Here is a 60,948-nt window from a genome sequence, read left to right as displayed (position 1 = left end):
GTCAGTTTTGCAAACAATTCTTTTGATTACTTTTGTCCGACAATTTACAGAGCACGTTGAATATCTTTAGATCCAACAGAGATTAGCAGGGTTTGCCATATCTAATGGATGCTCTACAGCGAATCTGGGTGCTTATCCCTGGTTTTCTCTTTCAACATAAATCTCCTTCCCATATCCAGAAAGCCAACAAAGTAGAATGTGAGCTAATTAAAGAGTAACAAACACAGAAGAAAGCACTTGAATGCCAAAATAGAATTCAACGTTGAAATGCAGCAAAGTCGCTATAAGTTGAGGTTTCCACATACGTATAGAAGAGTTGGATTAATGCAAAAATCCATAGGTGCAAGCTGATCAAACTTTACTTTGTTAAATACAAACACATACAAGAGCATAACATTCCATTCTAAATGTCAGCCCGCTCTACTAAAAGAAAAGCTTGTACCACCTTATGGACAGAAACCATTAGATCTTCCAACCCTAAAAGAGATTTTTTTAACCCAACCCCAATGGATTATGGTTGATGCTACATTTAACGAGCTCATCAGGAATCTTTGCACATGAAAATTGGACCGTCTTGATGCTAACAAAGTTAACATCAAAGCATTCTATCCTGAAGATCAGTGAGAAAATTAGTAGCAAAAGAAGTGAGCTTCTTCCCTGTCTCCCCTGCAATGTTCTTAAGGGATGAAATATCCTGCGATGCCTGGAAGGGAGCAAAACAGAAATTCAGGCTTACACAAGAAAAATCCTATGTTCCTACCGATGCACGGTCAAGTTAACTGCATATAATGTATATTTTCCAAGCTCACTTTAATTTCTGTTAATATTTCATAATAGTTTGCAGCTTGACATGGATTTAATTGGTAAACACAAGGAAGAGAACATACCTGGAAGGAGATTCGGTTGATGACATCGGCTGCTGTCAGGTCTAGTCGTGAATCATCGACATCATGACCAAATAGATCAGCACTGGAGATGGCCGTTGAACCCTAAAGAAGAAAAAATAGTTATTTAAAAGAAGTATAATTACTATCAGTAGTAAGAAATCCATAATTCCTCCAAGTCTTGAGACCCAAATTGCTTGTTGAAATAATTTCAGTTACTCATCTGGAGCTAAAATGTTTCTTTTTGACGTGCAGGAAAAAAGAAACACATTACCGAGAACTTCTGTAAGGATATTTGAGCTTCCATGTCACTGGCTTTCTTCTGATCCCCAAAAAACTGAGCTGACGAGATAGATTTGGCATTGGAGAACTTTTTCCTTGCTTCATCAGTTTCTTCAATCTAAAAACAAGGGAAAGGAATACAAGTTAATAAAGAACTTCCATCAGATAAACCACATCATGTCTAATTGAAGAAAAGTGGCATCAACCTAAATGTTATAGGAATTGGGATCACCTCCCATTGACGGCAGTGTATAAACCAATCTCCCTAGCCTCTCCACCCACACAATCAAGTGGACTCCTATCTCTAAAAGCCGACAAGGTTGGAGCGCCCTGATTTTATGACTATGGGAGGGGGAGATAGTGTGTACACTACCCTCAAAGGGAGCGCAGCAGAACTGGACTCATGTTATAATGGCAATAGAGTCTTTAACATCCTGAAAATTGCAGACTTGAGAATTAAAAGTTGCAGTTAAATTCCAATATTAGAAGGAAGAGAAATGTAGCAAAAAAACTGGCACAGCAGACAAGCATCGTGGGATAGAGTAATAGTGGAAACAGGATTACCATTGGAATTTAATCCTCAGGCATGATAACTGAGAAATTTAGTCATGATGCTAGGGCAGAGGGAATTCAAAATGGTGACCTGATTAGAAAATCACTCAGGGAATAACTATAGCAAACAGTCCCTTTCTTATTTTTACATTATGGATAGTTGTCCCACTAATGTTACAGTCTTGTGTTATTGTGTAGCATGACAGTCTAGTTTAAATGCCCCCCAAAAAAGGGAGGGCCTTCCCTTTAAACTCAATTGGAAAACGAAGGCTCATGAGGTATATGGTGCAAATACCCATGACAGAGCAGAATGAAGTCAGGGAATACTCTTCTTTTCCACTAGTTGTGTCTTCTATGCTTATTGAGCGGGGTATCAGTGGGTCATCTGTTCATCCATTACCCTTTTCCAGCAGGTTCTGGGCCACTCAGTTTTATTCAGAGTTGATTGGATACACAAAAAAGGGAGATGTTGGCCATCAATCTTCCTTCTCAGGAAGCAGGTTCCACATGCTGTTAAAAACTCTTGGCTACTTCCATTTGGGAATAAAGGAACAACAATGTTCAGAGGAAGGGGAAGATCCACTCAAGAGTTGATTGTAATAGTTGCATTGAAGATTGCTTTTATTTTAAGGCACTGGACCAGGTAGATCATATTCAGAACACATTTGCTCCAACCACAACCTCCCCCCCCCCCCCCCCTTTTTTTTTAATAATCCATTTACCTTCCACCCCACCATATTAGACTGAACATTGGTGGCAGTTCCTTCTGGGTATCATCCAAGTTCAGAAAGTTATTCATGGTGTGGCAGGGGGAAGAGAAGGTTATCCTCAGGTCCCTGTGATAACATCACCTAATACAGAAGCGAGGGCAATGAATAAGGGATTAAAGTTTCTCTCTCTCTATCAGCTGGTTGAATGTGAAACAGGTCTTTTGCAATAGTTAAATATAAGAGAAGTGAGGTTTCTGAACTATAGTGGGAGCTTTTACTCTCATTGAAGCAAGAGATTGACGAACCATTTGGGTGCTAAGCATCCCCCTTCATCTCTCTTCCTTTTTTCTTTGGTTGATTAGTTAACAACAATTTTTTTTGAGGGAGCTTACCTATTGAGTAGTCAGTCCCCTGTGAAATTCTCAGAATGTGGCCTACTGTTTTATTGTCATACTTTATTTTATTTTTTGAGTAGGAGTTGTGTTGTGAAATTATATGACCATTTTTTTTAAACAAAAGTTCCACTCTTGTGAAAAAATATGATATTACTGCAACAGAACACGAATTCAAGATATTCTTCCTTGCTGTTTGGGAAACTGTAGGAAATCATTACTGAAGCAATACTATCAGAGAGCAGTGAGGTATCTCCCCACCTGTGGCTTCATTCACTCTTGCCACGTTTTCTCGTCTAAGACTTTGATTATATATATGACACATGTATGTAATATTATTTATATAATAAAATTTTTAATTAGGGAATGGGTCTACTTCGTGGTTAACTTGTTGATACCTCCAGATGTAGAAAATTATGCTGGTCATTTTCTCCATCTTTAGTTCAGCCTAATTCCACCATATGAGAGACCGAGGACGGAAATGCGTTTTTCAACCCAGTTATGGATCAAGCGTCCAAACATCACGAAGTATTTTAATAATCTAGGGTTTGGGTGGGGTATGAGCTACATTAGCTCAGTGAAAATTATAAAACAATCATGCTACATACAAAAATAAAACAAGCATATTTTCCAAAATAAAATATTTAGTCTCTTTTCAAAAACATGTCAATGCATGTATCATGATAAAAACATTCAATCTCAAACATGTGTTATGAAAAGCAATTCCAAATTAAAATATTCAAAACATTTCAAATATTCTCTTTTCTCTTTTATGTATAATTATAAGCCTAAGCACATCTTTGGAGGATGTACATCTCTCTAAACCACCGAAGTAGCTTCTCTACACCACCGAAGTGCCTACCTCTTCACCACCAAAGTGGTTTCATTTTCTGAGCACAAAACCATGTACACCTCATAGTCTACTATTATAGACCAAATCTTTACACTTTTAACTCTAGCCACAACAGCTAGCCATCTAGGTACTCAAGGTACCAAGACTTACATGGGCAGTGCTCCTCAACACGATATTTTTTATTCCATTTCAATCATGCATTTATTAAACTTTTCATTAATCATTTAGAATGCAAGAATAATGAATAACTCATAAAGAAATCTATTGGATTATTCAATAATAAAAGAAATTGTAAAACACTTGCAAGGATGTACATCAATCATGCAAATGAAAATCATATTTTGAATAAGTTGATTACTCAATAAAGTATTAATGTATATCTCTTCTTGCATTAAAATATATAAATCCTTCAAGTGAGTCATGATAGTTAAAAAAAATAGTAAAAATTGTACATAACATGGATTGAGTTACACTACTCACAAATATGTCATTTTGTTCCTGTCTTTTGAATTAGTTGTCTTTCTTTACCAAATTACCGTTTTACCCCTACATCACCAATTATGCCAAATCTTAATCTATTTATAATAAGGCATGCATAAATCATAGTATAGGGCCAAGCAAAAATCGAATTTGACCGGCTGGATTCTGTACATACCAGGAATCATCAGCCAATTTGACCACTTTCTTGTCAAATCCGGGATTCATAAAAATATGAGATATAGGTTTTTGAGTCTTCTTTCTAACGCATCTTTAATTGCTTGATTTCAACAAGTAATGAAGAAGTTGCAGTCAACATAGTGCAAGGGGTAAATCTATCAAAAAGACCAGAACGATTAAACAAGAACACCAACCCGATTACATATTGGTCGAACTAATATGGAACTAAAAACCATAGGATACAACAATCTAAATTTAGAAAATTATACATGTTGGATGCCTGTTTCGATATGAACAAGTCCCCAAGATTCCCTGTACAAGGAAAGATTCGATATTCCTATACCCCTTCTGTATTATCTCTTTCTCCTCCACTCTCTCTTTGATTTTCATTACTTTTCCTTTCTCTTTTGCATTTCATGAATTTTCTTTCATGCATGTATTTTCTTCTCTCTCTCTCTCTCTCTCTCTCTCTCTCTCTCTCTATCCTCTCTCTTCACTTCTCTTTCTCTTGTCTCTTTTTCCATGCAAAGCCTCCACCCCCCCCCATATTCTTATTCTAACTCTCTTTATCTTATATTTTATTTCATTATTTTATCAATAATGGTTGGGTGACACTTGTTCACTTAGGTGTCACGCTTCCTCTCTCTTAACCCTTCCTAGTGACACCTAGTGCTTTTTTCCTTTTTCTTCTCTCAACTTGACACTTCAATTCCTCTTTTTTTCCTTTGTTTTCTTAAGGCACCACCTCACTTCTCTACATAGAGAGTGAGGTGGTTTTTTTTTTTTTAATAGATTAGCTAAGTGGCTTCATTCACTTTTGCCATGTTTTCTCATCTAAGACTTTGATTATGTATATGTATGTAATATGATCTATATAATAAATTTTAATTAGGGATGGGCCTTAGTCAGAGAATTACTGGCCCACCTTGGGGTCCCTCTATGGGGCCTACTTCGAGTTTAAATCCTTAGTACCTCCGAGTGTAGAAAATTATGCTAGCCATTCACCCATCCTTGGTTTAGTTTAAGTTCATCATATAAGAGGCCAACTAATAGAAATGTGTTTTGAACCAGTATCCTAATTAAAATTTTTACTTTATAAATGATATTATATGTTATATATAATCAATGTTTTAGATGAGAAAATGTTGCAAAAGAGAATAATGCCACTTAGCTAAGCTAAACTTTAAATTTATAAAAAAAAAGAGGGAAAGGGAAAACCACCTCAACCTCTCCACTAAGAGGTTAAGTGGTGTATTGAGGAAACAAAGAAGAAGTGAGGTGTCAACCTGAAAGAAGAGGAAGGAAAAAGAGGCATTAGGTGTCACAAGGAAGGGGTAAGAAAGAGAAAAGAGTGATGTCACCTAAGAAAATAGGTGTCACCCTACCACTATTGATGAGAAGAAAAAAAAAATAATAATAATTACAAAAATAAAGAGAGAAAGAATAAGAACTTGGGTGTGGGGACTTTGTGTGGAACGAGAGAAGAGAGAGGAAACTTGAGATGAAAATTTAAGAGAGAGAAAGAGAAGAAGTTGTGGGCTAGAGGAGAGTAGTAAAGAGAGAGAAAAGATGGGATTAAGGAGAGAGAAGAAAATGCATGAAATGCAAAAGAGAGAGGAGAAGTAAAAAAAATCAGGGAGCAAAGGAGAAAGAGAGAGATAGAGATAGAATGTAGAAGGGGTACAACAATATTGAATCTTTCCCTATACTGGGAATCTTAGGACCTGTTCATACCAAAACAGGCACCCAAAAGGTAAAATTTCTCTAAATTTAGAATGTTGCAATTTACAGTTTTTAGTTCTCCATTAGTTTGACCAGTATGCAAGATTGAAAACCCCTAATTTGTAATCGAGTTGGAGTATTGGTTCAATCATTCTATCTCTTTGACAAATTTACCCCCACGTACGAAATTGATTGTGTCTTCTTCATCACGCGTTGGAATCAAGCAACAAAAGATGTATTGGAAAGAAGACTTGAGAATTTATATTTCTTATGTTTATGAGAAACCCTGGAACCAACCAGAAAGTGTCAAATTGGCCAATGAAGTACTAGTACGTACAAAACCAAGCCGGTCAAAGTTGATTTTGTGTTGTACCATACAGAGTGGCCCTATATTATGGCTTATGGATGTCTTACTATAAATAGATTGAAATATGTCATGATTAGTGATGTAGGGATAAATCAATAACTTGGTAAAGGAAGGTACCCAATTTAAAAGACGGAGCAAATCAGCGTATTTTTGTGAGTATTATAACTCAATCCATGCTATTTACAATTTTACTATATTTTTAACTATCATGACTCACTTGATGGATTTATATATTTTGATGCATGATGAGATATAAAACAATACTTTATTGAATAATCAACTGATTCAAAGTATGATTATTACATACATGATTGATGTGCATACATGCAAGTGTTTTATGATTTTTTTAATGATTAAATAATCCAATGGATTTCTTTATTTATGGATCACTCATTGTTCTTGCATTTTAAATGATTATCAACAGTTTAATAAATGCAAAATTGAAAATAGAATAAAAGATATCATGTTGACAAACACTTCCCATGTAAGTCCTGGTACCATAAGTACCCAAATGGCTAGGCCAATGATAGTAGACTATGAGTTATACATGGCCTTCTACCCAAAGAATGAAACCACTTTGGTGGTAAAGAGGAAGCCACTTCAGTGGTGAAGAGGTAGCCACTTCAGTGGTTTAGAGAGACATGCATTTTCATGGATTTGCTTAGGCTTATGACTATAAATGAAAGAGAAAGAGAAAAAAAAAATACTTAAAAGAATTTGAATACTTTATTTTTAGAAATGTTTTCCAAAACATATTTTGGGATTGAATGTTTTAACATGACACATGCATTGACATGTATTTGAAAAGAAGTTGAACATTTTATTTTGAAAAATATGCATGTTATGGTTTTGGTATATAGCATGATTGTTTTATAATATTCACTGAGCTAGTGTAGCTCGTACCCCATTACCACGTACAGATAGACAATCAAAGGACAAGGTAAAGGCATAGCAATCCAAGAGCAAGATTGAAAGCCTAGTGTTAACAACTTGAGTGATCATGACTTAACCTTCCCATCTAACTTCATCATTCCTATTTCTAGTCTTTCCTCCAAACCCCCATTCCTTCCAAAAACACAAACAAGATGACAAAATAAGTTGTAGAATAAAAGAACCGCACGGACGGAGCAACGGGCGATCTCGGAGAATGCCACTTAGAATTGAACCTTAATAGTAATGCGAGAGTGGAATGATTCAATTTTTTGTTAACTAATTAACTAAACTAAACGATCCTAATCTATATGTCTAATGCAATTGAATTGAAACGAAAAATAAATTAAACACAATCAATGCATAAATAAAAAACAGGAAAAAAATGCGAACAATAACAAAGCAATAAAGAAAGCAATAAACAAAGAAAAAACGAAGCAATAAAAGGAAAAGGAAATAGCAAAAGCGAGCAACACCACCCGCACCGAGCGGAGGCACGACGAGGCGCTCCGGAGTGGCCGAGATAATGAATGAATAGAAGAAACAAAAGAAAGTAAATAACAAAGCAATAAACAAAGCAATAAAAGGAAAAGGAAATAACTAAAAGCAAAGCAACACCACCCGCACCGAAGGACGACCGAGGCGCCCGAGGGCCGAGATATGAATGAACAGCGAACAAAAAAAGCGAAAGTAAATCCAAATTAAGAATATGGAGGGGAGAAGAAGCGGGAATGGAGGGAGGAGAGAAGATTAATAAAGAAGGTTACTCTACTAATTGAACAAACGATTCGAATCTCAACCAACCCTAACAACCAGATCTAGATCTAGAATGATCTAAATCGCAATTGCTAGACCCGAGAAAAACGAATCTAAAAAATTGAATCTTGAACTTGAATTGCATTACATAAAAAGATTAAACCAAACATGAATCTAGAAATTTAAACTCACTAATGCAAGCAAAGAAAACTAGAGAAAACAAAATAAACGAAGAGAGAAGAAAGAATGCTTCTACTAAGCCCAAGACACGTCCCGATGGAATAGGCCTCCTTTTACAGAGTTTACATGGATATGAAGCACGCTGAATTGAATAAAACGGGCAGACCATCCAAAGGGTGACGACAACGGCCGACGAGAGACGAGCAAACCCACCGTGGATGAGGAAGAGGGAAGCCCCCCAAAACAGCACGACGGACACGGAGACCGCGAGAAGGGGACGAAACGAAGAGGCACAAAAACGGGATGCTTCATCCTATCCGAATATAACTTCCCTTTCCTTAACAAACCAAAAGAAAATAAGATAGAGGAGCAAGACTCTTCCACGGACCCTCAATAATACTCGAGATTTGATTAAAATCCACCGAGATCAAATTTGCCTCTTTATCCTCAATATTCGGAGTTGGCCCGTAATCACACATCCTAGCCCATCATGCCGATCGGCCCATTCGCATTTGAGAATTTGAATGGACTCTTGACGAGTAAAATAGCATGATTCAAGCCCAAAACTCCAAATATTTGCTTAAATCTTGAAAAGTCCTAAAATCTGCAAAAACAACATAAAACCCAAGGTAACTCCATTCTAAGTGTATAAAATGCATGCTTTATGCCTTAAGATTTCACACATAAATGTGTTCATCATATATCTAGAATATAAAAAATAAATAAAATTAAATAAAATAAACTTAATATAAGATCTTCTTGAATTACACTACCACCTCTCTAGTGTCCATTTTAAACAGCCTAATCTCTCAATACAACTTGCTTGAACTGAACTCCTAGATTTTAGTAGAAGTTCAATAGTGTACAGAAAATTATAAACAACAGATGGAAAGGTTAAGCTACAAAGAAAGAAAAGGAAAGATTAGGATCTTGATATAAAAGAGACGGAAAATGAGGACATGAATATAAGGTTTAAGGAAAAAATTGCTAACTTAAAAGTAAATTCATCACTATTTTTTTTGCAACTAAGAACATGGTCAAAGAGTGTAAACATGGATGTTTCAAAGGACAACCAATTATGAAGCATGTAAAGTACATTATATGAAGCATGTAAAAGCCCAAAGGCGCCAAGAAAAGACCAAACACAGAAAGACCAACGAAGGCAAAGAAAACAAGACCGAGAAAGACAGGAACCAACAAGAAAACCACAGGATCAAATAAAATAAAAATAAAAACAAACAAAAAAAGAGAAAGCGACCAAGCACACCCACCCACCAACCCAACCCCCCCCCCCCCACCCAGCACACCCGCAAAGGGAGACAAGCAACCCTCCTTTCGGACTATAGGACCTATAGGGGTAGTAGTAAACAGTAGCGAATTAGTTTTTTATTATATAAGAAGATAGATTAGAGGAATGAGAGACACTAAAAATTCACTTAAAACGCCTCCATCGCCTCAAAGCGCTGGAGGGCGCTGAGACTCATCGCTCATTAGCCTAAACCGCCTAGCATCGCCTCGTCGCCGTGACAACTATGTTATACACAATAGCAAACCAATGAAGTATCAATTAGCACAAACAAAACTATAAAAACTTCCGTAGTCTTTGCAGCAAGCAGTACAGAATCCAGAAACATGACTCAGCAATCATATGCTTTAAAGCTTTAAAAAAAAAAAAAAATCAAAATCAATCAACAACTGAGCATAAAGTTTCCAGTTTTTATTGTATCAAAACAATATATCCTGAAATGCTACAGGCTCCCATCTTTTTAAGACTCATGAATTTTATATTTGATTGGATCTTGGAAAATAAAGAGAAAGACCCAATAACTAACTGCATACACTAAAGATCAATTGGCTCTACTTAAGAGTTAAAAGGCAGTTAAACATATGCATGCAAAAGAAAAGGCTAAAAACTTGCCTGAACTTTTGAAGAATTGGAGCTTGCTTTTTTCTGAAATCCGCTTTCCATCCCGTAGTCAGAAAAGAAGCTCGAGGACTTGGGAGGGGAAACATGACTAAGCACATGAGCCCCTCCAGAACTGGTCTCAGCAGAATGAACATTCTCCACATACTCGAAGCGCGAAGGAAAAGATGAAGAAAATGATGGTGTAGCATTGGCTGAAGTTGCTACTGCAGGAGCTGGTTCTTCAGGCTTCTGGTCATACAGACTCTCATTTGGCTGGATTTACATAGACATTTTGGTTATTATTCATTTTATTTAACTCAGGTCATCAATTTACTTCAAGATTCAAAATCCAAAAACTAAAACAAACCTGCAACTGAAAAGGTATGCCTCAAATACTTCTTTCAGTGACTGACAATTCTTACTGGAGAGAACAAGGACATACCTTTGTAGTAAGCTTCCGGACACCAAGCCCTCCAGTCTTTCCAGTTCTCTTTGCACCAAGGGGCTTTTTAACAGTACTGGTGCCAATTGTATGAGAAGGAGCTCTCGGTGAAGGAGTCACTTCTGGAGTTTCATGTCTTTCACTGGGATTTTCTTTCGGAGATTCAGGGACCTTTACATCAGAGAATCCATTGACTGCATTTGTTGACACAGAAGCAACAGGTGATGAGGGCAAACCAGCCTCTTCTGCCATGCTTTTAGCAACTTCTTTTGAAAGTATTTGCCTGTATAACTCAGCAGCCCTTGAAGTATACTTTGCCTCAATTTTTCCCCCATCAGTCCATCCATGCTGCTTAAAAAAGCCATGTGCACGGTTGTTTCCCCCAAAAACCATCATCTTCAACTGCTCTGGGGCCCAAGAGTCCAGATTTGTAGACCTAGGTAAACAGATATACTTTCCTTAGTCCAATATCACATCACACCCTTGGAAGGACATTTTCAATATCGCATCACGCTCTTGTTGCCCCTAGATTAAGGCATTTATACTCAACTGACTCTTCCATTTTGAAAGAATACATCATGATTCATGAGAGATGCCCTTACTCATAATGGAAGAGCAACTATAATAAAAAATAAACCCAACTTCAACATACCACAATAAGAAATATCCATACTTTTGACGATGGATCCGTAAACCATAAACAACCCAAATAGTTCAATTCTTGGTAGTTCAAACATGTTAGACTTTTTAATGTGTTTGATGCAGTTGCATTAGACATTGATCCTCTCTATGAGTTCTTACGTGTAACTTTTGAATGGCCCAACAATTGGCAGTTCAAAGGGCTGACATTATACTTTGAGTAGTTATATTATGGTCAGGCCTTTATTCTCTTGGGTTTCAGAGTAATGGGACTAATTTATAAGCCCATAAGTGGGAATTCAGTTAGTAAGTGGGAATAGTAGTTAACTGCTTAGAGTAAGTTAGGAAGGCTTAAAAGCTTCTAAGAGTTTTCCTTTGAGTCTTTCATTTATACATGTAATGCACCCTCCATCAATTGAGATGATTTGATTAAAGAATATGAATATTGTTTTAGAGAAATTTGATGTTGCTTAGAAGTGCATATGGGATTTGGTATCTTATACCTGATTTTTGCCCTATTTATCCCCTTCTTCTCCATTGATTACGAAGTTAGTTTCTACAATTGTCATCTTCATATCAATTTTTACTCCAATGGGGAACTTTCTGAAACACAATCTAACAACCTATTATTGGTTTTAATTCTACTTACAAATCTACCAATTTATTTATGCTTCATTCCTGAGGTTCTGAAATTTGAATCTGGTGCTGCTAAACCCCTCATGTTGGATTTCCAGATCTACTCTATATTAAGATCAGATAATATTTTCTATTTCATCTTAGTATTTATATATTAATATTAAAACCTGCTGGTTTTGTTTTAATATTGCTGTAATTGCCGGTTTGAAGCCATAAGATTAGCAATTGATGATCACTTTCTGAAATTAGTGTTACAGAACTTTCATCCCTATATTGATACCCTCATAACTCCAGATCAGACCACTAGATAAACTCATCCTTTGATGAGTTGTTACACTAAAGAGACCATTGGCCAAAATTGCAGACCTAAATTAGCAATCAATTATTACTTGTCAGAATTTTCACAAATCTGTTCTTTTGCAGTTTACTGAGATCTGATTCTAAACTTAATTTCTTACCTAATATTTTAGATCTTTGGAAACTCAAAAATTGGTATCAAAGAAGAGACTAAAAACAATTGATGTCACTTCTGAAACTAATATTCGAAGAATTTTATTCCTATTATGACACCCTTATAACTCCAGATCAGACCAATGGATAAACTCATCTTTTGAGGAGTTGTTGCACTAAAGAGACAATTGACAACAATCTATTCCTATATGAGCTATCGATTATGACTAGTTGGAAGTTTATAGATTTGGTCTTTTGCTCTTCACTGAGAGCTGATTTTCAACTTGGTTTCTTATCTAATATCTTAGTCTTTGGAAACTCATAAGTTGGTATTAATGCAGAAACTCAAAAATATTTTTCAGCATAGAGGTTAATTCTTGTATTACTATTACATACCACTCTAAGAAAGCACATGATGCAGATTTTTCTGGACAATGCTAAACCTGTCTGAGAACCTGAACCAAGATTGAATTGGGTCCCAACCTTGCTTTAGTTCACTATGATACTTAGGATTTTACATGCACAACTGGGGGATGTAAGGTGCCAGGGATGTCCCAAGAGAGGCCCAAGGGCCGAAAGAAGAAGGTAAGGTTGCTTCCCAGCACTCTATTGCCCCCCTCCCAGCAGCATTGAGTATTTTTTTTGATCAACAGGGGCCTTTTGATCATTTCAACCAGTCCAAGTTGGTCCAGGGTGAATTTCAGCCATTTCAGTGAAAGGCGAACCAAAACTGTGGCCGAATCTCGATGTTGCAAGATATCACCGAATTTTCGGCGATATCTTGTGATTTTATCTCAAAACTATCGATATATTGACAATTCGGCGATTTCTCGCGATATATCACCGAAAATATTATTTCGACGATATAATCATAAAATCGCCGAATTTAGTGCAAATTATCAATTGCATTTTTGGGATTTTCTCTCTCCTCTCCAAACTTTTTTTTTTTTTCAAAATGCATGCCATAATGTTGTTGGATGGATATGAAATTAATATATGTTGAACACAGTAGGCCGATCTACAAACTCACGTAGTTGGATTTTTTTTTCACTAAGTAATTTATTTATTTATTTTTAGGCATAAAAAATTGTATTTTTCTACATTGTAAATGCTTACTTTTTGCATGATATATGTGTTGTATCGTGATTGAAAAATATATGTATATCTCCATGGGCCGATCTACATACTCACGAAGTCGGAATATTTTTCGACATAATAAATAATAATTATTTTTTAAAATTTATTAAAGTATTAATATAAAATATAAATAATTATGGAAAAAACTAAGGAACAAATAAGGGAAATGATTTTGAAAATTATAAAAAATTATGGAATAACTATATAATTATTTTCAAGTGTTGCTCGTGTGGTTTCACTGTCGATTTTGATATGGTAGCCTTTTCTTTTGTTAAAAAATTTTAAATACTCATTTTGTATAAAATATTATCAAGATCCTGCACCAGTTCGTGGGCCAAGGCGATCTTTTGCGAGATAGACCTCCCATAAACAAAAGCACCTTGCTCGGGGGATATGAGCTACGGCAAGATCTTGCAAATACGAGATGTTTCACTTTAGTAATAATCTTGTAAACAAAGTTACATAGACTGATTGGCCTGAAGTGCGAAAACTCTGTTGGATCCTCTCTTTTTGGAATAAGAGAGATCAATGTTTTTAGTATTGTTTAATTGCTTATACAATCATTTTCGATGCAACAGTTATCATGTCTAGCAATGGGAGAGGAGTAGGTTCACAGGGAGGACAGCAGGGACGTGGACAAGGAGACAGCCACAAGGAGCTGCAGCGAGGGGGAGGGTTGATCCCGCATGGCAGGATTGTGTTCCTATTGATGGCAACAAGAGTAGAACAAAATGCAACTTATGTCGTAAGGAGTTGAACTCAAGTGGCATAAGCAAGTTTAAGGCTCACATCACTAGCAGTTCAAAGGATGTGGCAATGTGCATGCTGATATAGTGAAGGCAGTTAGAGAGCTGGAAGAAGAATAGGGGAAGAAGAAACAAGGAGAAGAGGAGGGTGAATGTTGCATTGGACGAGGCGGTGCGGGGACCATCATCTTGTAGAATTGATTTAGATTATGATCGGGATGTTGATCATGTTGATATCAAAGAGCAGGAGGAGAGGGACATTAGATAGGTGATGGCTGAGAGCAAGGAGATGCAGTACCAGGAGGAGGAGAGGACTAGAGCTAGATTTACAGGAGCTAGTCCCTCTAGGGCTACTAGGGCTGGAGCATCTGGATCTAAGGACAAGGGTGGTATACGTGGTATGTTCAGCCGATCACAGAGTCAAAGAGCCACTTCTATAGCAGATCTATGGGGACCACATGACTATCCACAGAGGAGGGATCCTATCCTAGAGCAGGATCTTGATATTTTCAAAAGGGGGCTAAGTAGCCCAAGATTACAGGTGCATGGAAAGGGATGATGGTTAAAGAAGGTGAAGAAGGCAATAGCGAAGTGGATGTACTACAATTTGGTTCTAGCAAACACAACACAGGGTCCTTATTACAAGAATATGATTAACACTATTGCAGAGGCAGGTCCTGGATATGTTGGTCCCACACCTAAAGAGGTCATGACCACCCTACTGATTGAGGAGAAGGAGGAGCTGCAGGAGTACATCGGTGGTTTGAGATTGATATGAGGATCATATGGATGCACCATTATATGTAATGGATCCGGGGGACCATTGAAATCTATGATCCGCCAAACAAAAGCCACGTCTATCATCGACTTTATGGTGTTTGAGGAGTTTAGGAAGATTTCTTTTTCTCTACTATTTGACTTAATAAGTTCTTATACATTTACTATGAATATCTAGTATGTAATATTTATTACTAACTTCATGTGTTTGTGATAATTCAATAGAAGTAGTGGGCACCGCAAGCACGGATCTCGGCAATGATTATGAGAATTGACAAAGTTGTGATAATTTAGTAGCAGAGTTTTGGAGGAATGTGCAATTGTGCTGGAGACCTTAGATCCCATAATCAAAGTCTTGCATATGGTTAATCCCTCCTTGAGGGGCCCACTATGCCCCATATTTATACAACCCTTGGGCGAATGAAGATAGCCATCCAAAGAGCTGACCCCAAAAGTTGCACCGCTTACCTAAATATTGTGCAGGCTAGATGGACCGCTCATCTAATGTATCTAATGCATAGGGCAAATAAGTAATTACTAATTAGTGTGGGTTATTAATTTGTAAGTTATAGTAGATATTAATAATTTATTCAATGGCAGGTTCTAAGTCTTTAACTGTGAGTTTATGAATTGTGCAACCTATTATCTCAATCCCATATTGATCCCAAATATCAATATGGTGAAAATTTGGGTTGAGGTCAAACCTGCTCAATGCCATTATGTAGGCTATCTCGAAGTTGGAGCCGAACCTAGTGTCCAGTCAAATTGCCACGTGGAGGTTAAAACTTAGAAGTTAGAACTTAATACTTGTTTTTTATTTGTGAAAGAATTTAGCTAACCATCAATATAAATGATTGTAGATCAAGATGTTAGGGAGGCATTGGGGGCCTTTGGTTCAAATGCTACTGTACATAACCGACAAAATTATGATCCAGGTTAGATGCATGATTATTATTATTATTATTACATTTTACATATAAGTATATAACTATATAAGTAAGATTTTTTGTTAAGCATTAAAGTATTAACTTAATTTATTTGTGATAATGCAGCTACAGGGTGGGTTTTGTATAGAGGCGATGCAGAGAACCTCCAGAGCATGGCTGTGAAGATCATCTCCCAAACTTGCTCTGCCTTTGGGTGCGAGAGGAACTAGAATACATTTGGCATGATTCACTCCAAGAGGAGGAATAGGTTGGCAAGTCAACGCCTGAATGACCTTGTGTATTGCCACTACAACATGAAGCTGAAGTTAGAGCATGCCAGAATACATGCAAACCTTGAGATGGACAAAGACATCTAGCTCGACAATATCTTCGAGGTCACTGCGTAAATGAGCAGCATCCCCTCACTGATTGGTTGTTGAATAGGGGTGAGCTGATGTTAGACCAACCTGGAGGTATGCCAGACCTAGTCATTGCTCAAGCTACGGGAGTTAATGTAGATGAGTACATGGCATCTCGAGAGGGGCAGGCACATGTACATGCAATTGCCGCCACTGCGGATGAGGATTGGATAGTGGAGCCTGGCATGCACGAGAATGATCCAAATGACACCCTTATTAGCAGACCCAGTCAGACTCGGAGGGATGATGATGATAATGACGAGGATGGTCTTGGTGGTGGTGGAGGAATACATGAGCGATTACATGTACCACTACCAGAGACACAGCATCCCTCAAAGGGATACACTGGAGAGACTCAGTACACGCATGCCACCTAGGATGACGATTATGGTGGTGAGCTTTATCGTGGTCGTCCTATGAGCTACACTCGGCCAAGGAGGGGGAGGGTCATGGGGGGGAGCAGCAACACATGCATAGGTATGGGCCGTATGGCTCATACGGCCATTTCGTTCCGAAATACAGCTTGTCGAGAGTGATGGGATCCATGAGCTTGGAGGAATCTGTAGGCTCCACATATGCTTATAGCTATGGGGCTTATGGTTATGGTGTCCCTTCTGCTTATGGACACTAGTACATACCCGTCTTCTAGGAGTTTGCACTACTATGGGTATAATGATGGATCTTCCATGAGCTTGGGTTTGCAGGACGGCAACACATCTACTTATGAGGATTATAATGGTTGGGGTCATCATCGTCAGAGTGTCCCGATTATGCATCCATTTGGCTCGAAGACAACTGTTATGTTGGAGACAGCATACCGATATCCTTTCGGTCATATAACCCTACCACCATATAAACCACCACGACACCCACCAGCGTTTCTTAACTCTATTCCATATCTCCGTTCACATTGCCCCTTGATGGGAGTAGTTTTGCATCCATAAATGATGTCAATTACAAAGCTCTGGTTTCTCTATACGTCAACAACCATCAGCATGAGATGGCATGGAGTGACTTTAAAAAAATAATGGAGCAGAAGCTCGTTGTTGTAGCCTTTGGGCCTTGTACCACGGTATCACAGGACACAAAGCTGATGGATCCACCGAGGCATGGTACTTGATATTGAGTATTGACATGATACATGTGGTACCAGCACAAGTATACTTAGTTGTATTTGTACACTAGTATAGTAGTATTTTATAATGATGTTTATCACTTTATTGTCCTTGTGCATATTTATGTTGGTTTAATTGTTTAAAATAATAATGTTATAGAATTCCAATTTTACCCGTATACAATTGGGTATGTGCCGATCGAGAACACCAATTTGGGTGAAGTTTTCGGCAAAACTAGTCATTCCAATGTGTTTATTGGCATCAAATTAGGGTATACACCAAGTTTCAGCCCAAAATGACCAAAAATACCCCCGAAATGAGGGGTTGAAATCTGCTGATATTTGGGCAAAATCTCACCAAAATATCAGTGAGATTTTGCCGGTTCACCAAACTAGAGCGGAATTTTGCTTATTGAGTCAGGCTTGTTAAATGCAGAATTTTATCAAGAGTCTAGTTTTATTTATGTTTTGTTATTTAAGTCAGTTTTTGTTAAGCTCTCACTTGTCTAGTTAGGAGTTCTATTTAAGGTAAGATTCCCTTAGTTGATGTCCAAATTTCACTAGGAGCGTAGTCCTACTCTCGTGATTCGAATCATTCTAGGTTGAAATAAGATTCCTAATTGGAGTATGAGTCATAATTATTTTAGAAGTTCTCATTTGTTTTGCTTTCGAAGTTGAGTCCAAGTATAAGTACTTCAATGTAGGCTATTAATACAGCCTAATACATACACAAATCAGTTTTGATGATTGAATCAAGGTTGTCAAGTCAACAATGCAGCCAAAGCAATTGGGGCATAGCTTAAGTGACTAGACGGCAATACAGTGACAGCTGGGGCACAATTTTTTTAATACAACTATTTTATGTGGCACAAGTACTATAACAAAAACTGATGTATTTCAACCAAAAGCTAAACAAATATTAAAGAATCATAATTATGAAAGATTATCATTAAAAAAAAAAAAAGACATAAGTTTATCTCATCATAATACAAATATGCAACAGCAATTAGCCATATAATGTAATAACATCATAAGATATGATTATAAACTATATAAAATTTTAAATATGAAATGGAAGTATGGGAAAAATATTTTTTGTTGTATGGGCCTTTGGGAAAAAAAGTTGTGCATAATGTGGTTTGCAATATATACAATTGTTAGCTTGTTGCACAACTTAAATATCCGATTTTTTCTCTTCATTTTTTTGAAGTAAATAAATAATTCTCTAATCCAAATCAGGATTTAACTGTCTTCTTTTTTTACTAACTTTTTTTTACTGAACTGGTAAATCAATAAATCACATTATTTCAAATATTTCTGCATCTAATGATTCCTGAATCCAAAAACAGAAAAAAAAGTTAGGTACAAAATGTTAAAAAATGACCACTTTAGGCCTAGGCCACAATACGGCGCACAAGGCGACAAAGCAGCAACGCCTAAGAGTTAAAGCGGCTGAAATCTTGCTGATGGGGACATCACACCACAACCGCCCACCATTCGTTGCTACCAAAGGCGGAGGCAACGGAACCTTTCCATAGGGTTCAGCTACTAGAAAGGGTCATTTGGACCCTTAGGACCGTAGTCCACATACCACGTTTTTTTATATATATTAGTATTAGTGTTATTGGGTTATTTTGTAGGGGTAGTTTAGGATTTGCTTCCACAATTTAGAAGTATAAGATTTTATTTTATTTCCTTATGCTATCAAGGTATTTTGGAAGTTCTCTTTCTTTTTATCTTTTTCTTTAAATATGTAATCACCAAAGAAGGGTCAATTATCGAAGAATTAGAAAGAAAAAGAAGATACAACTCTGCTGCTTCTCTCTTCTGGCGGAACCAGCTCCTTCCCTCCCTCTCCAGGTAAGTTTTCTTCTCCCTTTTGCTCTTGTCTCTTATCTAGAAAAATTCCTCTTTCCTTCCTCTTCAAAGATCTAATCTTTTTTTTCTCCAAAAAAAGCTTTGTTTACTACCCTGGGAATTTTTCCCTTTTCTCCCAAAACCCCACGACTTCTGTGTTTCTGCAGAAATTCTTCTCCCCTTGGTTTCTTACTTATCTTCTCTTCTCCACCCATTAGCAACCACTGTTTCTGCTTAGCAATTTTCTTCCTTCTTCCTCTTTATTTTCTGCTGCACCATATCACCGCAGGTCTGTTCTGGTGTAATAACTAAACTCCCTGCTATAATTACCTTGCTCCCATTTCATCTTGCTGTTGGTTCTATGCTTTGTTACTGATTCTTCTTTTGGTGATTGGTTATATACTGATTCTTCTTTTGGTGATTGGTTATATACTTATATGTTAGTTGGCCTGGGATTAGGTTCCATATATTGACTGTATTACTTATTCCATCATTGAATGAAAGTAGATCACACTATGACTTGCCTGAATTGTCTTTATTTCCTTGAATGTAATGCCCTAAACCCTCCCCCCCCGGCGCCCATGCCTAGTTTTGGAGATTGGATAATTAAATCAGATTTGTTCTTCCTTAAGCCCTTTAGTTTGATTTCTGCATGTTAGTTATATTCATCTTTACTGAATTTTCACTTTCATATAATTCTCTAAGTATGGAAATCAATAGTGTGCTGTGCAAACCCCTCCCCTCATAGTGTCCTCTTTGGTTTAGGATCATGTTTGTTGTAGAAGGTTGTCTTACATCACTTGCATGTTAGAAAAAGCAGCTCAGCACTTAGGTGGTCAAAAAACCACTTACACGGATGCGTTGATAACAAATGGATCGAATAAACTGATTGAAGGAAATTGAGGTTGGGACAAGGTCCTCTAGGAGTTTCCAGCACAGGAAGGGCCTGCGGCAGCTTGGTTGATTGTTTCTTTTTTGTTCAGTCTTCATCCACAGCCTCCTAATCTAGTAGTTAAATATTCCCAGTCCCTGTCTTCTTCCCCTACTATCACACCCATCTCTTCTCCTTTCCCCATCCGTACAACACTTTTTCTTCCTCACCAAACCCTAAAACTCAATAGCTCTATTCCCTCCACCAAATCCCATCTCCTTTAGGAATCCCCACCCCTTCCCCTCCACTAGCTTTCAATCCCAACCTTAGCCCTACCCAATACCTTCTTCTTCTTCCAAAACCCTAAATCTCATATGACCCACTTTTTTATTTTCTTGAATTTTTGAACTTTTTAAGAGACCCAAAATTCAAGATCATACTTATGCCAATCTAGACATTAGATCTATCCCAAACTCTAGGAACTTCATTCCTCCAACCCTAGTGACCTTCCATCCCAATTTGAGCCCCATCGGACCAACCAATCCCTAGAGTTAACCATCCTTGTTATCATCACCTTATTTTCCCTCCAAAATCAAGAAACCCAATAACTCCCAAACCACCCATCAAAAATCATTAAAACTTGAAAAGATTATTCTAAGGATCAAAATACAAATTCTTTTCAAGTTTTATCCCATTCCCTAAGTTTTCATCCCGTCACAAATCTACCCCATATCAACGAATTTATCAACCTCCCAGGGGATGGGTTAAAGTATCGCATCAAACAAACCAAATCCCAAGTAGGGAATTAGAAGACAGTTGTTAGGGACCAATTAGGGAACAACCACCCCAAAACTTCAAGGAACCTTTCCTTGGTCCCATATGAGTTGGTTCTCTTAAGAGATCCTGCAAGATCTGGCCCTCATTCACTTAAGGCAAGATCAAGGAGACACTTGACCACTAAAGTTTCTTTCTTTTTCCGGGCGCCTATGCAACTGTTCATGCTGAAGAGGACTCTCTCTCCCTCCTCTTTTCAGAGAGAGGAAGAGAAGAGAGGAAAGGGGGTTTTTTTTCTCCAGAGAAGGGCGGGGAAAGGGAAATAAGGAATAAAGGGTGGAGCTTGGGTTGGGAATTAAATAGTGTGGATTAGGGTTTCAGTCAAGATATATGGAATTAAGGTTGCTGCTTACAGGGGATAGAGTCATTTTTTAACTTTTATCAATTTTATCTTTTTTCCTCCTGGCCCTAAGAATTTAAAAGGGAGACAAGGAATAGTGGCATGTTGAACTAAACGGCCAAGAAAAGAAAAAAAGGAAAATTGAAGGTATGGGTGGGAATGAGAGTCATAGGAAGAAAATCAAGAGCCTTTTTTATTTTATTTTTTTTGGTGGGGGCGTTTTTTTTTTTTTTTTTTGGGGGGGGGGGGGGGGATGTTGCTGGTTGCTGCAGGTGGAACTATAAGGAGTTGGGATCAAATAACGGGTTGGAAGTATGTACTAAAGGGTTGGTTTTCAATTCCAATCCTCTGCTTTGGACATAAAAAGTAATATATATTAATATTATATTAATCACAGCCTAGGAACAAGAATAGAAATAGGTTTGGGATGGGAAAGGACATGGGATCAGAACCACAGCGAACATCAATGGGTAGATGGGTTGCTGCAGCTTTGTTCAGTCAGAGAAGAAATCAGAGAAATAATAAGGAAAGGAGACAAGAGATAGAAAGACCTCAAGAAGGAAAAGAAAAACAGAGAAGAGAAACAAGGAAGAGAGAGATTTACTAGGTTTGGGCTCTGACACCACTTAATGCAGATAAAAAAAGGTGAAGAAGACAAGCAGGAAATGGAACAGAAACCCGGCCACAATCAGAGTTGCTGGGTACGGGAGGAGAAATAAAAAAGAAAAAATAAAGAGAAAAGATGAGGGCTGGCGGGGGGGGGGCAAAGAGTGCACATGCATGCACAAGCCCAAGCTTTAATTTATCATATTCTACCCCAATGCTAAATAAGCTGACTACTAGCAAAAATAAATAAATAAGGAACTTCAATAAGAAAACAATTATATTAGGACTTGTAACATTGATACTTGCTAAAACTATGCCTACACATCCAACCCAAAAATGAAAATCTGTTTACAAAATATCCCAGTTAAAATAACTAATGTCAAACATTTATACTAGACTAAAACCCATATTTGGACCTGGTTCTCAACCAGGGTTTCCCAAGAGGATTTGGATCAGTACAAGGCTGTGCTGCATCGGTCTGATACATGTTTTTTTTTCTTTTTCTGTTGTGAATGTCTAATCTACTGCTCATCAGTTTTACTGCTCCCAGCTTTGGGTTAGGTTGTTAGCTGGTTGCTAGTGATCTTGGTATTCATTAATGTGGTTGTTGGTTTCAAAGACAATGTAGAACACCACGAGTGCATATGAGCTTGATCCTAGTGCCACTCTGAGAGCATCTCATCATGATCAGCCCATAGAGAACTACTGTTGTTGTTAGCTGGTTGTTAGCAACCTTATGCTACATCAATTTGCTATGTTTGTTCTTAGATAAACATACAACATCACAAGTTTGTAACGGACTGATTCTTGAGCTGCTCAAGGAACATCTCATCATCATCATCATCATCCCATAGAGAACTAGTTCCACAAATTCATGAATCAGATAGAGGTAGATGTATCTTTAAGACAGTCTGCGCATCAATGACACCACATATCTATGTTAACTTATTCTTTCTTGGATATGGTAATATCTTGTTTGTCATCCCACATAATTGGGTTTCTTTGCCTTTTTAAGTAAGGTGCTAAATCATTTAGAAAGAGAGGAAGGATGAAGTAAGGGGGAAAACACCGAAATACAGCCAACAACCAATCTCACAAACACCATAAAAACAAAAATCACAAACAAAACAGCCAACTGCTCAGTGACAATTATTTCTTTAGCTAGAGACCTGACTACTGGGCCGAGCCTTCCGATATAGGTTGGTATTTAACAGAAAACATATCCAGCAATCACACAATATCAGTACTTGAAAAAAAAGAAATAAGGTGATTACACCTGATCACAAACAATCGACATCATTCAACACTGAAAAATAAATTAACCCAATGTTGAGGTTAATCATACAGGTTCTTCCGCATCAAATCATCCAAAAGAACCCCGATCAATCAGACATAAATTGAGAACCAGAAATTTTAAACCCAAAAGTCCCCCATTTTACAATCGAATTACCTCACAAAGCTGACGTGAACACCCAAGCTTCGGTGAACAGCAGAGCAATCGATGCAAAGAAAAATCCCATACGTTACGGACGCCCATGTCGGATTCTTCGCATTGCAATCGAAACACATCTGTATCACAAAAGCGAAATAAAGGAACTTCAAGAACTACCCAAGATTCCGTACAGATCTGCAACTCTTGAAGCAGATCTTCAGATGGGGGGGGGGGGGAACACTAGATTTGAGATAAAAAGAGAACCTTGTTATCCGACTTAGCTTTCAGCTTTCTGAAAACAGTGTTTTTGTCGGGGAGATTTTCCGAAGCCATTGCAGAGAGAATGAGAGAGAAACGAAAGAAGGATTTTCGAACTGAAAACACTTCACGGGATAAAAAAATGGCGAGGATTATGCGTAAAACTGAAACTAGCGTTTTTTTTTTTTTTTTTTTTTTTAATAATTTCGTTTTGCCTCTCCGCTTATAGAACTATATTTCATAAAATCCAAAGTAATTAATTTGGCAATTGGCATGTAGTTTACTCCAGTGACAAAATAGCCCTCAATATTTTTGTATTATTACTGTTACAGCTGTCTATGGCGGGTTGTCTTCTGGGATTTAAGCGTAAAATGGCGTTTCTAACTTTATTGGACGGTGACGGGTGGATTAGATCACTTATGTGTAACGGCTTTTCCGGTTTTCAGATGGACGCTGGGTGTTAAAAAAATAAAAAATATCACTTACTTTTTTTCTTAATTGATAATAGCAGTTAGTTATTTTTTCTTAATTGAATAATATTACTCACTTTCCTTTTTCTAGTTGGATAATATCACTTGCATCCTATTTTAATTAATAAAGTTATAACCAAAATAGAGCTGTTCTAGTGGTGAAACCAACCCCTTAGTTCCCTCTTAGTGAAGAAGTGGTGGATTCAACTCTTGTTGAAGTATATTAATATCTCCATCCTCCCGCTAAAGCCCATTTGTATAAAAAAAAAAAATTAATAAAGTTATCAAACAATTTGAAAATATATGTTAATTAGTTAAATTCTATTTTTATAATTAAATACTTTTTTAAAATTTCAAATTATCCTCAATTGAAAATATATTTTAATTCTAAATTACCTTCAATCACTGTAGTAGTTAAAATCTTAAATTATCTTCAATTAATATCAGGGGCGGACCCACTAAGGGGCCCGGGGCCATGGCCCCCCATTTTTTATTTTTTTTATAATTTTCTTAGTTTTTTCATTTTTTTATTAATTTTGTTTATTTTTCTAGCTTTTTTCTCTTCTCACATGTGAAATATCAGTATTTGCCCCCCCCCAAATTGAGAATAAATTTTAAAGGTAAAACAATAGGTATAAATGTCATCCCTAATTAAAAAATAACTCCTCAATCCCTATTTATGCTCTCCTCTCTTCTCTTTCACATCTTATCTTCCTATTTATTCTCCTTCTATAAATGTGGGTTAAGGGAAACTTTTCAAAAAATAAAATATTATTAAATATTCAAAATGTCATTTCTAATGTAAACTAACTCCTCAATTCCTATTTATTCTTTTATATCTCATCTTTCCTCTCTCCTCTATTCTTTCTAATTATTCAAAATAACTCCTCAATCCCTATTTATGCTCTCCTCTCTTCTCTTTCACATATTTTCTTCTTATTTATTCTCCTTTTATAAATGTGGGTGAAGGGAAATTTTTCGAAAAAATTATATTATTAAATATTCAAAATGTCATTTCTAATGGAAACTAACTCCTCAATCCCTATTTATTCTCTCGTATCTCATCTTTCCTCTCTCCTCTATTCTTTCTAATTATTCTCTTCCGTTTCTTTCTTTCTATTTATTCAATAAACGTGGATTAAGGAAAATTTTGGAAAAAAATATTCTCTACAATTAGGTTCTCTTTCTCTTTTTTCAATTTATTTATTTTTTCTCTTTTACTCATTCTTTTTTTTAAAATATCTATAGTTAGCAAGATAAGACCATTGGTTTGCATCCCTTATCTTAATATTAAAAGATTGAAATGTATGGCCTCAATTAATTTTGTTGGTAGAGTCTCCAAATAGGGAATTTTCTTTATCTACAAGGATTCCATACCGGAACCTTGCTTAAGCAAACAAAGCAGCTAACCACTTGGACTAACTCCCGTTGGTTAAACATTGTGCTTTAATTTACCTATATCTTGTTGAAAAAATATACAATTACCAATAATTTGCCTATTTTTGTCAAATATATGTGGGCCTCACAAAATATATGTAGGTATATTCCTTAATATAATAAAATAATTCATAGGTGAGACCCACACAATATGTATGGCGAAAAAACTTTTTTTTTTTTTTTTTGTAAACATACATTGGTGCTTCTCTAATGAAATAAATACATCTAAATTAAAAGACATAGGAATATTTATGGTTAATATTAATGTTAAAACTAAAAATACCCTCAATTATTTTAATAGTTAAAATATTAAATTACCCTCAATTAATTTTATTATTAAAATTTCAAAATGCTCATATTTTCTTTATCTATATGTTTCTTTTAGTTAGAACTTAATATAAAAACCTACTAGGAGATCCAAGTGTAAGGTATTTTGGAATTTTAATAATAATATCACTTGAGAGTAATTTGGAATTTAAACTAAAATATATTTTTAATTTGGGTAATTTGAAATTTTAGAAAAATATTAATGGGGGTGGCAAACGAAAAAATAAAGTTGACAGAAGAGAGGCATTTGATAACTTTGTTAAGTAAGTGATATTATTCAACCAAGAGAGGAGGGAAATGATATTTTCCAACTAAGGGGGGATCCAAGTGTCATTTGGTCAACTATCCAAAAAAAATGGACGCTGGGTTCATCGACCCTTAATGCAAAGGAGCCCGCATTTTTTTATTTTATGATAATTACTATTGTCTCCCTATACTATTGCTTAATTACTACATTATCTTGTACACTTTTTTAAATGATTGATCCAACCTTAGACTTTTTCTTGTAATTATTGATGCCCCCTTTGTCGTTTAGTTTCATTAGTTAAATGATGATGTGGCATATTTGATTTATCTAAAAATTCAAAAATAACCCTAAAATTTTACTTACACTTTTTATTAAATTATATAAGGGATAATTACTATTGGCCCCCTGTACTTTGATTTTATTACTATTGTATCCCTTGTACTTTTCAAAATTACTAATCCAACCTTTAACTTTGCCTAAAATTACTATTGCCCCCTACCGTTAAGTTCCGTTAGTTTACTGATGATGTGGCATCTTTATATTTTTCAAAACCCCAAAATACCCTTATATTAATCTCTTTACTTATTTACCCTTTTGTCAAGTTACAGTAGTACCCTTAATTAACTGTGGAGAAAAAAATAACTATAATGCGTTTTATTCAAAAAAAGAACCACAAAATAAAGAAAAATGATTGAATAAAACTCAAATAGAAACCGAAGAGGAAGGAAAATCAAAATCAACTCAAATTGGAAACTGAATATCACCTAATATGTTTTCAAAATAAATGAAGTTTAGTGAAGGTGGGAAACCAAATCGGATTTGGATTTTGCCAATTTCTTTAATTCAAAATAAATAAAGTTTAGTGAAGGCGAGAAACCAAATTGGATTTGGATTTTGTCCATTTCATTAATTCAAAATAAATGAAGTTTAGGGTAAAATTGACATTTAATCTGGTTTTTATAAATGGGGTAGCATCGTCTTTTGATTTTTTAATTTTAATGAAGGGCAAATTAGACATTACATATTCAAACTTAACGGCTACTTAACACCGTTATAAGGAAGGGGGCAACAGTAATTTCGTAAAGAACAAGGTTTTATTAGTAATAAAATCAAACTACAGGGGAGCAACAATAATTATCCTATTATATAACTACTCTTAGTAATTAAGAAAAAATTATAATAATCAAACAATCTTATTCTCTTTTTTTTTTTTTGGTTACAAAATGGGGTCAAAAGACCCAAAAAACAAAACCAAATCAAACTAAAGCACAACTCTTGAGAAAATCCTCTCTAAGGATGTCTGTCATTTCCTGCGGAGGATCATTGAAAAAGACCAGATCATCTCTTCCATTAGCCGCCTCTTAGACAACTAATTAGCAACTTTGTTATTTTGATGCCTCACATGACCAAATCTAACATGGCTTCGAGAAGCATATAGGTTTCGAATTTCAGCAACTAATCTTCCCATCGATCCTTGCTCGTTAACTTTTGGGTCCAATAACCTTATGGCCTTCAGCTAGTCTGATTCTATTTGGAGTGGCCATGCTCCCATATCCAACGCTACCTTTACCCCTTCTTTGATTGCGCGCATTTCCGCCTCTACTACATGGCATAGAGGAATCTTGATAGCAAATCCTCCTCTGAACAGGCCTTCTTGATCTCGGATCACCTCAGCTAATTGAGCGTAGCATTCCTTCACTTTCATAGCAGCATCCGTGTTGCACTTAAACCATCCTCTTTTAGGGCATGTCCACCCTAAAACTTCCAACTATTTACTTGGATCAAGAACAGGGCTTCGGCATGTTGTCCAAGCTTCCTTATTGGCTCATTAAAATTTCTCGATAATGAGCACACCATTCCTGGTCTGGAAAAATCTACCTCATGGATATCTTGATTTCGCCATCCCCATTGAAATTGTAGGGTACACACAAATTGCTCAAGCCAATCGTTGTTCCATTTGGCAGCAAACCCATAGATATTGACATAGATCCATTCCTGCTTTTCGCACCTAAAAAACCATATTTGATATCGTGGTTTATCCATACGTTTCCAAATGCTTCTTGCAAAGCAACAATCCCTAAATACATGTATTACATCTTCCACCTCTGTCATGCTAAGATTGCATTTATCATTATCTTGAAGATGCAAGTGGCGCTTTCTAGTATTAGTCATCAACCGATTCTTTACAACTAGCTAAAAGAAACTGCAAAATCGGTTTGGGAGATGAAGTTTCCAAGAAGTATTCCAAAATTTTTCATCAAATATTCCCATATCTACAGCTGGTTCGTTCTTTATCAATGTCTCATATGCAGAGCGTATCGAAAAGATACCTTCAGTGGATGGGATCCAAGACATGACATCAGATCCATTGTTATTAGAGGGGAGTGGGAAATCCTTCAGTTTGGTGCAGATTTCTGTAGGGAGGTATCCCTCAATATTTGTTGTCCATTCCATGCTATTACTTTCCAAGTATTGGTTAACGACTTCCCACTGCCACTGCCTGGGAACTGGAGAAATCACATGGTCTTCCAAATTACCTTCTATGTCTAACCAGTTGTCCCTCTAGAAATAAATGTTCCTTCCATCTCCAATTTTTATTTTGCAATGCTCTTTCATTCTATTTTCAACTCTATAGATAGCTCGCCACAATGGAGAATCAGGAGAGGTTGTTTTAAAGGGGTGTTTATGCCTTTTTGATCCATATTTATCTTGAAGAAATGTTGACCACAATGAGTTCTGCTTTTTAACCCCCCCCCAAGTGAGTTTCATGATAAAGGCTTCATTTATCACCAGAAGCTTCCTAAAGCCTAAACCGCCTTCCACCTTTGGTTTACAAATCTCATTCCAGCTCACAAGATGTGCCTTTTTTTTCTTCTTATGATTGGACTCGCCCCATATAAAAGCTCGAGTTAGTTTTTCAACTTCACCTAGGACCCCTTTTGGAATCAAAGTTGTTTGCATCGAGTAGTAAGGTATAGTCATTACAATTGATTTCGCTAGGACAATTTGTCCCGCAAGGGAAAGCGAAGAAGCTTTCCAAATGGAGAGCCGATCTGATACCTTGTTAATAATGTATTGATAACTACCTTTCTTGTCTCTTTTATAGTGAATAGGTACCCCTAGATATCTACCCAAATCATCTGTCATGGTAAAGCCGCTTCTTTGTGCAATCTCCTTTGCTCTCTGGCTCTCTACATTTTTGGAGAAGAAAATACGGGTTTTCTCTGTGCTTACTTTGCTTCCTGATGCGTTGCAAAATTTATCCAAGCATTCCTTCACAATGGTAATTTGCTCAAGGGAAGCTTCTGCAAAAAGAACTACATCATCAGCAAACATAAGATGGGAGATTCCCATACCCCCTTTACGAATACGACCAGGGATCCACTTCCCTGCAGCCAATGCATCTTGGATACAATGGGTCAATCTCTCCATGCAAATGACAAATAAATAGGGCGACAAAGGGTCCCCCTGGCGATTTCCTCTGGAAGGTTTAAATTCTTTTGTACCTTCCCCATTCCAGAGAATTCTAAAGGTTGGACTGTAACACACATCATAATCACATTGACCACTTTGGATGGTACTCCTGCTTCCCCATTCCAGAGAATTCTTTGCTCTCTTATTCTCTAATCAAACTATAGAGAGCAACGAAAGAAAAAAAAAAGATCTCATTTTTAAAATATAAAGAAATTGAAAATTTGTAATTCTTTATATTTTACCTTTTATTTATTTGCTTTTTAATTTGACATTATCTTAGAAAACCTCCAATTGATTTTTATTTTTTTACTTTCTAATTTGAAATTATCAAATTTAAAAAGTTCTTTTTCATATGACCTTCTAGAAATAAAAAAAATAGTTGCAGTTTTTTTTTTTGGTAGAAAATAGTTGCAGTTAAGACTGCTAAAAGCTTCTGGTTTTTACTATACTGCTCATCAACACGTATTGCCTAAGTCTTGTTCACTTTAAAATTGACTTGTATTGACTAATGCTCAGGGGAAGTTCACAAGGATAAAGAATGCACACAATACATTATTGAATTCAGAATCTCGACAGAGATATAAATGAAAATGAAACACAAAGAGAAAAAGTATTTTGCATAAATCTTAATTTGTAGTATCTGGTTTTATAACTAACGCATCTGTCAGCAAGCAACTTTGTTGTAACACCACATCGCCGATGGTTCTGGCCACTGGCTCTACTAGTGACTTGATGCACTTAGGGTGTGAACAAAAGATGAGGTTGATACGGGCTCTAGTTATGTAACAGCATATGATATATGGTATTGTATTAATGAACTTAAAACAGGCATTAATACAATATTTGAGCTAGAACTTCTAGGCGCGTTACAACGTCGCTTTCCTTAAGACGTAATTCGCCCTCACATCAAGGTGCTATGAGGTACTGTGAACCGTCTCCTAGGATACAAAGAAGCCCAACTTCGAGTTGAATCTCTTGAGTTTTGCTAAGCACTCGCAAAACTCAAGAACAGAGAAGACTTCGGGATTTTCTCTCTTGTACTGCTGTTGTGAAGCTAGACGTATATATAGGCATTGAGGTGCCTCTACTGAACAGTTCATGACTCTGTTCGTATGGGTGCACCTCTCTGTAGGGATACGAATGCTGACGTTCAGATATGAGCCGTCGGATTGTGCAGCCGCACGATCTAACGATCCATATTGAACCATCAAAACAATATTTATGGATCTACTTCCATTGCCCTAGATCTACCGTTGATCATAACACACGGTTTAGATCTGATCTCGCTCGAAGCGATGCTAAGTGCTAAGTGCTACAAACGCCCACACCGGGCGTGCGCGTGTGCGCTCGGACGGTATACCGTCCTCACTCATACACTGCACACACACTGGCGTGTCTCATTATTATAAAATAGAGTTAATAGGTGGTACCTATTAATTAACCTGGATTCCGACACCTCGGTTTCCAATGTGGGACTATATAATAATACACTTTCCTAAAATACATAAAGGAAAGTTTTCCGCACTTACAAATCCAATAAAATGAAACATATTTTATTATATTAAAAATAATACAACATTCCCCCACTATTTTCAATATAATGAAAATAAGTACAGAACAACAACTGGGAACCAAATGCTTAAATGGTAGGTGTACTTAGACTTGAACCTCCACTTAGTGGAATCCATCAAAGCTAATCAGAAGTATACAGTAGACAAGTCTTTAAACTGATAATTCTATGATGACAAGCTAGACGTATCTCACGCACTTGAATTCTTCTCTGAATACTCTCCAAAACAGATAATCGATAAGGCCATGTGTCTCTATCCCGGTATCATGAGTGCCTTAGAGTCTAAGCCCAAACTCAACAGAAGCGGCCTCACTTCATGCACTCACTTAGGTAGATCTATCAAAAGTGTCCTGTAATAAACACCTCAACAAGAACTGTTATAGATCTATTAAGAGCATATAGCTCATCTTCCATCTACATTACAGAAACCAAGCACTCCTTTATGGGATGGTATATTATTAGTGCTTGCAGACCACTCCATACAGAGTACTTTACTCATTGAACTCAAATTTGATATCTCAAGTATTGAGACGAGTTTCCTCTGTTGGTGATCTTAGGAAATGAGCTTAAGACCCATCCCTCTTGTAGTATTTTTGACCAAATCCCTTGTAAGACCTTTTGTCAATGGATCTACCAAATTTTGACTTGATCTTACAAAATCGATGGTAATTACTCCATCAACTATCAACTGCCTTACTAAACTATGTCTAAGTCCAATATGTCTTGACTTTCCATTGTAAATCTGGCTATAGGCTCTAGCCAAGGTTGCTTCACTATCACAATAAAGCGATATTGGTGGCATGGGTTATGGCCATATTGGAATTTCTATCAATAAATTCCTAAGCCATTCTCGCTTCTTTACTACCGAAGCTAACGCCACGAACTCTGCTGCCATAGTAGAATCAAGCAATACTGAGTTTGTTTCTTTGAACCCCAAGATATTGCACCCCCACTAAGAGTGAATATCGAACCACTTGTGGATGAGTGGTCTTCGCTGTTTGTTATCCAACTAGCATCTGTGAACCCTTCAAGAACAGTAGGATACCCACTGTATCTTAAGCCATAACTAGTTGTTCCCTTTAGGTATCTAAAAATCCTAAAGACAACTTTCTAGTGTAGGTTACTAGGGTTACTAGTGTACCTACTAAGTTTTCCTACAGCATATGCTATATCTGGTCTTGTACTGGTCATTGCATACATTAGACATCCAATAGCACTAGCATAGTTTGTTTGAGACATAGCTCTTCCATCATTTGGTACTAACTTGACACTGGAGTCAAAAGGTGTACTAACAGGTGAACAATCTAAGTGGTTGAATTTCTTCAACACTTTCTCAATGTAATGAGATTGTGTCAGCATTAACCCATCATCATGTTTGACTATTCTAATGCCCAAAATGACATCAGCTTCACCCATATCTTTCATATCGAAACTAGCAGACAAATACTTTTTAGTAATTTCTACTTGTTCTAAATCAGTACCAAATATAAGCATGTCATCAACATATAAACAAATTATCACACCTTTTCCTCCAGAAAACTTGCTATACACACATTTGTCGGACTCATGTATTTTAAACCCATTCGACAGAATTACTTTGTCAAACTTCTTATGCCACTGTTTTGGTGCTTGTTTGAGTCCATATAGTGATTTCACTAACTTACAGGCCTTATTCTCCTGTCCCTTCACAACAAACCCTTCAGGTTGTTGCATATAAATTTCTTCATCTAATTCACCATTTAGAAATGCTGTTTTGACATCCATTTGGTGAATGACAAATTTATATATGGATGCCAATGCAACTAAAACTCGAACAGTAGCAATCCTAGCCACTGGAGCATAAGTATCAAAATAATCTATATGCCCTCCTTTTGTGTGAAACCTTTTGCCACTAACCTTGCCTTAAATTTATCAATGGTTCCATCAACCCTTAATTTCCTTTTGAAAATCCACTTACACCCTATTGTTTTAGATCCAGGGGGTAAATCAACTAGTTTCCAAGTATTATTTCCTATGATGGAGTCCATTTCATCATTTATGGCCTCTTTCCGAAAGCAAGCATCCTGTGACTTCATAGCTTCCTCATATGTTTTAGGATCTGTCTCTACATTTAAAGACAATAAGGTTTGATTACTCTGAGTTTACTCTAGTACCTTCAACTAGATACATAAAGAAATTTGGGCCAAAAGATTTTTTAGTCCTTTGCCTTTTGCTTCTCCTTGGTTCTACACTAGGTGTTTGAGACTCTTCATTTATATCTCTCACAGTTAAAGAACTAGTGGTCCTAGGGATAGAAGAGAATCTGGTTTCATCAAAAATGGCATCTCTTGACTCAATAATAGTGTTCAACTCTATTGAGTCATTAGGTTCAATAACCATGAACCTATATCCTAAGAAAATGCACTCAACACCTCTTTCACCTAGTTTCTTCCTTTTTGGTTCTGGGATTTTCACAATAGCTCTAAAGCCCCAAATCCTAAGGTACACCAAATTTGGTTTTCGCTTCTTCCAAAGTTCATATGGGGTCTTTGGGCTCTTCTTGAAAGGAACTCTGTTTAGTATATGACAGGCTGTTAATAATGCTTCACCCCGAAACCACTACTTAAACCAGAATAGGACATCATAGAATTCACCATTTCCATTAAAGTCCTATTTTTCCTTTACTCGCCACGCCATTTTGCTGAGGAGAATAAGGTCTTTGTAATCTCATGTACTATGCCCACAGTTTCAAAGTATATAGGGTCATAGTATTCCCCACCCCTATCACTTCTAAGACATTTGATTGTTGTCTTACAAAAATTCTCAGACTCACTTTTAAATATTTTAAAATATTTCAAAACTTCATCTTTGGTATTCAAGAGATATACATAACATAATTTGGAACAATCATCAATAAATGTTACAAAATATTTCTTTCCTCCTCGAGTAGGGGTACTATGGAGATCACAAACGTCACTATGTACCAAATCTAGAATGTTAGAATCTCTATTCACATTAGGAAAAGGCTTCCTAGTAATCTTAGTCAGCATGCACGTTTTGCAATTATCTACATCATGATTAACTTTAGGAAGAAAGTCTAGTTTAACCATATCATTCATTTTACAAAAATTCACATGTCCTAAACAACCATGCCATAAAGAAAACGAACCAAGCATGTAAGCAGAATTATTCACTTTATTCATTGAAATAGGAACAACATTTAACTTAAACATACCCTCATACATATATCCTTTCCCCACAAAGAAACCACCCTTGGTCAGAATAAATTTATCTGACTCAAATACAAGTTTGAACCCAAATTTACTTAAAAGACTTGCAGACACAAGGTTCTTCCTAACTTCACGGGACATGATAAACATCCGTCGAGTGAGGGTTTTTCCGAAGTGAACTCAAGTTTCACTTTCCCTTTTCCTTTCACTGTAGCAGTGGATGCGTTTCCCATGTAGAGAATACTCCCATCTTCTTCTGACTTATACTCAGAAAAGAAACTTCTGTCATTACAGACATGTCTGGTAGCACTAGAGTCGTCCCACCAGGAAGTATCAACACCAAGAACATTGGCTTCAGAAATCATAGCCACTAGGTTCTCCTTATGGTTGTTCTTGTCATCTCGATTTATCGACTTCTTTTTGGAAGCCGACATTCCTTCTTGATATGACCCATTTTGCCACAAGTGATAACGGGGACCCTTTTTCTTCGGGTCAAACTTCTGCTTCTTGTTGGAATTAGAACTTGAGCTCCCCTTCCTCTTCATTTTACCTTTGTCAGAATCTTTCTTCTCTTTAGGGTCTTTGCCTTCCTCCACTACAAGAACTTTAGAGGTATCAGTTCCATCACGGATTCTATCCTCTTCTTCAATTTGCATATCACTCTCTAGTTCTGCAAGAGTGACATCTTCCTTCTTGTGCTTCAGACTTTTCCTATAGTCTTTCCAGGAGGGAGGCAGCTTGTCTAAAATGGCTGAGACAACAATGCTTTCATCCATTTTCATACCATGTTGGGAAAATTGATTGAGGATTTGTTTTATTTCAAAAAATTGTTCCATCACTTTTCTATTATCTACCATAGTGTATCGAAAGAACTTACTTGCAAGGAACTTCTTGCTTGTTGCATCTTCCACTAGATAGGTGTTCTGCAAAGCATCCCATATTTCTTTTGCAGACTGCTTCTCATGGTGCATGTCGAACAGAGTGTCAGACAGTGAATTGCAAATATGACCTTTGCAATAGTAGTCATCAGTCTCCCACTTTTGCCTGTTTCGCGTCTCTGCGACCGTTTCATTCTCCTTCTCTTCTGGTTTGGGTGTTGTCAGTACATACACCACACTTAATTGACTCAACAGGAAATGCATCTTCTTCTGCCAGCGCTTGGAGTTAGTTCCATCAAAATGATCCAACTTGATGATATCCATCGCAAGTTGCTTCAGTGTCTGTGCCATCTCAAACAAGAAATTACGTCTTAAGATTGTTAAAGAAAAGAAAAAGGATCACAGTATTTGAGCTAGAACTTCTAGGCGCGTTATAATGTCGCTTTCCTTAAGACGTAATTCGCCCTCACATCAAGGTGCTATGAGGTACTGCGAACCGTCTCCTAGGATACAAAGAAGCCCAACTTCGAGTTGAATCTCTTGAGTTTTGCTAAGCACTCGCAAAACTCAAGAACAGAGAAGACTTCGGGATTTTCTCTCTCACTCTGCTTGTTGTGAAGCTAGACGTATATATAGGCATTGAGGTGCCTCTATTGAACAGTTCATGACTCTGTTCGTATTGGTGCACCTCTTTGTAGGGATACGAATGCTGACGTTCAGATATGAGCCGTCGGATCGTGCGGCCGCACGATCTAACAATCCATATTGAACCATCAAAACAATATTTATGGATCTACTTCCATTGCCCTAGATCATAACACACGGTTTAGATCTGATCTCGCTCGAAGCGATGCTAAGTGCTAAGTGCTAAGTGCGTGCGCCACAAACGCCCACAGCCCACGCCGCGTGTGCGCTCGGACGGTATACCGTCCTCACTCATACATTGCACACACACTGGCGTGTCTCATTATTATAAGTTAGAGTTAATAGGTGGTACCTATTAATTAACCTGGATTCCGACACCTCGGTTTCCAATGTGGGACTATATAATAATACACTTTCCTAAAATACATAAAGGAAAGTTTTCCGCACTTACAAATCCAATAAAATGAAACATATTTTATTATATTAAAAATAATACAACACTTAAAATAGGCATATTGTGATTGCAGCATGGGATTAACTACTACTTTGTCGAGTCAATGAAAATGAGGCAATGCAACCCAAGAGATTCAAAAGTCAAACCAACATCATTACTGAGTTAATAATGTATCAACATGTCCAGAATATTCCTGCCTTCCTGAGTGTTTTATGGAGTGTTTATGCCACATTTCATATGCAACCATGTTTGGCTTCTACTTTATGCTTTAATAGAACTATGGATTTTTGTTATGACAGTTCCCCTTTTGATGATACCATGATTGTTGGAAAGTACTTGATGCAAAGATGAGGAAAAATGGCATGTGTTGTGCTTCATTACAACAGATTGTCCAGTAGTGTGACATGCATGCATGTCAGTTGGATATGATAACACTCATGCTTACCCAGTCCAACTGATATGGCCTCCCTTGGATGGTCCATTGGCTAAAGAACATTTTTACATGGTGAGGACCGTCAGTTGGTGTGTGATGCCTGCAAGGCTGTGGTCTATCCAAGAAGCACCCTGTTGTTGATCTTTTCATAGCAAGTGGTGAGTTGTGGCTCCCATATGCATATCCCTACCGTGGTGTACTGGCTCATCGCTGTATTTCCTCATTCTTTTCTTAGTAGGTTTCTTGTGTATAAAAATACTTGGGTTGGGTTGGCTAGGAGAAATAAATGCTTGAGAAAGTAGGAAGTGAAAATTAAAATCTAGGAAGTTGTGGCTTGGGTCTAGTTTTCTATTAATAGGGTTAAGTGGGGAATGTTTTCTTCTTTTGGGTTTGGATAATTGAAGGGCAATGTTTTCTTTCAATTGTACCGACATTGACATCTTCAAGTTCTTTGCAGATTTGTAAATCGTGGATGTGTTGTTGGTTAACAAGAGTGGGCGATTCTTTAGAGAGGCATATGTCGTCTTTTCTAGTCCCATGCAAGCTGAGTTTTGTCACACCCCACCCGCCGGTCTCGGTTACCCGCCCGACAACTCGTGGGGGTGATCCATCATAGGATCCACGATTTTAGTCTATCAATAATAATAAATGCAAGTAAAGACAATCATGAGCAAGAATAAGTTCAATAATTAACTAAAAGGATTACAAGAGTCCAAATACTCCAATACAATAATCAAGGAAAGAATAAATAATCAAAATATAAATGAGTTCAGTGGAAGCAATCAAAAAGAGTTATATGATTTTCTTTCCAGTTTTTTCTCTAAAGCTAAATAATGTTTTTCATGAATTTCTAGAAAGGGGGTCCTCCAATTCTTCTCCATACGGTGAGCAAACTGCCTGGCAACCTATCTCCTCTGCCCATCAATGGGTGTTATAAGCGCATTTCATGCACTCGCAGGAGCTCCCGCACAGGCTATGTCACATCCACCCAGCCGGTATCCTATCCGGCATACCCGGGAATGTGATCCACAGTCCAAGGATCAAGCATCGAGGGACCATGCCTCCCACATACGCTATAACACAATCATGAACAATGATATTCAAGGTAAAAGCAATAAATAACAAATATCATGAATAAGATAAGATCATATAATTAGAGTGCGGAAATAAATGATACCAAGTGTATGAGTGTAATCATAAGAATGAGAAAATGAGTGAAAGTCACTCTCTCAAAGGCAGCGAAAAAGTAGTAAAATCAAGTTACGTTACAATCCCATGTTTAAAGAGTAATTCAAGAAAGTTAATTACATATCCCAAATGTTTAACAAAATCCTGGGAAATGGGGCACTAAGCAAGGGTTTCTTCTATATTGATAATTGTCTGTTCATAAGTGTGAACAAAGAAAGCCCAGCACGGCCGCTCCCTCACTACAGTAGGGCTAACCCTGGTACGTAGAGTAATCCTCTTCGGCACCATAACTTTGATCTTCACCGTAGCTACCACCCGGAAGGTAGTATGAGGGATCAAAGTCCGTCTCATAGAGTGTGCCATCAGAGTCTTCAATACATATGAAAAAATCTAACAACATTTGCACAAAAGGAATGAATTCAAAAGAACTCAGCAAGGCAGTTATTCCATAATTCGTAATCATATAAGTACAAATCATAACATGATGCAATATGATATGAAACATATGATGCAAATATGATTCTAACTCTATGAATGCTAGTCTCTATGGTAGACATGCTTTAAGCCATAGCACCATACTTCTTTGGGTCGTCAGTCACTCCCCCTCAACCAATTCCGTATCTTGGGACTGTCGTAGTAGTTGGGTAAAGTCCTCTCAAACCATGGTAGGGGATTCGGTCACCACTCTCTCACATCACCATTTGGTATAAGTATTGGCGCATGTCAAAGTAAAGCCTAGCCCAATGCAAGTCATCTACTTAGTTGTATCAACTCAGATCCAGATACGTCCATTCCTCGCCCCGGGCGATCCTTTCTGGTATCCTTCATACTAAAGTCAGCGTAATCCTGGATTACGGACTCATCAACCCTATTGGTCATCCACAAATAGTAAACGGGAAGCTCTCACGTCCTCTCACGGGTTGGTTACTGGTCTTGAGCGCCCGTGAGCCCAAGTCTAGCTATTTGCAACCCTACCAATAAATGGCCCCTTTCGGGTATCGGTAGCATGGTTTATGTCCTCCCCCGGGTTGGTTACCGGTCTTGAGCGCCCATCAAACCATACACTACCACAGGTCGTTCGGTCTCAATGCCCTTCCGATTCGGGTCTGACACAACAAGGACAATCCTAGCCACACAACTAGACAATCCGATTTATGTCATCCAATAACTTGGGAAAGTATCGATAGGCACCTTTGGATAACATCCCATACTATTCCCTCCGATGCCCAAGGACAGAAGCGTCAATAGGACACTCCCCAAATCCCAAGTTATAACTAGGCAATCACATACTCAAGTCCATCATATATCATACATTTGATACATCATCATGATAAAAGTTAAATCATAACATCGAAGTGACTCATCATATGTACAAGTACAAGAATAATAAATCATTATAACAAGAGAGTATGAAATCGCATTACTGCAGTTGTAAAACATGTATAGCAGTCCTATAATATTCAAAAGCAATTAAAAGACTATGTTCACTAAGTATAAGCACCAAAACATAAGTTTATAGCCTATGTGTTTATGGAGATAACCATCCTTACCTTAGGTTGAGTTGATGACGAATCAAGAGTTACCAAGGAAATGATCCAAAAGTAGTGTTAAGACCCTAAACAAACATAAATAAAAGGTTAGAGAAGAAATCGGGAAGATCGGATGTCGAACGGGTCAAAACTGGTTGAAGTTGCTGTCAGCAACAAGTTTGGTCGATGGCATCGACCAAAGAGGATCGACCAAAATTGTCTTCGGGGCTGCATAATGGGTTTTGGGGATTTTGGTCCGAAATTGGTCTTCCGGGGTTCAGATCGATCCGGAACTTGGAGGGATGCTTCAGAACAGTCTGAGGACACTACAAATCAAGGAATTAACATAATCCAATGGTCTAAATAAAAAGCCCCAAATTGAGCTACTAAGTTCAATAGACAAGAATCATAGCATGGATTGAAATCAATTGCATTTGCAATGGAAAGGCATGCATTAGCTAAGGGAACTTATAGGAATTGAATTAGGATCGTATGCTAGTGATAAACACATATATAGCACACTACATATCTCAGTTTTATACAAGAAGGCATGAAGTTAAGAAGAAAATCAAGGAATGCATATGCAAAGCTTGAAATGAGAGCATAGCATCAATGGACAAGGGAGAGAATCATAGGTTAAGCAAGAGTGGACACTTGGAGTGATGGTTGCAAGGTTGCATCACCATCTCCAAGGTCTCAATACCAATAGAAGGAGTAGAAAAGAGTAGAAAAGAATAGAATAGAGAGTGAGAGTGATGAATCATACCTTGTAGTTGTTGATGGAGACAAGGAACAATGATTAGCAATGATTTGGGTGGAATCTTCTTCACAAATGCCTAGGAGGTGCTTTGGGAAGCTCTCCCCACATTCTCAGGAATGATAATGATTGGAATAGGGCTCAAAACACGAGGCTAGTATAAATAGAATAGGGAATATTCCAAAGAATCATTAACTTATAGTCTGAGAAACTTTGGTCGATGGTCTTTGGTCAATGGCATCGACCAAAACAAAATTTAACAGAAAATCATAATTAGTTCAGCAACTTCGGACAGGGATTTGGAGGGCTATACAGGGTCAAATTGAATGGGGTTTTCTTCTACAATTCAACCAAGAAGTCTAGTTTCGGGAAATACCTTCGGATTGTGCACGGGAGTCCATTAGGTACTTCAACTAATTCACTCTTCTTCTATGCGCAGATTCTCACTAAACACCGACAATGTACTCAAGTAAGGGGCATCATCGTCAATGTCCATGGGCTCGAACTCCGACTCATAATTATCAATCAAAAGGGTCCACAAGTCTCTTCTACCACCGCTTTGGGTCTTTGGACCTATAAACAACAGTGGATCTGGGTTAGGGTCAGAGTTAGGATAGGGCTGGATTTTACAGGCTATCTCCATTTCCCATTGCCGGTGCCACATCTTCTTCATACGGGAAGGTTCCTTCATGGGAAACCAATCCATCTTCCTGCATATATCCTCCATCTGTACAAGCTAATAAAGCGTAGACAAATAAATGAATGAGTTCTGGAGAACTCAGTAAAAACAAACAATGATTCCCATCCATATGTCAAACCAATCAGAAATGCATATATGATATGTATGAATGCAAAGTATGAATACCGCTAAGATTTAACCATGCAAGTCTCTAATAGTTGACATGCTTTAAGATATACACTAGCCCTCCTCTGGGTAGGTCTAGTCACTATGATCCGGCAAGGACTAGTTACCTTTGTAGGGATCCTGGGTAAAATGAAAAGTCCACACTGGCTCTCAAACCATTGGCTGGGGTTAAGTCAACACTCTCTCACCACGACCATTGGCATGAGTACTGGCGCCCATCAACCATACCCTACCATGGGTCGTTCGGTCTCAATACCCTTCCGATTCGGGTCTGATACAACAAGGATAGTCCTAACCATACATCTAGACAATCCTATGTATGTCATCCAATAACCCGGGAGATTATCGATGGACACCTTAGGAGAACATCCCATACTATTCCCTCCGATGTCCAAGGACAGAAGTGTTAGTAGGACACTTCCCAATCCCAAGTCATACTTAGTCATTCACAAGCTCAATCTCATCATATCATACATGATCAATAATTCATCATATAAACAAAGGCGTAGTATAACATGATCCGTCATATATGAAATCATAAAGGATAATTAAGCATGATATTCCGAATGACATGTAACATAATATTACTGATATAAAGTGCATTTAACAGTCATACATGGCTAAGGAATACAAAAATGAAGTATATCTACTAAGTTTCCAAAGTAGAAATAGATTTGCATAATCAGCGTACTTGGGGTAACAACCGTCCTTACCTTAATCGAGTCAGAATAAAATCAAGAATCACCAAGAATAGCCCAAAAGTCAGTGTTTGTACCCTAGACAACATATAATCAACATTAGAGAAGAAAACAATTGAATCGGAGGTCAAACGAAGTAATTCGGCCAAAGACAGAGTTGCTGTCATATCTTGGTCAATTGGCTGGTCGACTGTCAGTCGACCAAAGCAAACAGTAACGGGCAGAATTGGGGATTTGGCCCCAAACTGATCTTCCGATGCTCCGATCGACATGAAACTTGGAGGGCATGATTATGGCAATATGGGGACATTACACACCAAATATTATCACGATCCAACGGTCCAATTGTGAATACCCAAATTGAAACCCTATGTTCTATATGCTAAACATCAAGTATTGAATTGGAATTGATTGCAATAGCAAGAATTGATGGGGAATCAATTAAGGGGATGATAAGAACTAAATTTGAATCATGAATCAATAGTAATTCAAACCTAGCATACATCTATACCTCAGTTTGAATTAAAGAATATGCTGAAATGGAAGGAATCATGGGATTGTAATGTAGGTGAACATAATCATAGCAAGAATGAATTGAGATTGATGGAAATGAATGGGGAAGCTCATGTCCAAGTGTAACAACCCCCATATTTCTAACCCGAGATCCGTATTACAAGTCCGAGAACCCGAAGGTCTAGTCGGGTGAACTTGTGGAGTGTCCGGATTGAAGCCCATGATCCATACCCTGGACCCATGGATTTGGATCCTTTATCTGAAGAGCCTGCCTTGGCTGGAATTTGGAATTCTAGAAGTCAGGTGTTGTTCGGAGATGTCCGGAATGAAGGTAAGATCTCCCCCATCTCTTCTTTAGGGCTAGGTTGGCCTTGGGTATCAACCCCCTAGCAAAAGCACCCTTGTATGGCAAATTACATGGGGGTGGTTGCTAGTGGCGGTCGATTAAACCAAGCGACCGCTCGGTCTGTTTTCTGGAATTTTGCCCTATTTTGCCCCCTGACTTCTATAAAAGGCAACCTTCGACTAATTAACGAATACTTTATTCGTGGTTGCTTATTTGGGAGGTTAGACGGCTGCGGGGAAGATCCAAAAGAGACTCTGGAGTGCTGGTAGTGACTTGGAAGATCAGTCCTTTCTTTCTTTGACTCTCTGGCGTGAAGTATTGAATTAATCCTTCGTTCTTTACTCTCTTTGTCCGTTAAATTAGTATTAACCCTTTCCCTCGTCTTTGTGATTACCCCCTTGGATATTTTTAACTCTCTTTTTAACCTACTTGAGATGAATTAACCGTAAACGAAACCCTGTTTTCGTGAAAAGGTTTATCCAGTCAAGGGGAGGGTTATGGGTAATCTATTGATGGTAATGGTTAGTTTTTCCTCACCCTTTTGGCTTAGGGAGTGTTTGATTCGAGACTTAGGTCAAGATTACTCGAAATCCGGATTGAAATTGAGTAATCAAAAGCTTGAGTTTCGGATTGAAACTCACTGTTTTTGGGGCAGTCACTAGTGGCGGTCGCTCAACCTAAGCGACCGGCTGGTAAATAAAGACCAAATGGTTTTTGGTTCTGATTCAAATTGATTCATTTAACTTATATGTTAATGTAACCATGTATATAGGTAACTACTGTTTGAAAGAAAAGTCATATAATTGTTATCGGATTTCATTTTACGGACAATCTTATTATATGCAGGTAAGGACAATTCATCCTATCTATTAAATAGACTTATAATATGTTAACCTAGTGTATATTTGAAATCATATTTCTTTATATATGCTGCTGTTTACATGTCTTATATAGAAATCATATTACTTTACTGCTGTTTGTCTTAATTATATACATATTGTGTTGATTATGGATGTTGTGGATTGATGATAGTTGGTATATGGTTTTGATGGATGAGGTATCTATTTTGGGATATCTTAGCTAGGGATATCAGGAGGCTGTGGAATGGAACACATGCCTGCTGATGTCTCTAGCATTGTCTTTACTATTTGATGGCATTGTTTAGGTAGAGTCTAGCTTGCATGGTTAGGTACCCCACATGCTACTACCCTTTCGGTAGGGGGATTGAAACCGAGTGACCCGTGATGACAGTGATGTGACTTGGTGGTCCACTGTTAGTCATATAAATGGTAGGGTTGCATATGTTAGGGTTGGGCTCATGGATGTCCAAGGATCGGACCGGGTGTCGTGAGGAATCATGAGAGCATCCGCCCCATTAATAATATGTGGATGACCATAGGGTTAAGGAGTGGAGTCCAACAGAGGTATCCAGTCCGTGAGGATTCTTTCTCCTAGGTTGTGAAGGATACTGAACCGAGTTGCTTGGGCTGGGGGGCCGGCGCCCCCCCCCCCCCCCGCCCCCCCCCGGGGGGGGGCCCCCCCCCCGGGGGGCCCCCCCCCCCCCCCCCCCCCCCGCGCGCGGGGCGGGGGGCCCCCCACGCCCTCTTGGTGCATGGGGAGGGGAAAGAGGAGGGGAGAAAAGAAGGGGGAAGAAAGAGGAGAAGAGGAATAAAAAGAGGAGATAAAAAACCAAAAAGAAGAAGAAGGGGAAAGGAAAAAAAAAAAAAAAAAAAAAAAAAAGAAAAGAAAAGAAAAAAAGAAAAAAAAAGAAAGGGGAAAGGCAGGGGAGAAGAGGAGAGCCCCAAAAAAAAACCAAAGAAGAAAAGCAAGAAATAGGAAGGGTCACCAGGTGAGAACCAAGAGGGAAGTGAGAATAGGGCAAGGAAGGAGAGGAGGGGAGAAGACGAGGAAAGAGGGAGAGGGAAAAGCCAAGAAGAAGAAAGAGGGGAAAAGAGATAGAAGAAAGAGGGGTTACAACCCAATCACGTCCAGAAGGAGGGAGAGGGACACCAAATACCCAAGGCAAAAGGGGGAGCCAGGACAAAGAGGAAGGGAAGCATCCCAAGGAAACAAGTCAGGAGCGATGGTGGGGGATGGGATATGACGACCAGGGATAATCACCACCAGATCAAAGAGGGCAGATCAAAAGACTCTCCCGGTGTAGCGGGGGGGGTCGTGTTCGGTAGTGGAACATGTATAGCTCTCAATTCCTCCACCACCACCACCACCAACCCCACCACCACCACCACCACACATCTCCACCGGCGACTAGGCGAGAGTGTGTCACGGGATTGTGCGCGGTCCTCCGTGGGGCATCATCAACCTCACGGCGGGGCAGGCGCATGTGGACCCTCTCGGGGCCAAACTCACCCACATAACCCCCGCAGCGAGCTAGTAGGGGGCCCCAGGTGGTCCAAAGGACGCCAACATCCGAGTGAGGGGATCTGGTCATCTGGAACATCAAATATATCATGAGATGATGATGCCTTATTGAGCGCGGCAAGAGCCAACCTCATATTATAGTGAATAAATACGAGGTCATTAGAGGCTCCCAAGGTCCTCCTCGGGAGTGGATCATGCTGAATGTACTCCAATTCCCTCACATCCGGAGCGAGCAAGTCGAGACAAGGATCGATGCCAATCTTCGCAAGTTTGATGAACTATTGCCATAGAGATACCACCATTCATTGCATTATCACAAAAACATTAAGTTAGAAACTCAAAAGTCAAAAGACTAAAACATTTATGCATCTAAGCCCTAAGGATCTAACTATATAAGTATCAATGGATCCATGGTTTCTCTGCGTCTGACACCAGCCCACTAAAAGACCAAATGCATCTCTAAACAATTTGATCTGCAATAATACAATCATTAGTATTGATTGGTTATCTAAATTATTTAAACAATTAATACAACTCACTAATCGTTTGAAATTCCCAATGTCTCACCTCATTGTGGCAAAATGATTGGACCATCTCATCGGCTCCAACTTCGTTATCACTGTACGGGGCATCCAATAGGTTTGTGTCCAACCCTAAATGTTGACTATATTGATACTTAGGGTTTAGAAAATATCTGCATAATTAAAAAAGCTAAAATTAGTACCAACTACCAAAGTACCAATACCTACAATGCTACAAGCCCACAAGTCTACAAGACTACAAGTCTACAACTACAAATCAACAACCCAGAATATTACACCGGCCCTATGAAGAGGATGCATCGGATGAAGTCCATCGTGCATCGACAATATCTAAGAAAGCCCGATGTCCTCTAGGGTTTGTGCCTTTATAGCATCCTTCATACGCTCAAGGGATGCATACAAGTGGGGCATAGTGGGTCCCCTCAAGGAAGAGTCCACCATACGCAAGACCTTTACTATAGGATCTATGGGCAACACTACGTAACACATCTCCGAAATCATCGAGATGATATTGTGTCTTGTGGCGCGCCATTGGTGTGTGAATTATCACAAACTCATTAAGTCAATAGACAATAAATATCATACAAGATAATCATAAACTCATAATATAAATATAATAATTTATAAGATGAAATAGTAGATAGTTATCTACTTGGATCAGCCCAATCAAACCACTCTGCGATGCAAACATGGATCGAGGCCCGACTCTTATCTGCACGCTGCTCAAGGCGACGAAATTTGTCGCAAATCTTGTCGGACAGTCGCACCAACTCACCTCCACATGATCTCCGCATCATTGCCAAAGCAACGTTATGATTGTAGATGAAGTTGGTTACTGTCTTGCACTCTCAGCGGTGTTGTGGACAATGCTGATTTTTCCAATGTCCTTGACATTAGGTCAATTGAATGTGCGGCACAAGGTGTCCACATAAGGTTATAATCAGGTGAAGCCATCAACACTTCACCGGCCTTCTTATAGTTGGAGCCATTGTCGGTGACAATTTGCACCACATTTTTCCTACCAACAGTGATCACACACTGCGGGGAGACCCATGATATATCTGTGGTCTTTCGTATGACCGAGTAGCATCCACTGATTTCAAGAAGACGGTTCTCCAATCACGGATACCATGAAGTTGATGATGGACTTTCTCGTGGGCCGGTCCATCCATCGGACATGATGGTGCATCCATAAGTATCCCAAAAGGGTTTCATACTATCAATATACTCCTGCGACTCTTGCTTCTCCTCTTGAAGGAGGGTGGTCATCAACTCTGTAGGGTTGGGACCACTATATCGAGGCCGCGGAATAGTATCAATCATATTCGTATAGTATGGACCGTCGTGTCCTTGGGATGTGATTGTAATAAATCCACTTTGACATTGCCTTCTTTACCTTCTTTGCCATACCTTCCATGCACCGGATATCTTGGGCTGCTTGGCCCCTTTCCGAATGACGGGATCTGCCCAGGGGGTCGGACGGCGGGATAATCAGATGGGCCGTGGTAGTGGCGAGCAGTCCGAACCGATGAGAGGGGGCCCGGACTGGATCGCAAAAGCCAAAAACCACCCCCCCCGGAACGAAGGTCAGCCCGAGGCCAGAGGACAGCTCGAGCTCAGCGGAAGCCCGAGGGAAGGTGCAGCGCGAACTCTCCGACTGCCACATCAAGACAACACCACATCATCGAACATCCACAAGAGAGCCCAGCATCATCAGTGCCGGACTCCGAATCCTCCCCGGTAAATCCCGAGAACGATACATCCGGATGGGCCGGCATAGTCACATCCTTTGAACTCCAGTGATGTGACCCTTGAACCCGAGCCACGAGATATCTGGACAAAAATACACCAGAGCTCCACAAAGCCGACAAAGCAGGGGTCGGACGGGGACGAGGACGCCGCCGCCCGACACAGGAAGACCAGCCCCTGACTCCAAGGGACATGATGACCGTGCATTCAAATAACATTAACAAATAACAACATCATTATAATTGTTATACACATATAAACAATCATAATGAAATATGAAATTGCATGTATGATATAATATAAAAAAAGCGCCCATATCAAAACCGGCGATGAAGCCACATGGGCAACACAACCAACAGTTGAAAAATACTTATATAATTATTCCATAATTTTCAAAACATTTCCCCCATTTCCCTATTTTTTGCATTTTTCATAATTATTGATATTTTTATTAATATGGGATATTTTTTGAAAAATAAAATAACTAGGGTCAAAAATATTTCGACTCCGTGAGTCCGTAGATGACTCACGGAGTTCAATATGTTTTTCTATCATCATACAACCACCGATCACTTAAAAAGTAACATACAAGATAATCAAAATATCATACCCACAAAAATAAAAAAAAAAAGGGAAAAAAAGAGGAAAGAGATGTAATGGATCAACAATATAATCAAAACATCCAACATCATATAGCATGCATTGTGAAAAATTACTGGATAAGATGGACGTTTGGAAAAAAGGAGAGGACGAGAAAAAGAACGGAAAAGGAAGAAGAGACCGAGAGGAAGAGGACGAAAAAAGGAAAAGAAAAAGGAGAGAGAAGCGGAGAAGAGAGAGGGAAAAATTACGCGAGAAGTGGCGATTTCCGATGAAGGAACCATCCCGCATGAAGAAGATGTGGCACCGTCAGTGGGAGATGGAAATAGCATGTACGGGAGCTCCTGTAGCTGCATGGAGTGCGCTTATCGCACCTATTGATGATCAAAGGCGGAGGGTGGTCAGAAAGTTTGCTCGGCAAATAGAGTTGAATTGGAGAACACCTTACCTTGAGATCCATGAAAAACATTTTTTAGATTTAGAAAAGGAAACTGGGAAGAAATTGATATAACCTTTTTGTTTACTTCGCTGAAACCTTTATCCATTTTATTCATTATTTCTTTCCTTTATTTATTGACATTGGAGTATTTTGGACTCCTGTAATTCATTTAATTCAGTTATTGAATAGTCTTTGCTCTTGATTATCTTTATTTGTCTTAAATATTGTTGATAGGCTAAAACCTTGGATCTTGTGATGGATCGCACCCACGGGTTGTTGGGCGGGTAACCGAGACCGGCGGGTGGGGTGTGACACCAAGTGTTTCCAAGGTTGCAGCACTTCAACCATGGTCCAAAGAGTATAAATCAATAGGAGATTGAGTAGATTAGAAGAAGAATAAGAGAATTCATACATTGAAGTGATGATTGAGATGGAAAGCCAATGATTTGAGTCAATAATCTTCACAAACACCAAGAGATGGCCTAGGGAATGTCACTCCTCGTTCTTTGGAGTGCCAATGATCAGGGTAGACCTTCATTCACGAGTTCCAAAAAGGTAGGGTCAAAATGGTAAGTATTTTTGTGATTTTTAGAATTTCATTACTGCTGGTCGACTGGTCAGTCGACCAAGGCTGACAGCAAACTTAGAACATGGATTCGGAAGGCCAGACTGATCCGAAATGAGTTGGATTTTCTCCTTCAAGTCAATCAACAAGTCTAGTTTCAAGAAATACCTTTGGATTGAGCACGGGGGTTCAATAGGTGCTTCAACTAATTCAATCTTCTTCGATGCGCGGATTTTCACTAAACACTGACAATGTGCTCAAGTAAGGGGCATCACTGTCAATGTCCATAGGCTCTGGATCAGGCATCAAATCTTCAACAATGAGGGTCCACAAGTCTCTTCTACCTCCACTTCGGGTCTTAGGACCTACAACAGTACAAAATCCGGGCCGGGTCAAGGTTAGGATAAGGCCGAATTTTACAGAGGTGGGGAGAAGCTGCCGTAGGGTAGGGGAGGGGTGGAATGGGGCTGCGATAGGGCAGGGTTGGGGTTTTAAGAAAACAAGGGTTTGGGACAGGGAGGGTTTTCCACAAGCAAGGGGGAAGGAGAATAAGGTGAAAGAGAGGGAAAAATGAGAAAGGTAGGGGTTGGGGCTGGAGGAATGTTTGCTTGAAAGGAGGAGAGGGAGATGCCAACTTGCAACAAAATCAGAGCACCAACACAGCCGTGGGCCACCTTCCTCAAGAACCCAAGACTCCAATATTCACCTTCAATTCTCAAGTTTATTCAAATAATCAAGCCTGTCTTCTTTACAAGCTAAGAGCCATATTTGTAGCATTACATGAATGGGCTCGTACTAGGGCTCAACAATTAGAAGGTGATTCAGACTAGGTCTTCTACTTGGACTCAAATTGGAAAGCAAAACAAACTAGGACTTTAATTAAACAAAGTACAAATATGAAAGGAGTTCTAATTTGAGAAAAAATCACTTTTAGGATAGGACGCTTAACTTAGAAACCAAAACAAAGAAAAACTTCTACTCTATTTGGGACTCCTACTCCACTAAGGATTCTTACTCAACTCATCCTAGGATGACTCAAAATTACTGTTGAGAATTGCAAGCATCCTTGGTGCACAAGTTGCACAAGTTTCTACAATGGAGATGCTGCCTTAATACACAAGTTTTGGAGTTGCAGCTTGGAGTTTCCTTTTTAGATACTTTCTATTTTAGTTGCTTTCTATTTTTATTATGGCTTGGTTGACAAGTAATCTTGTTAGGCTAGTTTCCTTTTTAGTAAATTTTGCAAATTCTATGCAATATGTAATTCTCTTTTTTGTAACTCAGTTTAGGAAACTTTCCTAAACTAAGACTTGATTTTACATTATAATTAAAGTACCAGGAGAGAGCCAACATATACATGCAAGCTCTCTCCCTCTTCTCTTCTTCTCCTTTAGTCTTCTTCTAATCTTTTTCTGTTGTTCTTCTTCTTTCTAAATTTCCTTTCAGTCCCTAGGCTAGTCAACAAGTGCTGAAATTCTAACGTTGTAACAGAGCGAGTTTAATCAACCTAGGGACTCCTCTTTCAATTTTCTCCGTTTTTCCTTTCTACTTGGTGCGTAGCCACCCCTTTCTGCATATGATATATTAGATCTTTCTTCACAATTCATGAAGAGATCTATGTACCCACTATTATCAATATTGTAGAATCCAGAGACCAGCTAAGCTTTTTATACACAAGAAAACCTGTTGAGCTTGCTATAGCTCTGTGCCGACCTAAACAACATCTATTCTTCTATCCATTAACCCAACTCTGGTTTGGACTGCAACTATTGCCTAGATTAATTTTTCTTTTTTCTTTTTTTATGCGATTTCTTCAACTGCTACTACTCTTCAATTGGTAACCTCAATGCCATAACCCCATTGGTGTTATTGTTGCTGCTAGATTGCTTTTATATGGTTTCCTGCAAGGTGTTACCTTTGTTGCCCTATGTTTGCTATTAACCTATCTACCAGAACCGACTCCAACCTATTATTCTTCTAGTAGATAGGATGCGATTCTGATATTGCCATTGTTTTTCTGCCTTCGTACTCTACTGTGATACTAGCACTACTTATATTGTTGCTGCAAGGTATACTATTGCTGCCCCTGTTTTTCTAAATTGTTCACTCTGGAAAATTCTGTTGATGCCATATGAATTATGCTACTAGTCACACTACTACTGCCCCAGTTCTGTTCAACTTTTTTGCTCTAAATAATTTATGTTGGTATTGTATTGCTTCTCTATTTCTGCCATTGATTGTTTTGGGTGACACAACACTTAAAAATTTTTGGTTACGTGGTAATGCTGTCCTACTTACTTGAATCAACAACAGCCCAATTTTCCCCCTGTTCTCTATCTACCAGAATCGACTTCGATGGTGTTATTCTTCGGTAGATAGAATATTATATTACTAATCACTAGTTCTGGAATAATTTCCTTTGAGTTAATTTGCTACATTTTGGATCTCTGGGACATACTAGTTGTCATTACTCTTCTTTTGATGTTGTTGGTGCTTCCCTTACTACTGAGTGGTTTACTACTTTTGCTACTAACCCATTTGAGTTGATATAGGTGCTTTAGAATTTTAACTGTAATGATTGGAAGTTCTTGTACTTGGATTCATCAAGTAACATGGTTTCTTCAAGTACCCAAATGGTTACTCGGTCCAGACTTTGAGATATTGGTAATTTGCTGTCATTATTTGTCCATGTGTGATGCTACATGTGAGGGGAGATTGGAATCTTAGTCTATATCTACTCAAGTCTTTTGAAGAGTATTATTTGTGAAGATCTTTATCTTCCTAAGATGGTATTCTATAGTAACAATTATCTACTTGGTTGCTTTTTATCTACCTACTTGAGGATGGTATTCTATAACTTTTATCGATCTAGTCTGCAGCAACCCATACTAGCTTTTATCTACTTACTTGGTCCATAATAATCTATACAACATTTTAACTACCTATCTGGTTCGTAATAACCTATACTACCTTTACCTACTTACTTGGTCTGTAGTAACCTATACTACCTTTATCTACCTACTTGGTCCGTAGTAACCCATACTACCTTACCTACTTGGTCTGCAATAACCTATACTACATTTTACCTGCCTAGTTGGTCCACAGTATCCAATACTACCATTTACCTACCCATACTTTTGTTTATTCCTTTGCCTTCTTGCAAAAGGTTATGTTTGGACATTGAAGCTACAATTTTTCATGGTAGCGAGATCTTGCCACCTTGAAAAACTGAGATCTCGACCATCTCGGCGAGATCTTGGTCGAGATATGTGATTTTTTGGCGTCAACTCGGTCCCAATTGAGCTAAAACTTGGTATTTATCCCATTAAGGCATTTTGAACACATTGGTGGCCTTGGATTTGTCCAAAAAAGACCCTAAATAGGATTTCTAAGTCTACCTATAGTGTGAAACTGAAATGTAGTAAGATTAGGGAACGCAAAGTTATACAACATGTAATATAGAACCTCTAAGGCATATAAATGAAAAATAAGTGTATCAAATGTATCAAATAAGCTAAATGTCATCAAAACTCCATCCATATGAGTATCACAATCTTAATTTTCAAGAATAGAATAATAAAATTATACAACCATTAGAAGTTCATAAGACAAGCAGAGAATGATTGATCTTCCTTTAATGTAGTAGATGTGCTAAGAGTAGCTGCAAGTGGAATCCAGCCGAAATCCTCAAAAAAATGGACGAAAATTAAGAGTTCCAGCGAGATATGGCAAAATCTCAAGCAAGATATCCCAACTCTTTGCTCTTGATCTCCATCTCGTCTCGCTTATTTGGAAAAGGGAGATATCTCGGAAGATCTCCTACCATGCAATTTCTAAGTGTGGAGGTTCCCCCATACAATTAGCATTATTTGGATAGTGCATTTGATGCTGCTATACTTATAGATCGTGGTCTCATTATTGGATGGATTGTTCAATATAAAGAATTCAATTTTTCTTTTTCTTCCTTTTTTTTTTTTTTTTAAAATTGGCGTCTGCTATTGCTACACGGTTCAAGACTACTGTTGTCTTTCAAGTTTATTCTTATTGTCCAAGTTGAAGTTTTCTCTGTGATACTCTAGCTTGAGGGGGAGTGTTGAGAATTGCAGCAGCCTTGGTGCACAAGTTTCTATTATGGAGATATTGTCTTGGGGCACAAGCTTTAGAGTTGCAACTTGGAGTTTCCTTTTTGGATACTTTCTATTTCAGCTTCTTTCTATTTTGGTTACTTTCTATTTTTCTTATTGCTTGGATGACACGTAATCTCCCTAGGCTTGTTTCCTTTTTAGTAGATTCTATGCAACATGTAATTTCCTTTTTGTTGTAACTCATTTTAAGAAACTTCCTAAACTAAGAATTGACTTTACATTATAAATAAAGTACCAAGGGAGAGCCAACATATACATGCAAGCTCTCTCCCTCTTCTCTTTTTCTCCTTCTTGAGTCTTCTTCTATTCTTTTTCAATTGTTCTTCTTCATCCTAAATTTCCTTGCAATTCATAGGCTGATCGCAGGTGTTGAAATTCTAACGATTACAAAATATGATGAGGACTCGTCTCCCAGGAGGAATTGGACTACAACTAAAAGAATCCTTCTTTGATTAGGACTCCTAACTAGACTAGGACTCTTTTATAACTTAACAAAGACCAACTCAAATAACAAAATAAGATTAGGACTAGAATCCCAATAAAATTTTGAGTTGGGTGGCAACGTCCTTGGGCCTTCTTTGGATGGTCCTTGATTTGGTTCACATCAGAATAACAGCTTATTGTACCCAATCTGGTCCCCGAATAGCACTGCATGGCATGCCTATGGGAATGCCACCCAGAAGAATGGATGCTTAAGATGAAAATCAAACTCCAGAAGTTGCTACCTTTTTATTGGAAACAATTAAAAGTCTCCAAATTGGAAGAAAAAAATGATAGTGTCTCAGTTCTATCCATTAACTGGTCATTTCCTCCACCTCTCCGCCCCCTAACCCAAAGAAAATGCACTCTTCAGTCAACCACTGACGAAGGCATCATAAATTAATAAGCATCAGTTCATTAGCTTGTGGTACTTCTAGCATAATGCACTTGTTAGTGGCTGGTTTTCTTTCTTTTTCCTCCCTTCCTGAATAAGTACCGATACAAGTCATGAAACTATTTTGTTTTCAGGAATTATTATTGTGGATTCATCTTTAAATTTTTCTTTCCTACCCTGCTCTCTATTTTGCTGCAGCAGAATTGAATCTTTGTTCTCCTAATATTTGTACTAACCATAATTATTAAGAAGAGCTCTCTTCATACTTTAACTCACCATATTTACCAAAGAGAATTAGCCCCCTGGAAAAAGTAAATTTAGTACTCAAAAGATCCTTTCCCCTTTTAATAGCAAATATACCAAAGCTGGCACGAATACTTACTTCAAAACAAATTCTCCCAACAGTTTTTAACTGTCTCAACAGGATAGAGACCTCAAAGCATTTCTGCACCCTATGGTATACCGTCTGTGCCTGAGAAATACAAACACATCTCTTTTTTTTTTGGATGATTAAACAATTCATTACAAAAGAGAAAAATTTACAAGAGCACAAGCGACAGGCCCGGACAAGGTGAGAAAAAAGCCTCAACTAACAAGCAACCTAGGAGGCATGGAGCCTAGCAACTAGTAAGAGCAACAATTGAAGCAAACTAGATGCACAAACATAAGAGGCCCAAGGTCGAACAAACACAAAGAGCCAAGCAAGGATTTAAGGGCAACAATAATAGCAACTTGGTACATGGCACAAGAGATCCATAACCATACAATTAGATAAGAAAACAACATGGAAGTGGACCAACAGGGGCCCAGCTGAACCGATGCAATCTCCCGATCCAACGGAGCTATAGGAAGTAACAATGCACATGGACCTACGCAGCAGCATAGCGGCAAGGGATGCAAGGGAATAAAGCAACACAAGGTAGAAATAAAGAACAAAGAGAGTCATTAAGACTCGAAACCAATTGGAGAGTTCAAAAACGATAGCTCACATGACTTTCCCCCTAAGCCAAAGAAGCCATCAATGGAACCCTTGTCAAATTGGAGCGATCCCCTGAAACAAGGAGGGAAGAGATGGAGAAACCCAGAGAGATGAAGAATCTGAAATTGAGGTCGATCTTGATATGGAGAGATCAACAACTGAGGCTCTCAAGCATGCCCCCAACATTGGAGAGGGCAAAGAGGAAAACCCTCAATGATGTTAAGCCGAGCTCAAACAGAAAGGGAGAAAGGAGAAGCAATAGAGAGCGGATATGAGTTCAAATAATAGATTGAACCCGATTTGGAGAGAACAACGAAGATACACCTCAAGACTTCCCCCCGAAGCCTGAGGAGCCAAAGAGACTGGAACCCTCAACAAACACAGATGAACTTGAAATGGACTCAGTCACGCTTTTTTTTTTTTTTTTTTTCAAGAGGGGACAAAGCCCGCCAGAGGAAGGGAAGAGAAGAGGTGGAGAGGGAGAATGGATCTTAGAAATGGAAGGAGAAGAAGAGGAGAATCAAAGGGGAGAACAAGATCATCCAACCTCATGAGAGAACAAAGAGAGGAGGAGAAGCAAAGGGAGGAGAAGAATTAGAGGGAGTAGAATTGATCTCAAATCTGAGATCAAGCTCAACCTAACCTCTGCAAACAGGAAAAAGGGAGGAGCTCGGAGATAGGAGCCCAGAGCCCAGATTAGAGAGGTCGACCAAAATCTGCAAAGAAAGAGAGAAGACGTGGAGAGGAGGTGAGGGGAGAGAAGAGCAAGAGAAGAAAGAGGAGTAAGAGGAGACGAAAGACGCACGACGGAGTACTACCAGCGTCTCTCCTCCTCCAGATAGGCCAGACAAAGAGAAAGCATGAGAAGAAAGAGAGGAAGAGAGGGGAAGGAGGCGGAGAGATGCACGGAGGAGGAAGGCCGGCATCTCTCCGCCTCCAGAAATGCCGAACGGGAACTAGAAATCAACAGCCGGCTTGAACTTCTTCTTCTTTTTAGAGCTCTGGCTTGCCTGAGATTCAGGAATCAAGGAGCTTCCGACGGCAAAGACGAGGAGCAGGCCAAGCAGCAACAGCTGCAGCAACGACCCAAAGGAGCTACAAAACAGAGAAGAAGACCTATGGAGATCTGAAGTGGAGGAGGACCAGATCTATTGCAGTCACTTCAACGCAGTCACTTTCGCTTACAGATCACTTGATTCGACTTACTCAAGGCCGTCAATGGAGAAGGACCAGATCTGAAGTGGAGGAGGACCAGATCTGTTGCAGACGCTCTGTCACAGAACCTCGCTCGCAGTCGCTCCGTCGTCGCAGAACCTCTCCCTGTTTAGAAGAAGGGAAGCACTGGAGAAGAGAGGTCTCTCCTTTGATACTTCACCTGGTTTTTGTTGCTAGCTGAAAACTAACACTTCAGTTCAAAGGCACCAACTAAAAGTAGCACTAAAGATGAGAAACAATTGCACTTCGATTGACATGCACAAACACATATCTTAGTATTGAGCACTTTGATTAAACTGGAAAATAAAACCAAGCTACGGGTAAATTATGCAGTTTTAGTTCATGGACCATCAAGGACAGCATTTGCAACATAAGTTGCTTCTGCCCTAGTAGGCCGTAGATTGTCAACCATACTATCCACCACTCTGGTAATTATGGCAGGCTTTCCGGAGATGTTACACTTGTGAACAGCATACTTCTGAAATAAGAATACCTACAGTGGGAGATATTGTAAGTGCTCATGTATTAGTAAAACAGTAATGCAGAAATGTCAGAAAATACAAGAAGTATCACATAATATTTATTGCTTACTACTTAGTGTTGTCATTGTTATCTAATCCTGAAGCCAAATCACAAAAGTTTGTCATATCCAGAATAGCTTGTTCTCTCTATCACTTAAATTATAAAATTATTTACAAACACTATATCATGTAGTACTAGTAACTAGCAAGAAGTTCGTCAAGGCATAGCGTAACAAGTGATATTAAACATGTAGACGTATCAATCAAACATTGACACAGGCGATTCTCAGAGTTTGATATGGTCAACAAATTCCCAAAAGAAAAAAGAGAAAGAATGATCTGTTGATCAGAAATACAATAGGCTATAGCTTTTAAAGCTGGACGGACTGCAGGTTAAACCAAGAATGGCCCTGATTCCATTATTCTACTTCCTACTGTTTTCAGGTTAAAACATTGTAAAATGACCAAAAAACACACCACAAAATACTTATCATCTATCAAGGCAGACATGCTTGCATAGTTGCATATCATCTGGTTGTAAGCAAAGTGAAATGAAGGAGATCAAACATAAACTTTCTTAATCATTTCCAAACATCCCAGTAGCAGCTATATATGCAGGTTTCTCTTTAATTGGTTACAGATTACCAATCAGAGTCTGTCCAAACATCAGAACAAAACCATATTTTGGGATTGAAGCACTATCAATAGACGAACACGGCAGCAATATAAAGAGGCCTTCTGATCTGCAGATTATGAGACACCCTAATTTTTTAAATACAGAGTAAGTTACTGATTCCATCCACACAATTTACTACTTACTTTCAGATGTTTTAGTTACTGATTCCATCCATTCACATGCATTCCATACACTGTTTATAATTCTGGATACTGGCTTCTAATTTGGTTTAGTGCTAATCACTTGAGATCCAACCATTGGATCATCATACTATTTTGGAGATGCTTGGAATTCTGGTTGCGATAAAGAAATCAACCTAAAGCAGTTAGCACTTAGCAGCACAATGGAAATCATCCCAAATCAACTCAAATCAACTCAACTCAACTGAACCTTTTCCAACTAAATGGAGTTAGCTACAAGAATCCTGTTTCACCATTGAACCTTTTTTAAGGACTATTAAACAGCTGCTTTGCATCGAAAAGAAAAACTATTCAATGCGTTATCATCAAAACAGTAATACTAAAAGGCACTGTCAAGGTACTCAGTGAAAAGTATACTCTATCTAAGTAACAGACAGTTTGTGATCTACAGTGACAAATAACTAGTTAAGTGTTATCAATTTTCCACTCAAAAAAACAAATCTTACATTTTCAGGAGGTAGGTCTATTCCGAAGTGGAAGAGAGATATATATGATAGCATCTGCTTCTTCGAGGATCTCATCAAAATCCTTTAAACCCTGTTAAAGATAGAGAATTTAATTAGATGTCAATTCATTCAAATGGCCATTACATTTAACCTGGAGAACCAATAAAAGATGGCGATAATTTTCCCACATATATTTTTTATATGGGGGACTTTTACATCGGCCTCTCAAAAGCAAGTGGTACAAACTATTCATCAATCATCAATGAAATTTTTCTGAGACCCGAAAAATGAATAATACAACTCACCCACCAAGTAGGGTCGGCAGAAACCTCAAGTATTGATCCTGCCTTCATCTTTGTACGATGCCAATTAATAGGTTTTACTTGGATCCTATATGTAATCTTCCACATATACAGGAGCAAACAAGAGTTTAGGCCTCACTAAGTGGACCAACACGTAAATATTTGTCAGCGTTAAAATGTAATTGAATGTGGAGCGCGTTTGGAAGCTTCAATCTTGCAAACCATGACGGGCTGAATGTAAAGGGCCTCCACTAAAATTTTCAAACTGAAGAATGGGCCCACCTTTTGTAGCTAATGGGCTCATCTATCTTTTAGTAACGGTTAGGTCCACTTGACTTAATTAGACATTGATATTTAAGTTTAAGTGGGCTCATCTATCAGTGGGCCTAGTTACATCCATTAATATCTATATCCTTATGGGTTCTGTTCCATTATATCCAATGTACATGGTAGATGTAAAGAATATTTCAATGTGATTCGTAAATTTTCGGTCGGATCGGGTCTTTAATCCGTTTTATATGATCGGTCCTGATTGGTGGGTCAATTATTTTCAGGTTTAACCAATTAAATTAGGATAAACCCGGTCCAACCCAACGCAGCTCAAATCAATCGAACCAGGTGGCAGGCATTCCTTATCCGGAAACCCTTGTGAGTCCCAAATCGGCCTCGCTGCTCGCTCTGTGTGGTCCACAGTGTCTGTGCCGCCCATCCAGATACCAACGAAAAGCAGAAGGCGGCAGCAAGCCACCTGTCCATGTCCACTTCAACATCTTCACGTCACGCACTACCATGTGATCCCCACTTCATTGATTTCAATACTTTAATAACTGAAAACGTGTGCTGTCACTTTACTGCGCCCAGTAAGTTAAAAGCGCACGTTTTTGTGTTCACATGTGCATGGTGTGATACATTGTACACAGCCATACCCTGATACCAGATGGTAAGTTGTATCAAGAAGAGTTTCCGTTTTTTCTTTTTTTTTTGAATTCCATCCAAACTCTAAATATTTCAGTTCTTCTACTTTTGTCAACCTCAAATATTTTGAAAATTTCAGTATTATTTTTTTATTAATTTTGATTTTAAATTATTATTTTGCCCATAAAGTGAATATATAAAAAAAACTTTTTATTTTACAAAATTTCTCTTAATTTTTTAAATTTACAAAAAAAAAATTCATTGCTGGGAAGGAATGTCATTGCTCAATAGTAACACTAGAGATGATGGTTTCGATGGTTGTCCTCTCCCTAGAGATGAAGAAATTTGTGTACATCTTGTAATTGCAAATCACACAACAAAACCTGTTTATTTAAAAGTCCCATCAAATACGGCACAAACTCTGTGTTATTGTTTCTTTGTCTTGTATTCAATTGAGTTACAGAAGTTCATTCACAATTTGATAATCTTCTCAATCGCTATTCTAGTCGGAGAAGTGACACTGGCAGCACTCAGCGGAGATGCAAAAGATGCTCAATAGATGTTTCAGTTCAAACCTAAGATTATGAACCCTAGCGTGCTTCAGAACTGGCACCGAATCAAATCCTTTTAGTATGTTTCTTTGTTTATGATGGGCTTGGATGTTTGGAGAAGTTGTTGATAAGGAATGCGAATATTTTTAGGAACCTCACTTTGGCTTTGGAGTCTTAGTGTGGTGGACTCTTGAGCGAGCTCGATCTGTCTAGAAATTTTTTGTTTGGTTCGTTTTAGAGCTTTCAACCTTGTCGTCTTGATTTGAGCTTGACATTTTTGAATCTTACGTGCAACAATCTTGATTTTTCTATCTCAGCAAAGGATTCCAGTGGTTTATAGCTCTGGCTTTTTAGTCTCTAGATCTCTCCAACAATAAGATTTTCTTGTGATAATGTAATTCCATGGCTTATTGGTGGTGATTCTTTTAATACGTTTTGGGGTTTTTAAATTGATGGGTTTTATTGGGTGATGTATAGTTGCAAAATGTATATAGACTTCTCCATCTCTGGGAGAGGGCAATCACTGAAACCATCATCACTGATGTTTTTTTTTTGATACTGAAAGAAAACTTAGTATTAAATAAGAGAACAAGTACACAGGCTAGTAGCATCTATGACTTCTATTTTTCCTTGATGTTCTATGGAGGATATATATGCTATATATAAGCCATTCCTGGAGTGTGGTTTGGGTGAATTGTTTCAGACTAGGTTTCTTAATATTACAAAATATATTTATCAAAATTGGGACCTAATGTATTGGCCATTTCATGTGGTTTTATGGTGAGAGTAGATCAAGCACTTCCTTTTCATTGCTCCATATTTCTTCTACTTGTATGTTGTAAGCTAGTGCCTTTTCTATTCCATCCATCATTCCACTTAGAAGAGCCTCCACTATCATACCCTTCTTCAGTCCTCCTGTATTGAGATACCTTAGGTGTCCTTCCCAGAATAGTCCCACACTCCATCCAGTACTATCTAAGCTGCATTATGTACCCCTGCACACATTAACATTGGTAAATAGCTTAAGTTAGTCATAGTTTTGCATAAACATGTGTGTGGTTTAGAAACCATCGTCTCTCTAGGTGTGGACCCTAAAGGAATCTTTGTGTTGGGTTCTAGAACTTGGATCCAA

General features: G+C 38.3%; 1 protein-coding gene across 1 annotated transcript; it reads right to left on the bottom strand.

Moving 5' to 3' along the window:
* Positions 1 to 233: 233 nt before the first annotated feature.
* On the bottom strand, positions 234 to 23,843 carry LOC149012307 (putative ADP-ribosylation factor GTPase-activating protein AGD8). Its single transcript, XM_089158331.1, has 7 exons — positions 23,682 to 23,843; positions 23,436 to 23,554; positions 10,634 to 11,069; positions 10,204 to 10,464; positions 1,159 to 1,284; positions 888 to 989; positions 234 to 703 (listed from the first exon to the last, which is right to left on the bottom strand). Exons 1-7 carry the CDS (start codon positions 23,748 to 23,750, stop codon positions 596 to 598), a joined length of 1,221 nt encoding a protein of 406 aa, XP_089014457.1. The 5' UTR covers positions 23,751 to 23,843; the 3' UTR covers positions 234 to 595.
* Positions 23,844 to 60,948: the final 37,105 nt, after the last annotated feature.

This window comes from Hakea prostrata, chromosome 6 (assembly GCF_041222555.1).
Source record: "Hakea prostrata isolate BN-2017 chromosome 6, UWA_Hpros_2, whole genome shotgun sequence".
Lineage (NCBI taxonomy): Eukaryota > Viridiplantae > Streptophyta > Magnoliopsida > Proteales > Proteaceae > Hakea > Hakea prostrata.
This window is presented reverse-complemented; position numbering and strand designations above follow the sequence as displayed.

Coding starts and splice junctions, on each gene's coding strand:
- LOC149012307 (XM_089158331.1), bottom strand. CDS start 23,750: ATGGCTTCGGAAAATCTCCCCGACAAAAACACTGTTTTCAGAAAGCTG. Junction 11,070..23,435: donor GTTCACGTCAGCTTTGTGAG/GTAATTCGATTG, acceptor CTGTTTACCTAG/GTCTACAAATCTGGACTCTT. Junction 990..1,158: donor TATCCTTACAGAAGTTCTCG/GTAATGTGTTTC, acceptor TTTCTTCTTTAG/GGTTCAACGGCCATCTCCAG.